Here is a 72,089-nt window from a genome sequence, read left to right on the forward strand (position 1 = left end):
TGAAGGTCATGAATCATGGTTAGAACTCTTTCTCATTGATTGTGCATTGCCTAATGTCATCATCCATTACCTCACTGAGTCCTAAAACATTGATATTTGTCAAAGGAGAATGGGTCAATATGCAAGCTGGGGATCTTAGAATAGAGAGAAAGATGTGAGGTCTCTATGACAACAGAAATTAAATGATGTGTAAAATAATGTAGTTTATGATGCAGTTAGTTTTGCTTCTTTGAATCAATAGACAGATGTTTTCACATTACACCAAGTCAAGATACAGATTAACTGCTGTAGAACTCTACCACTTTATGAGTGGTGGAAGGTCTTTTGATCCTCCATTATTTCCACCACTCATTAACTTCTGTGAAGCAAAAATTGTGCCATCCTAAATTTGACCTTTACTATCAGACAACATATTTAAATCAATCTTTAGGATGTAGCACTAAAATCATGATACAATTATCATGGGCTAACCTATCAGTTAGCCTGTGACAGATGTGGAGATTACATTATTGGTGAACCTCATAGATCCAAATTTCCCTCCTCATTCTGTGCCAAATCTGCAATTGATGTGTCTAATTATCTATTTCTGAAGTGTCCATTATCACTGTTGAAACTGGGCGGAACAGTGGTGCAGCCATAGGATTGGTGTCTTCTACCTTTAGTAATCTGGCGTACAGCTGTGAGATAGATTGGCTGGTTGAATGGTGTCACAACAAGACCTTGCATTCAACATCAGAAAGACCAAGGAATTGATTGTGGACTTCAGGAAGGGGAAGTTGGGAGAATGCACACCAGTCTTCATTGAGGGGTGAGCAGCTTCAAGTTCCTGAGCATCAACATTCAGAGGATCTGTCCTGGGCCCAACATATTGAAGCAAAGTTTGAGGAGACTTGGTATATCACAAAAGACTCTCGCCAAATTTCTATAATGTTCCCAGGAGAGCATTCTGACTGGTTGGATCACCATCTGGTATAGATCATAGCTTGTCCACTACCTTATCTTACTACTCTTGACAGCCTCTATCTATTTCTTGAACATCTGCTCTCTCCTTCCAGATTTAATGGATCATCCTTTGCAATTCCCACCATCTTCAACACAGCTCCATTCTCAGAGACATCTGCTTTCCCTTTCGGCACTTTGAAGATATCGTTCCCTTCATGACTTCTAGTCTGCTCTCAGAATCAGAATTGGATTTATTATCACCGACATAATTTATGACATGAAATCTGTTATTTTGCAGAAACTGTACATAGAAGCATAGAAAATCTACAGGACATTACAGGCCCTTCGGCCCACAATGTAAAATACTCTAGAAGCTGCCCAGAATTTCCTTACCACATAGCCCTCTATTTTCCTAAGTACCATGTACCTATCTAGAAGTTTCTTAAAAGACCCTGTTGTATCTGCCTCTACCACCTTCCCCGGCAGTGCATTCCAGGCACCAACCACTCAATGTGAGAAAAACTCACCTCTGACATCCCCCTTGTACCTTCTTCCAAGCACCATAAAACTATGTCCCCTCTTGTTAGCCATTTCAGCCCTGGGGAAAAGCCTCTGACTATCCAACGATCAATGCCTCTCATCATCTTATACACCTCTATCAGGTCACCTTGTATCCTCCATTACTCCAAGGAGAAAAGGCCAAGTTCACTCAACCTATTCTCATAAGGCATGCTCTCCAATCTAGGCAACATCCTTGTAAATCTCCTCTGCACTCTCTCTATAGTATCCACATCCTTCCTGTAGTGAGGTGACCAGAGCCGAACACAGTACTCCAAGTGGGTTCTAACTAAGGTCTTATGCAGCTATAACATTACCTCACAGCTCCTGTTCAATCCCACAGTTGATGAAGGCCAACACACCATACACCTTCTTAATAATGCTATCAACCTGCGCAGCAGCTTAGAGTATCCTATGGACATGGACCCAAGATCTTGCTAATACTCCACACTACCAGTAGTCTTACCATTAATATTGTATGCTGTCTTAAAATTTGACCTAGTGAAATGAACCACTTCACACTTATCTGGGTTGAACTCCATTTGCCACTTTTCAGCCCAGTTCTGCATCCTATCAATGTCCCGCTGTAACCTCTGACAACCCTCCAGACTATTCACAACACCCCCAGTACAGTGCAGGACATAAAAAGTACGATAATTTACAATAGGAAATATAAAACTCAATTAAGAAGTAGTGCAAAATAGACAGTAAAAGGTGAGGTAGTGTTCATAGTCCATTCAGAAATCTGATGGTAGAGTGAAAGAGGCTGTTGCTAAAATGCTGAGTGTTTTCAGGCTTTGACACCTCTTTCTTGAATGAGAAGAAGGCATGTCCAAGATTGTGAGGGCCCTTAATGATGGATGATTCACTCTTCAAAGTTCAAAGTAAGACTTATTATCAGAGTACATACAACCCCACAATTCTTTTTCTGTAGGCATATTTAGCAAATCTATAGAACAGTAACCATTAACAGGATCCATAGCACCATAGAACCATAGAACAATACAGCACAGAAAACAGACCATTCAGCCCTTCTAGTCTGTGCCGAAACTTTATTCCGCTAGTCCCATTGACCTGCACCCAGTCCATAACCCTCCAGACCTCTCCCATCCATGTATCTATCCAATTTATTCTTAAAACTTAAGAGTGAGCCTGCATTTACCACATCAGATGGCACCTCATTCCACACTCCCACCACTCTCTGAGTGAACGTTTCCCCTAAACCTTTCCCCTTTCACCCTAAAGCCATGCCCTCTTGTATTTATCTCTCCTAATCTAAGTGGAATAATCCTACTCCAATTTACTCTGTCTATACCATTCATAATTTTGTAGACCTCTATCAAATCCCTCCTCATTCTTCTACGCTCCAAGGAATAAAGTCCTAACCTGTTCAATCTTGCCCTGTAACTCAACTCCTGAAGACCTGGCAACATCAGTGAACAACAAACTGTGCAAATGCAAATATAAGCAAGTAGCAATAAATAATGAGAGCATGAAATAACAAGGTAAAGAGCCCTTAAAGTGAGACCATTGGGTTTGGAAACATCAGAAATAGCATGAGTGTATTAATCTCTTTTCTTCAAGACCCTAATGGTTAAGGGGTAGTAACTGTTCTCGAACCTGGTGATGTGAGTCCTGAGGCACTTATGCCTTCTACCTGGTGACAGCAGTGAGAAAAGAGCATGGTCTGGGTGGTGAGGATGTTTGATGATGGATGCTGCTTTCCTATGTCAACACTTCATGTAGTAGTGTTGAGACATCATCTTTTGAAGATGATCTCGATGGTGGGGAAGCTAGAGCTCATTAAGGAGATGGTTGAGTCTACAATTCTCTGCTGCTTTTTTCAATCCTGTTCATTGGTGCCTCCACACCAGAAGGAGAGGCAACCCGTCAGACTGTTGCTGCATCTCCGCCAACCATTCCCCTTCATATTTGCATTTGCATAAAACTGCAGGAGATGCAGCAACAGTTCTTTCACCTCTTCCTTCTCTGCCCTTTAATGATCCTATCAATACTTCCAGATGAAATAGTGAGTCACTTGTACTTCTATCAGCACACTATACTGCATTCACAACGTATCCTCTACAACGAAAGAACCAAACCACCTTGCAAGACATCTGCAATCACAAGTGTGACCTGGAGCTTCCTGATGCCTGTCCATCCCACTCCCATCTTGATCTCTCCCTCTCTCTTTGGCCTCCTGCTCTGTTACAGCAGCATAACAGTTAGCGTATTGCTACTACAGTGCTGGTGATCCAGGTTCAATTCCACCGCTGTGCTTAAGGAGTTTGTATATTCTCCCCATACCACGTCGATTCCATCTGGGTTAGTCCCACATTGCAAAGATGTACAGCTTGGTAGGTTAACGGGTCACTTCACTTCAATAGAGTGACTGCGGGCATGAAGGACTTGTTATCATGCAGTATCGCTAAAAAAAAAATCAAATAAAGAAATCTAATGCAAACTTGAGGAACAGCACCTTATCTTCCAACTATGCATGTTACAGCATTCCAGATTCAATATCCTATTATATATATATATAAGTAACTCTCGCTGTCTGTAGTGAAATTGTCCAGCTCATCCATCAGTTATATTGACTAAGTTTGTTCTCTCATAATTGGCATTGACTAACGTGCTTGGATATGTCCTGCAACCCTGCATTTCACAACTTCAAACATCCCTTTGTACAGCTCTGACTCTCTCTCCCTGCTCATTTCATAACAAATTACGATATCCTCTCACCCTATTTTCCCCCATAAACCCATCGACTGGCTGACCCTGTTTACAGCGTATCCCCAGGGCAGACCTGGTGTCATCATATCGGAAACTTTGCTGTTGTCTATCCACCTATCAATCCCTCCTAAGCTGATGTGACTTAATATCAACTTGCTTCCTCGTGCAACATTTGACCCAAAACAATGACAATTCCTTTCCCAACAACCACACCACTCCCCATCCCCACCAGTAGAGCAGTGGAAATAGATTTCATACAGCTAACTGAGATTGCACAAGAGGTAAACATAGTTTCATTATCCCAGGTGCCATAAATTTAGTTTGAGCTTCAGGGTATCACATGAAAACTCAATATCTTAGTTTTACAAAATACTCCAAATAAATACTCAGAAGAACTCTCAAGAGCTTTGTTGTGCAGCTGGTCAGTTCTTCCAGCAGATTATCTGCTGTTCCACATTCCTGCACCTGCAGTCTCTTGTATCTTCTTGTTTCCTCTCTTTTCCATTCCAGTGAGATGTCTGAACTAAAACACTGAGTCTGGTTCTCCTTCCGTACAGATGACAAAAAGCTTTGGGTTTCAGCTGGAATCCCTATTGATGATATATTGCCTCTTGACTGGAAAGAAAGTGAAAATATTCACATGAAAGCTCCTCACCAAGGGGAATTGTTAGACTTCTTCAGCATCAGCAGTAAAACAAATCACTCAGTTCCATAGTTGCAGTACAAGAGCCCATGATGGCCTTTACATTACCTAATGTTAATGGTAACAGGCTACAGCTTAACATGAAAAGAAACTCTTCATATATTTTTTTAGAGATGCAACACAGTAACACCATTCTGACTTATGAACCTACACCACCCAATTACACTCATGTTACCAATTAACCTTCTAACCCATATGTTTTTGGAAACTGGGTCACCTGGAGGAAACCCACACAGTCACAGAGGAGAACATAGAAAATTACTGCATACAGTGGCATAACTGAACCTGAGTTGCTGGCATTGTACAGTCGGCCCTCCTTATCTACAGGGGATTGGTTCCGGCACCCCCCCGCGGATACCAAAATTCGCGAATGCTCAAGTCCCTTATTTAACATGTATCGGTGAGGTGGTCTTTAGGACCCAGAGGAACCCCGGACTTTATTTAATATGTCTTCGTGCGGTGGACATTAGGACCTGGCGACACAGCTCTAAAACTGCAGTGTTTCTGTTCACGAAAGTAATCACAATCGCGATTGAAAATAAGGTGGAAGTAATAAAGCGATCGGAAAGAGGTGAAACACCATTGGTCATTGGAAAACTGTTAGGCTACAGTCAGTCAAGGATCGGAACAATGTTAATGGAGCATTTGAAAGGACCTGCCCCGATGAAAGCTACAATTATTACTAAGCAACGCAGTGGTTAAATTATTGAAATACGTATGTTTCTTAAGTGTTTTATATGCATAGAAAGGTAAAATATGTACTACATACTAAGAAAAACTGATGCTAAATAATACCGGATGTACCTGTTCCGACTTCAAATTCGACTTAAAGGCGGACACAGGAATGGAACTTATTCATATATAGCCTGTACTTTTAAGTAATTTCTAGATTACTTATAATACGTAATACCAAGTAAATGCTATGTAAACAGTTGTTATACTGTATTGTTTAGGGAATAAGAAAAAACTAGTCTGTACATGCTCAAGCAATGAGTGCTGGAGAGAGAACTTCCTGGTTTTCCCGATCCGCGGTTGGTTAAATCCGTGCATGTGGAATCCGCGGATAAGGAGGGCCGACTGTAATAGTTCTATGCTACCGCTACACTACTACTGCCCAGTCACTACTGTCATGTTTTTGCAAATAACACAGGTCATGTAGATGTGGTAAGTAAAGAAATAATTAACAGAAGCCTGAAATATTATTTATTTCAGTTAGAGAATACCAACCTAGAAATTCATCCCTGATTGATTTACCTGATGCTGAGAGTGCATTTTATTGTAACCACAGAATTTATTTGGAATGCAGTGAGTTTGAAAGGCTCTTATGTGGTTCTTCAGTGTTGAGCATGATTTTCTCCCACTGCAGGTAGCTGAGCGTGCTGATGAGGCTAATATGGGATTACAGGCTATATCACAGGAGGGATAGGATGTACTTAATGAGGCAAGATGATGTCTCGTCATCCATCGGGCAGGAGGTACAGTAGCCTTAGGCCCAAACCAGCAGGTTTAAGACCAGTTATTATCTTATAACCATCAGGCTCCTAAACCAGCATGGATAACTTCACACATCTCAACTCTGAGCTGATTCCACACCTACAGACTCGCTTTCAAGGACTCATGTTCTCAATATTTTTTTTGCACAATTTATCTTCTTTTGAACATTGGTTGATTGTCATACTTTGTTTATGTATAGTTGTCATAAATTTGGTTGTATTTCTTTATTTTTCTGTGAATGTCTGCAAGAAAATTAATCTCAAGGTAGTATATTGTGACATATGCATACTTCGTTAATAAATTTACTTTGAATTTGATTTGTTAATGCAGTGCTACAGCAAGACTAAAAGATCATAAGATATAGGACCAGAACTGAACCATTTGGCCCATCGAGTCTGCTCCACCATTTCATCATGTCTGATCCAGTTTTCCTCTCAGCCCCAGTCTCCTGCCTTCTCCCCGTATCCCTTCATGCCCTGACCCATGAAGAATCTATCAACTTCTGATTTAAATATACATAAAAACTTGGTTTCCACAGCAGCCTGTCGCAAATAATTGCTCAGATTTACTATTGCCTGGCAAAAGAAATTCCTCCACATCTCTGTTCTCAAAGGATGCCCCTCTATTCTGAGGCTGTGTCCTCTGGTCTTAGACTCTCTCACCATTGGAAACATCCTCTCCATGTCCATTCTATTAAGGCCTTTCATCATTCAATAGGTTTCAATTAGGTCATCTCCCATTCTTCTGTATACAGGCCCTGAGCCCCCAAAAGCTCTTCATATGACAAGCCATTCAATCCTGGAATCATTTTTGTGAACCTACTTTGAACCCTTTCCAGTTTCAGCACATCCTTTCTAAGAGAAGGGGCCCAAGCTTGCTCTCAATACTTCAAGTGAGGCCTCACCAGTGCTTTATAAAGTCTCAACATTGTATCCTTGCTTTTATATTCTAGTCCTCTTGAAATGAATGTTAACATTGCATTTGCCTTCATCACCAGAGACTCAGACAAACCTTCAGGAAATCCCACACAAGGACCCCCCAAGCCCCTTTGGACCTCCGTTTTTTCTATTTTCTCTCCATTTAGGAAATAGCCACCCCTTTCATTTCTTCTACGAAAGGGCACGACCATATACTTCACGACACTATATTCCATTTGCCATTTTTTTGCCCGTTCTCCTAATCTGTCTAAGTCCTCTGTAGCCTCCCTACTTCCTCAAAACTAACTGCCCCTCCACCTACCTTCATCTGGTCTGCAAACTTTGCATCAAAGCCATCAATTCCTTCATCCAAATCATTGACATATAATATAAAAAGAATCAATCCCAACACAGAACCCAGTGGAACACTGCTAGTCACTGGCAGCCAGCCAGAAAAGGCTCCCTTTCTTCCCACACTTTGCCTCCTGCCAATCAGCCACTGTTTTATCCACACTAGAATCTTTCCTGTAATACCACAGGCTTGTAGCTTGTTAAGTAGCCCCATGTGTGGAACCTTGTCAAAGGCCTTCTGAAAATCCAAGTACACAACATCAACTGAATCCCCTTTGTCTATCCTGCTTTTTACTTCTTCAAAGAATTCCAATATATTTGTCAGGCAAGGTTTCCCTTGAGGAAACCATTCTGACTGTGGCCTACTTTATCATGTGCCTCCAAGCATGCTCCTGATAACTATACAATGTCATCCCATCCCTAATATTTGTTCTCCATTTTGACTGGTGAATAGCCACGGGTTTCTATATGTCAGTGGAGATGTTATACTTTCTCATGGAGGTTTTGAGAAAACATGGTAGCGTAGCAGTTAGCGCAATGCTTTGAAGTGCCCACTGTAAGATCAGGATTCAATGTTTGTAAGGATTTTGCACATCTTCCCCATGACCATGTAAGATTCCTCCGGCATTTCAAAGATATACTGCGTGAGTTAGGATCAGTAAGTTGTGGGCATGCTATGTTGGTGCTGGTATCATGGCAACACTTGCAGGCTGCCCAGCATATCTTCGACGCAAATGCCGCATTTCACAGCATGATTTGATATTTCGATGTACGTGTGACAAATAAAGCTAACCTTATTGTCTCCTCAATTCATCAGTAATCTTTTGCCATTACAAAGCTTGGAGTGAAGCATTTAAGATCAAGAAGAAATCTATCCACCCAGAGGATAATTAATCTTTGGAATTCTCAGCCTAGGCAAAGCTCTAGCAAAAGCTCAGTCATTCAGTAGTATATTTTAAAGAGATTGATAGGGAGGTTGGGTTGAGTCGATCTTGGTAATTTACTTGCAAGTAAATACCGTTGTTAATTGCGGTGTGTCCTCCAAATGCTTGGCCTTTATATACTTGTCAATCAGCTGATTGGTCATCAGTTTGGAAACTCATTTGTGACGTAGGGAGAAAGTGTCATCGCTGCTTGGCTGTGTGGCGAACTTCAAGCTAGTTGTCTGGAATTTTGCCTGCATTGGCTCATAAATAGGATCAAGGTCTACATGTCTGGTTTCAGAATGGTTCATGGAAAACCACACTTCTGGAAATCTTCTTGCACGTTGCATGTTTGCTTGTGTCATGACATTCACTGATGCACAGTTGAATTTGTGCCCTTCTTGATCTTCACGGGTAGAGACTAGGGAGAGTTGGTTCATGCCACTTGACAGTCAATTGATATTCATGGTTCCTTGTGGGTAGTTTTCTCTCAGTTTGGCTTACGTAATATTTGTTGTAATCACCAATATTTGTTGTAGACCACATCGGTCTTGTCCAATAGCTTGGTTCATTCTTTAGGTCTGCAAAGTACTCTCCCCAATGTTGCTGTTGGCTTTTCCACAAATGAAATTCTATAGTCTTGGAAATTAGATTGATAGAATTTTAATATTTTAAGTGAATCGGTGTGTTTAGTACAGGAAAGTGACACAGTGGTAAAAGATCACCCATGATTTTATTGAACGGTAGAACAGGGACAATGGCCAAAACCTGCTTATTTCTTTAGCATTAAGTTAATTTGCACCATGTCACAGTTATTCCATTTTGTTTTCATTTCAATCTAATTTGTTTTCACATCTATTCGTTTTCCTTGTTCACTCCAGATCCCCCATTTCCTTCATTCCTACATTATTAGGGCACAATTTCAATAGCCTGCCAAGTGGAAAAGATTAAACTCAAAATATTAAAAGTTAAGTCTAGTATAAAACAAATGTCATTAGTTGCCCTGCTAAGATAAAAATATCGGCTGTGATAGATGCTCTCCACTCCACCAATTGTAAGAATGAGATTGGCCATTATAATGAGCTGCATTAGCAAGTATCATCAGATTAGATAATCAGTCACCCTACTTACATGTCACACAACTTTATGATGCAACAAACAAATTGGAACAAGCCTTTCTATATACATGGATGTGTACACATCACAATAATATTTACAGATGTTTCCAAAACAGTGATCGTGATGCTTTAGAATTCTTTAGGAGATCATAACATAAAATGGCTCTGTTGGATTGGTCACTCATTACAGATCTCTCCAGACTTCTGTTTATATTGAGGTCAATAGGAATATAAACCAGGAGATGATACAATATTGTTGGCTTCAGACTAACAACCAATATTTAAAGGAGCTCAATGTCCTTCCATATGCTCAATTGAACATAGAAAAAATGCCAGAGGAATGTTGATCATTGGTCAGCATGACTAAATTTATGGAATAATTTTAACCATCTGTTGAAGTTATATCTACTCATTGTTTGGAAATAAACATCAGGGACATTGGCTATATGGAGGTAGTGAAAATTAGTGAATAACAGCCTTTTCTTTTGCCACGATGAGGCCACCCTCAGGGTGGAGGAGCAACACCTTATATTCCGCCTGGGTAGCTTCCAACCTGATGGCAAATATCGATTTCTCCCCCCAGCAAAAAAAAAATTCCCTCATCCTCCCTTTCTCTTCTCCACTCTGGTCTTCTATCTCTTCTCACCTGCCTATCACTTTCCTCTGGATTCTCTTTCTCCTATGGTCCACTCTCCTCTCCTATCAGATTCCTTCCTCTCCAGCCCTTGACCTTTCCCACCCACCTGGCTTCACCAATCACCTTCCAGCAAACCTCCTTCTCCTCCCCCCCACACTGTTTTATTCTGATGTCTTCCCCCTCTTTCTCAGTCCTGAAGAAGAGTCCCTGCCTAGAATGTTGACTCTATATTCAATTCCATAGATGCTGCCTGGCCTGCTGAGTTCCTCCAGCATTTTGATTTCCAACGTGTGAGCAATATTCTTGCAGGCGTTGTAACTAATGATCATTAGATTCAGCATGAAGATTTACAGACTTTAATGTGAAAGCTTTCTGATGCTTTACACATCTGAGTGAAATGAACAGATCCAGAACTGCAAAAAGCAAATTGAGAAATGCAGCTTAATCATGAGATAACAGGGCAGCATCATGTTGATCCCATTTTCTGAATCTCTCTCATCCACAGAAATGAAATTTGTTTATTTATAGACTCAAAGTCTGACCAAACCCTTGCCTTTCTGCTCTGTTTGAGTTTGTGAGAAAAATGTTTATCCTGAGATTTATAGAAGGAAGTTCTTTAACGTCAATCTCCTTAGGAGATTGAACTTTGAACTTTGTTCTGAACTAAGGTTGCTGTGCCATCCCACGTTGGAACAGTGTTGCACTGCTTACTAAGAAGGTAGAGGAAAGTGTATGGTAACTGAATTTATCTGATGTCATTTTTAAACAACGTCTGACAGAAAACTAAAGACATTGGCTAAAACAGAATTGAACACCCCATCCAGCATTATATCACTAGGGAAGTAAATGCAGAGTGAAATTAAGTGAGGGGTAAGGGCAGAATTCCATAAGAACATAAGATATAGGAGTAGAATTTGGACATTCAGCCCATCAAATCTGCTCTGCTATTCAATCATGGCCTATTTACTTTTCAACCCCATTCTCCTGCTTTCTCACCTTGACCCTAAGCTCCCATATCAAGCAATCTCTGCCTTAAATACACCAAGTCTTGACCTCTACAGCCCTCTATTGTAATGAATTCCAAGAGTATTACCCTCTAAATGTAGAAATTTAGATTGTGTGGTAGAGGCATTTATGAAGCTCTTAGATTGACACGTGGATGATAGAGAAATGGAGGGCAATGTAGGAGGGAAGGGTCGGATTGATCTTATAGTAGGTTAAAAGGTTAGCACGTCATTGTGGACCAAAAGCCTGTACTATGCAGTAATGTTCTATTTTCTACGTTCTGTGTTCAGATCACCGTATTGCATGTTGCCTGAAAGGTCAATGGAACCAGTTACATCCACGATCACATCTGCTGAAAGCACAATATGGTATCGTACGTACATTGTACTCTGCTTTTGATTTTCAGTTCTGTTGTAATGACATTTCAGTAACTTAGTGTAAATTCAGATTCAGATTCAGATTCAGTTTATTGTCATTTAGAAACCACAAATGCAATGCAGTTAAAAAATGAGACAACGTTCCTCCAGAATGATATCACAAAAGCATATGACAAAACAGACTACACTAGAAAATCCACATAACATTTGGCAATCCCCAATCCAGAGTCCAGAGAGACTGCTGTGTATTAATATCATGCTACTGTCTTAGCAATAAATACTTTATTGTATAATATTTTAGGTTATGGGACAGGATGAACCTCCACCAAAAGCCTTGATTTACACTCAGTGGCCACTGCATTAGCCACATCTGTACACCTGCTTGTTAATGCAAATATCTAATCAGCCAATTATATGGCAACACCTCAATGCATAAAGCATGCAGACATGGTCAAAAGTTTTAGTTGTTGTTCAGATCAAACATCAAAATGGGGAAGAGATGTAATTTAAGTGACTTTGACCATGGAATGACTGTTGATGGCGGGGGGGGGGGTGGTTTGAATATCTCAGAAACTGCTGATCTCCTGGGATTTTCATGCACAGCAGTCTCTAGAGTTTATAGAGAGTTGTGTGAAAAACAAATAAAAAATCCAGTAAGCGGCAATTCTGTGAGTGAAAATGGTCAAGCATGTTCAAGTTGACAGGAAGGCGACAGTAACTCAAATAACCACACTCCTCTGGTGCGCAGAAGAGTATCTCCTAATGCATAAACCATTGAACCTTGCAGGGGATGGGCTACTGCAATAGGCCACGAATATACCCATTTTATTAGGTATAAGAGGGATCTAATATAGTGGCTACTGAGTATATGCTTTTAAATGTGGCACTCTACCTCTGTACTACTGCAACATGATCTGGCTCTATCACTTTCTCCACAGATGGGTTGGGACTATCTGAATGACATCAAGACTTAATCCACCAAAGTTCACACAGTTAACAGAAGCACCGCCATTGTCAGCCTGACATTAATTCCAATGCCACATTTGTACTGCCCTAACTTCCTCAGTCACCCTAAAGTAGCACTTTGGTGGTGATCACATTAATTCAGCTTACTGTAGGAGCTTAACCATCAGCTGCAGACAGAATCAAGTTGTGAGTCTACCTCACTATGAGCGCTATAAAAGATTAGTTCACTTTTGTCTCTGAGCAGATGGATGGGGAGGAGTCAACACACATTGAAATTAAATAGAAAGAAAACATTGTGCGATTTGCTCGATACTATACATGATTGACAGTTCCCTTTATGTTATAGTGGATCATCATTCAAGTGCTTGACTATTGGAGGATTATTTATTGTGCAGTGATTTTGTTTTCCTCTGTTTGGTAGACCAGTTTGGAAGCTTGAAAAGATACTGTGGTCCATTTTGTAAGACATTTCAGAAAAATATTTCACAAAATTAAAGTCAGGATTTATTAGACCTTTCACATGGTTGTGGAGCTGACGTGCTTGCTAGGCCACTTCAGACACCCCCTCTGCATCTTGACTCACATGGTTCAGAGTAGTGGCAGATTTCCTTCCCCAAAGGACGTCAGTGAAGCAGATGGGATTTTTTGACAATAGCTTCATGGTCATTAGTACTGATGCTGAGTTTTTATTCCAGGTTTACTTAATTAATAGAATTTAAATTCCCCAGCTGTCAGAGTGGGATTCAGATACATGCATCCGGATGATAAATGCAGGTCTGAAGCTGATTAGTCCAACAACTTAACCACTGTGCAGGTAACTCTGCTGTAAATAGTCAGAGTATTGTGCTCAGTTCAGGTTGCCTCATCGTAGGAAGGATAAGGAAGCTTTCAAAAGTGGAATTGCAAAAAAAGCACGAAAGCGCCTCTAATTCCTTAGTTTTCAAAGATTTACCATGACATCTAAAACATTGACAACTTCTGTAGATGTGTAGCGGAGAGTACACTGAAGGGTTGCATCGCAGGCTGTTATGGAAACATCAATGGCCTTGAACAGCAAATCCTACAAAGAGTAGTGAATACAGCCCATCATGGGTAAAGCCTTCCCCACCATTGAACACATCTACATGAAATGTCACAGGAAAGCAGCATCCATCATTGTGGCCCCCATGCTCTCTTATTGCTGCTGCCATCAGGAAGAAGATATAGGAGCCTCAGGACTCACACCACCAGGTTTAGGAATGGTTATTATCCCTTAACTACCAGGCTCTTGAACCTAAGGGGACAAGTTCAATCAACTTCACTTGTCCCATCATTGAAATGTTCCCACAACCCAACAACTCACTTTCAAGGATTCTTCATCTTATATTCTTAATAAATATCGCTTACTTATTTATTATTATTATTATTTATTTCTTTTTGTGTTTGCATCAATTGTTTTTCCTTTGTGCTCCTGTTGAACACTCAAATTGGTGCAGCCTTTCATTGATTCTGTTATGGTTATTATTCTATGGATTTATTATGCCTACAAGAAAATTTATCTTGGGGTTGTATATGGTGACATATACGTACTTTGATAATAAATTTACTTTGAACTTTGAATTTAAGAGAAGGCGTAGAGGAGATTTACCAGGGGCACTGCACACCGAGGGCAACTTCAAAAGGCGATGCCTCAAAAAAGTGGCATCCGTCATTAAGGAATTCCACCACCCAGAACATCCCCTCTTCTTACTTCTATCATCAGGGAAGAAATACAGGAGCCTGAAGGCACACATTCAAGATTTTAGGAACAGCTTCTTCCCTTCCACCATCATATTTCAGAATGGTCCACAAAGCCACTATTTTGCTCTCTTTCTGCGTTACTTTTAATGTAACTTATGCATTGCACTGTACTGTTCCTGCAAAACAACAAATTTCATGGCGTACATACAGTATGTCAGTGATAATAAACCTGGCCCTGATTGGAGAAGTGGAGCGGATGAGCATGCTAGGGCTTTTGTCTTTGGAGCGATGGAGGATGAGATGTGACTTGATAGAGGAGTGTAAGACGATAAGAGGCACAGATAGATTGGACAGCCAGCAATTTTTTTATTCAGAGCAAAAACTTGTTTCTATAATCGGTAATAATATGATTGATGGTTAATGGAGCACCCTTTACATTACGCAGGCTACACTGGCTCCAGTGCAGTCAACTTGCTTCCTTTTCATGCTTTTGCTAAATTTTTAATAGCTTACTCAATTAGGCACATTTCTTAAAATAGTTTTAGTTGTCTGGCCTCTAGGAATTATTATTTTGGATGTCTCTTGTTAAAATAGATCAAATGCCTTTGGCAGTGAGCTGTCAGAAATTTTCCAATAGTATTCCGGAAGTGGGGCCTCAGGTTGCTCCACCTGAGACTTCATCACCGCTCCCTGCTCTGCCTTACAAGAAGAGCTGACATCGATCAGTGTGGCTGCAGGCACACCGCGGGGAGGAGAATGCAAACACAGGTGACAGATTACATTGCGCACAATCCGGACTGAGTAGAACTCCACCCAGACATCAACATTCTTGAGCCAATCCCAGTGACAAGGTCACTCGTATATTATGCTCTGTAGGCATGCTGATGATGATAATTACTTTCTGGCCCTTGGATCTCAGAAGTAAACCGTTCCTGCACTGACAGCAAAGTTCAAAGTTCCAAAGTTAATGTATTATCATTTTCTTGCAGGCATTCACAGTAGAACAAAAATACTATGGCATCAATGAAAAACTGCACACTATCACTGACAACAAATATGAAGATAAACTGTGCAAGAAAAAAATATTAAATAAATTAATACTGAGAACATGAGTTGTAGAGTACTTCAAAGTCAATCCATAGGATGTGGAATCAAGTTCAGTGTTGAGATGAGTTAAGTTATCCACACTGGTTCAGGGGCCTGATGGTTGAAGGGTAATAACTGTACCTGAACCTGGTGGTGTGGGACCCAAGGTTCTTGTACTTCCCTTCTGAAGGCAGCAGCAAGAAGAGGGCACGGTCTGGGTGGTGGTCCTGAAGGTGCAGAGCGCGGGGCGGAGGTGGTTGGTGTCTTTGAGGATAGCAAAACAAAATTGGTGAGAAAAGGGATCCAGTAACAGCAATTCTACATTCCATCACTTTCTTCATCACTACTTTACCAACTTTTCCTTCTCGGTGGCTCATTCGAATTTGGTTTCAGACTGAACATCCCAGCTTCTAACTCATAAACACAGGAGATTCTGGAGATGCTGGAAATCCAAGCAACACACACAAAATGCTGGAAGAACTCAGCAGGCCAGGCAGCACCTATCGAAATGAGTAAACAATCAACGTTTCGGGCTAAATCCAGATTCTAACTCGTTGTGTCAAAAACAAATCCCTCATTTGTCTCCGTTTCTTTTGACAGTCATCTCAAATACATGGTTCCTGAATGCCCAGTTAGCAGAAACAGTTCCTCTGTATTTATTCAATCTGAATCACAAGTTGTAAGCCACAGCCATGGAATGCTACAATGCAGGCTCCTCCCCACTGCTATGAATACATCGGATTTAGCAGATTATTATCTACAACCCATCTTACTGAGTCAGTAATTCAATTTATACCTTTTGCTACAACAGAAAAGAAAATCTCCTTTGACAGGAGATTTGCCAGTGACAGAAATCATCCAGGTTAAAAATAACCTGCTGGATCTCTACAGAAGCGCCTGTAACAACTTCTCTTCCTTTCTGATGCCAGTGCTTCTTGGGTCTTAATGAATACCAGCTGGCATTTGTCCAAGAGAAGGTGGAATGAGTTTCTGGCATTGCAGTCTTCCACCACCTGCATGCTCTTTGTTGCCAGATCGATTTAACTACACATACAAATAGTCAATAAACTGTTGTGGGAGAATGACAGAAATACCAGCAACCGAGTTACTGCTAAAGCAACTGCTGATTGGCTCATAACTGAACCAATTAAATGGGCTGTGAAAATGGTAAATTAAATAAGAACAAAATTGGAAATAAAGTGGGAAGACTTACATTTATACTTAATGGTTTCTGAACATGTAGTGAGGTTCAGAGCCTATCAAATACTTCTGAAGTTTTGTCATTGGCCCAGCCAATTTTCACATCTTAGACATGATTTGTGGATTAGACACTGTAATTCAAGTTATGATGTGCTTCTGGTTTCGGATTGCTCCTTTTTGTGGCTATTTTATGTGATTTGACCAGGGTGGACCTGCAGACGACAAATGCCACAGCACCAGATTGAACGGAATTGAGCTCGGACTGCTTTGATGACTTTGTGGTTTGCTGTTTTATATTCAGTGTTATTCCCTCGTGTTTTGCCACTTCTGTGATTTGTTCTTTTTTTTGCACGTTGGGGTTTTTCTTTGAATGAGTTCCATGGTTTTCTTTGTTTTGTGGTTTTCTGTGGGAAGACAGATCTCAGGGTTGTTTACTGCATATGAATTTTTGTAATCAATGTACTTTGAATCTCACAAGCGGTGCAGTAGTTGCGACCTTGGATCTCCTTCCAAAAATGGTTATAAAGTAGCAAACATTGCCAGGACAGCAGAGATAATCTAGTCCTCACAATAGTACCAAAGGAGCTTCAATCATAAACAAGAGAAAATCTACAGATGCTGGAAATCCAAGAAACACACACAAAATGCTGAAGGAACACAGAAGCAGGCAGCATTTATGAAAAAGAGTAAACAGTCGATGTTTTGGACCAAGATCTTTCATCAGGATTCTTTTCCACAGATGCTGCCTGGCCTGCTGAGTTCTCCAGCATTTTTGTGTGTTACTAAAGGAACTTTTACATTTGCCTACTGTCTTTTATCCCTCCCCACCTTCGAACTCCTTCCCCTTTTTTACCTTCAACTTACACCTTCTGCAGACAAATCAGATTATCGCACCTTCACCCAGCCATCACCTCTGCCACTTTTGGTTTCAACCAATCAGAAGCATTGTCATTGTACTCTCAGTCCTCCCCCATTCTTGCCAAGTAAAAGTCATTTGTTCTCTCACTTTTACTTATTGAGAAACAGCAAGGAATTCCCTTTGGCCTTTCAAATCGCACCAGCCAGCAACCTCCGATTCAACCCCAGCGGAATCATGGGACAATTAGCAATGACCAATTAACCCACGAACTGGTACCTTTTTGGACTGTGGGAAGAAGGAGCACCTGAAGGAATCCCACATGGCAACGGGGAGAGCATACAATCTCTTTACAAGCAGTGGCAGGAATTCCCTGCTCTGATGAAAGGTCATGAATCTAAAAACATTAATTCTTTCTTCGTGGATGAATCAGGAAGCACGTCATCTGCTGAGGGCTAGTCATGTGGCATTTAAGTCTGCTGACTCAGGTCTGTACAAGAAAAGTAGGTAAGACTTGCGAAGGAATGTTTCAAGTGTGAAGAGACAATTCTGAGGTTGGAGACAATGTCGGATACACGACACCTCTGGCAGAGTTTACAAGACGTTATTTCCTACAAAGTGAAACCCAATAACATGAATGGCAGCGATGCCTCACTACCAGACAAGCTCGATGCCTTCTATGCCTGCTTTGAATAGGAGAATATAGCAGCTGTGAAGATCCCTGCTGCACCCGATGACCCTGCAATCTCTGTTCTGGAGGTCAATGCTAGGCTAACTTAAAGGAAGGTGAAGCTCGCAAGGAGGCAGGCCCTGATGGAGCACCAGGTAAGCCAACCAACTAGTGGGAGTATTCCAGGACATTTTCAACTTCTCACTGCTATGGTCAGAAGCTCCCACCTGCTTCAAAAGCCAACAATTATACTGGTGCCCAAGAAGAGTAGTGTGAGCTGCCTTAATGACTATCGCCCGGTAGCACTCACATTTACGGTGATGAAATGTTAAGTGAGGGTGGTCGTGGCTAGAATCAATACCTGCCTCTGCAAGGACCTGGATCCATGGCAATTTTCCTATCACAACAATAGGTCTATGGCAGAAGCAATCTCAATGGCTCTACACATAGCCTTAGATCACCTGGACAATACAAATACCTACGTCATGATGCTGTTCATTGGCTGTAGCTCAGCACTGAACACCATCATTCTCACCATTCTAATTAATAAGCTACACAACCTGAGACTCTGTACCTCCTTCTGCAATTGGACCTTTGACTTCCAAACCAGAAGATCACAGTCTGTGCGGATTGGTGATAATATCGCCTCCTCACTGATGATCAACACTGAGGCACCACTGGGATGTGTGCTTAACCCATTGCTCTACTCCCTCTGTACCCATGACTATGTGACTAGGCATAGCTCAAATGCCATCTATAAATTTGCCAATGACACAAGTATTGCTGGTTGAACCTTGGATGGAGATGAAAGGGCATAGAGGAACAAGAGATACTAGCTAGTTGAGTGGAGTCTCAGCAGCAGCCTTGCACTCGACTTCAGTAAGATCAAAGAGCTGATAGTGGACTTCAAGAAGAGTGAGATGAAGAAACATGAGCCAATCCTTATAGAGGGATCAGAAGTGGAGAGAGTGAGCAATTGCAAGTTCCTGTGTATCAAGATCTCGAAGGATCTAACCTGGTCCCAACATATTGATGCAGCTATGAAGAAGGCAAGACAGTGGCTATATTTCATAGGAGCATGAAGAGATTTGGCACGTCAACTAAAAAACTCAAAAACTTCTGTAAATGTACCGTGGAGAACATTCTGACAGGTTGCACCACTGTCTGGTTGTGGGCGGGGGCGGTGGGAGGTGGCTCTGCCAGGACTGAAAGAAGCTACAGAAAGTTGTAAAATCAGCCATTTCCATCTCCGGTACTAGCCTCCATAGTATCCAAGACATCTTCAAGGAGTGGTGCCATCCATTATTAAGGACCCCATCACTCCAGGGCATGCTATCTTCTCAGTGTTACCATCGGGTAGGAGATACAGAAGCCCAAAGACTCACACTCAGCAATTCAGGAACAGCTTTTTCCCTGCTGCCATCTGATTCTTGAAAGGACATTGAGCCCATGAACACTACCTCACTTTTTAAAAATATACAGTATATTATTTCTGTTTTTGCACTACTTTTAATCTATTCAATATACATATATATACTAACCCCGATTGATTGATTGTTTTTTTCTTTTTATATTATCATGTATTGCATTGAGCTGCTGCTGCTAAATTAATGAATTTCACCACATATGCTGGTGATAATAACCCTGCTTCTGATTCTGGATGCTGCCTGACCTGTTGTGCGTTTCCAATGTCTTCTGTGGAGGCTCTCAGCTGTGAGAAAGGAGGGAGAGAGTGAGGCACGTATTTTAAATAAATATTTTCCTTAGTTTAATATTTTTGATCTCTTCCAAGTTTATTTCAAGTTTGGGGCGGCATGGTAGTGAAGTGGTTACCCCAACAAGTTATAGTACCGATGACCAGGGTTCAATTCCTGCCGCTGTCTGTATGCATGTTCTCCCTGTGACTGCGTGTGTTTCCTCCGCGTGCTCCAGTTTCCTCCCACAGTCCAAAGACATGTGGGTTGGTAGGTTAATTGGTCATTGTATATTGTCCCGTGATTAGACAAGGGTTAAATGGGGGGATGGCTGGGCTGGAAGGGCCTATTCCATGATAGTTCTCAATAAATAAATAAATGTACATTTTAATAGCTCTCAAACATCTTTGAACATCAAAGGAATGTAAAACTGAGTATTTCAGCTTCACCTTTGATAGAAGAATTCTATCCCTAACTTGTACTTCCATCATCCCACAGCTGCTCCAGACCCCACCTCCATCCACACTTCCTTGTGACATAGGCAAAGGCCACTCTGCCCAGTGAGTCTGTCACTCTGTCACAGCGCTCAGAGTAATCCTGTCTCCCTGCTAATTTTCCCAATAACTTATTCTCCCCACGTTCCCACCCAACTACACTTGGGGCAACTTAGAGTGTCCAAATAATCTACTGACATGCATGTATTCGGGATGTAAGAGGAAACTGCAGCACCCAGAAGAAAGCCACGTGGTTAGAGGGAGAGCGTGCAAACTCCACGCAGACAGCACCCGGGGTCAGGATTAGACTTGGGTCACTGGAGCTGTGGGTTAGCAGCTCACAAGCTGTGCTTACAGCTGGGTGCAGTACACCGATGTTCATTAGCACCAGCCTGAACTCCATCCCAGGCAAATGCAGACAGAGTGTGTGGACTGTGTCCAGACAGCTCACCTAACCTATAACATACTGGCCTGTTGGGCATCCCTCCTGCATCTCCCTCTCTGTGCATTGTGCTTGGAATGGGAAAAAAGAGAGATGAAAGGTGAGAAATGCAAGGGTAAGACAAAGGAACACAAAACCAATCCTCATAGAGGGACCAGAAGTGGACAGAGTGAGCAATTTCAAGTTCCTGGGTGTCAAGATCTCTGAGGGCCTAACCTGGTCCCAACATATCGATGCAGCTCTAAAGAAGCCAAGACAGTGGCTATATTTCATTGGGTGTTTGAGAAAATTCGGTTTGTCACTTAAAACACTCAAAATCTTCTTTAAATGTACCGTGGAGAGCATCCTGACAGGCTGCATTACTGTCTGGTATGGGGGCGGGGGGGGGGGGGGGGTGGAATCTACTGCACAGATTCAAAGCAAGCTGCAGAGAGTTAGAAAATTAGTCAGCTCCATCGTGGGAATTAGCCTCTACAGTATCCAAGACATCTTCAAGGAGTGGTGCTTCAGAAAAGCACCTTCCATCATCAGGGACCCCCACTACCCAGGACAGGCCCTCTTCTCATTGTTACCTTCGGGAAGGAGGTACAGACGCCTGAAGGCACACACTCAGTGATTCAGGAACACTGAACCCATGAACACTACCTCATTACCTTTTTCATTTCTATTTTTACACTACTTGTTTAATTTACTTAATATGCATATGTACAAATATATATAAATATTTACCGTGATTCCCATTTTTCTCTCTATTTTTTTGTATTCCATTGCACTGCTGACACAAAGTGAACAAATTTCTTGACGTATGCCAGTGATATTAAACCTGATTCTAATTCTGAATCCGGAAAGAGAGGGCATCAAATGAAATGTTAATGAAATACAAATACACTTAAAAATTTTCTCTGTAATTTCCACTGATCAATATGTTAATTTTAGATAATATAACCAACACAGGATTTCCAATGAATGAAGGACCTCAGTAAAAAGAAACTACAGGCATTGCTCAGTGTTTTCCATTTCTCAGATAGTTTTAATTTTTCAATCATTACCAAGCATCTACTATCTTTCTGTGAGACTAGTTTCCTTACTGCAGATGCTGCCTGGTCTGCTAAATATTTCCAGCATTTTCTGATTGCTTCCCCCCTCCCCAGATTTCCAGGGGCTGTTGTTTTTGCCTTGAGCTGTTGTATCCAACAAGAAGAATCAACAGGACAGCAGCCTAGCAGCTCATCAAAGAAACGTCACTTCAGGATTCCGTACTATGCGTGTATAATAAAAAACTTCAGTTCCCAGTGTGCAATGCAGGAGGTTCATCCGGAACTGGAAGTGACGTTGGTGAGCGGGTTACACGCACTCGTGTCAGGCTGAAGCCATTACTGGAGTGTCCTGTGAATAAAGTGAACCAGTGTTTTTACACACGCTGTTTGTCTTTATTAAGAACAAACATAACAAGTACTACACTATAAGATGAGATTGCATACAGTGTCTTGTAAAAGTATGCAGCCCCCACAACTATTTTCTCATTTTACTGGTTCATTTGTTGAAGTTGGATTTTTGAACTAATCTGCAAAACATTGTAGATCATGTCAAGTCAAAAAAATCTAAACCCCGTCAACAATTTATGAAAAATTAAAGACCTAAATTGTTAAGGTGAAATGTATTCATCCCTTTGTAATTACTACGCTAACTTTCACAGGCCGCCTCTCTAAACTTAGTCACCGGAGAAGAGTGGCACTTGTAAGAGAGGCTACTGTGATGCCAACAGTCACTTTGAGTGAACTGCAGTCAGTGGCTGCAACTGGAGATGAAGGTCGTGGCTCCACAGACTCTCAGACCTTGCAGAAAAAGGGTTAATATGGAAGAGTAGCAAGGAAGAAGCCCTGGCTGCAAAAAGACATATCCTTGCCCATAAAGGATTTGCAAAGTGTCACGAAGAAGATACTGTAAATATGTGGAAGAAGGCCCTGTGGTCAGATGAGATGAAATTGAAACTTTTTGACCTCTGCACTAAGCATTATGTGTGGCAAATACTGTGAACAGCCAGGAAACACCATCCCTCCTGTAAATTATTGTGGATGTAACATCGTGCTATGGGGATGCTTTTCAGCAGCAGAGACTGGAGATCTCGTCGGGATTGATGAGAAGATGAATGCTGCTAAATACAGAGAGATCCTGGATAAAAACCTGCAAGCCTCTGTCAGGAAGCTTAAACTGGGGAGGAAGTTCATCTTGCAGCAGGACAACGACCCAAACACTGCCAGAGCAACCATAAAATGAAAAAAAAATTGATCTCCTTATAAGTGGCCCAGTCAGAGCCCAGACCTTAACCCGAATGAACATCTCTGGCAAGACCTCAAGACCTCACCACTCCCCAACTAACCTGGCGCAGCTTGAGCAACTTTGCGAAGAGGAATGGGCTTGCTCCAACTGATAGAGACTTATCTAAAAAGACTACTGGCTCTAATAGCTGCAGGAGGTTGTTAGAAAGAAACGTAGAAAGCTAGGAAACCTACAGCGCAATACAGGCCCTTCGGCCCGCGATGCTGTGCTGAACATGTACTTACTTTAGAAATTACCTAGGGTTACCCATAGCCCTCTATTTTTCTAAGCTCCATGTACCTGTCCAGCAGTCTCTTAAAAGACCCTGTTGCATCCACTTCCACCACCGTTGGTGACATTTCAGTTTTAGAAATTTTCATTTCTCATGCTTTGCGATTTTCTCTAATTTTTGGGTTCTGTTGTGAAAAAAGAGCATGTGATTCATAAATTTAAAGCCTCAGTTAAATTGAACAAAACCCCTGGATGTAATACTCATTTCTATGAACAAAAGGTTGGGGGCTGAATACTTTTACATGGCACTGTATAAGGCTTGAGCTTAGAATTATTGATTCGCATCAGATCAGAATTAGGTTTAATATCACTGGCATGTGTTGTGAAATTTGTTGATATGCGGCAGCAGTACAATGCAATGCATAATAATAGAGAAAAAATGTGAATGACATATAAGTAAGTACATGTATAATAGTCAAATTAAACAAGTAAAGCAAAATTAGAAATAAAAAAAAAAGTAATGTGGTAGTGTTCATGGGTTCAAAGTCCATTCAGAGATCTGAAGGCAGAGAGGAAGAAGCTGTTCCTGAATCAACGGAGTGAGTGCCTTCAGGCTCCTGTACCTCCTCCCTGACGGTAATGAGGAGAGGGCATGTACTGGGTGATGGGGGACCTTAATAAGGGATGCCACCTTTTTTGAGGCATCGCTCCTTGAAGATGTCCTAGATACTATGGAAGCTAGTGTCCATGATAGAGATGACGAAGATTACAACTTCCTGCAACTTATTTAGATCCTGTGTACTGGTCTCACCCCAACCCCCGCCACCCCCCCCCCCACCATAACAGAAGTGATGCAGCCAGTCAGAATCCACTCCACATTACATCTGAAGAAATTTGTGAGTGCCTTTGGTGACATAAAAAATCTCGCCAAGCTCCTAAGGAAGTATAGCCACTGTCATGCCTTCTTTGTAACTGCGTCAGTGTACTGGGCCCAGGATAGACCATGAGAGACATTGACACCCAGGAACTTGAAACTGTTCTCCCTTTCCAGTGCTGATCCCTTAATGAGGACTGGTTTTGTGCTCATCCAGCTGATCTATACCGCTCCTGCAAGCCTTCTTGTCACCATCCGAAAATCTGCCAACAGCAGTTGCATTGTCAGCAAATTTATAGATGGCATTTCAGCTGTACCTAGCCACACAGTCATGGATGCAGTCCACAGTCCAACGCCACCCTGAAGCCTCACAAGAAGCAAGTGCCGCTGGCTTGTGCTCCTCCCGTTCTCCACCCCTTCTTGTTCTGGCTTCTGCCCACTTTCTTTCCAATCCCAGTGAAGAGCCTCAGCCCGAATTGTCCACTGTTTATTCCCCTCCATAGGTGCTGCTGACTTGCCGAGTTCCTCCAGAATTTTTATTTCGGGATACGGCATAGTAAAAGGGGTGATTGATATGTTCGTGGCCTAAGGTAGGAGGAGACAATTTTAGAAAACTTAGCAGATTTAATTTCCAACATAGTCCCCTCCTACATTTACACACTTACTCCAGCAGTTGTGGAGCATATGGATCTTGGACCTCCAGAAAGAAAGTGTCCACAGCATGCATGATTGATAAGTTCCTGGCCTAAGGAGATAAGTTATACAGCTCTTGTTACACGCTCATGCAGTTCAACTCTTTGAGTGATTATGCAGAAAGTTTGAAGCTAACAACTCACCTCCTTCTACCTTGGGCCACGAAGTTATCAATCACCCCTTGTAGCCGGTCCAGTCCAATGAACTCGTGCTGCACAATTTCACTGATGTGAGCAATTAACCTACTAAACCGTACGTCTTTGGGATGTGGGAGGAAACTGGAGCACCTGGAGGAAACCCAGACAGTCACAGGAGGAACATAGACAGCAACAGGAATTGAACCTGAGTGGCTGGCATTGCAGTACTGTTTCTGCTGGCCACTACACGATGATGCTGTCCCTTTTGGCATAATCAGGTTTAATATCACCAGCATGCGCCGTGAAATTTGTTAACTTTGCAGCAGCAGTACGATGGAATACATAATAATGTAGAAAAAAAACCTGTGGAGTTACATTAAGTGTAAGTATATATATAAAATAGTTAGATTACATAACCACTTGCATGCTTTTCATCCGTGCCGGGTTGAGTGTCGAGCTTGAACTCAGCCTTTAAAAAAAAAACAGACAAATGCTAAGGAAATGGCAAAAAAATGCCACCCAATGCACCACAAGGTGCAAAAAGGAACAACAACAAAAAGAAATTAAATGAGTAGTGCGAGAACAGAAATGAAGCGTTGAGGTGGTGTTCAAGCTCCATTCAGAAATCCAATGGTAGAAGCGAAGAAGCTGCTCCTGAATCACTCATTGAGTGTGTGTCTTCAGGCTTCTGTACCTCTTCCTGATGGGAACGATGAGGAGAGGGCAAGTCTTTGCATTATATTTTTTTCTATGTGTTGCTCAAGTTCGGATGCCCCTCATTATTTTGAAGATTTGTTAAATCTCACCTGAACTATCAATGTTTGGCAATTCACCAATTTACCATAAAACCAGAATCTAATTTTCCAGTGAATCCCCCACTACACTCTCTTCGAGAGTTAGCTTCTGAAAATAAGTGTGAGATCGCTTAAACTGAAATGTTGCTGGGCCTTAGCCAGTGTATGTTATGAGTAAAAAGCTGATGGATAGGTAGAACTTAACAAATTAGGCTGTAAGTGTATGGGGAGTTTGAATTCACATTTCATCATGCGTTGCTGAATCAGTTTTGGAGTGAGTGGTCTTTTAGCAAACAAGTGCAGAAGCTGAAGAACATGGTACAATTATTTTTCACTTGCCCTCAATGGATAAACATTTGGGAAAAAAACACATTTCTATGAAGAGGAAATAGTCACTTACTTTCGTTTCGAAGGGTTATGATTTTACTCTGTTCATGTGAAACCACACAGAACCCACAACATGAGAGACGACAGTTCGTCGCTAACGGTTCTAAACGTGTAGCCAGCTGGGAAATGGAAAATACTGAGCAGAACCTGCCGCATCTTGCCGCTGACGCCCTTCGATCACAGAATTATTTTTGGTTTGATTCAACTAAGCTGAAATTGATGTACCGGTCATTGGAAAAATAAAGACTCTATTTCAATAAGAAACAGTTTCTTGTTATTTCCTTTCTGCAGCCTTAAGCATAGTTGTTATTCTCATGACTTTTCACTATAGATTGTCCTGATGGTGCACCTTAAGGTATAGGAGCAGAATTAGGCCATTCAGCCCCTTGAGTCTGTTCCACCATTCTATCATGGCAGATGTATCATCCTCCTCAACCCCATTGACACCCTTACTAATCAAGAGCCTATCAAATTCTGCTTTATATATATCCAATGATTTGACCTCTACAGCCATCTAACACTTGTTTGAATGCTCCAGCTTTGAGAGCAGTGTTGTAGTTTTTCCATCATAGCCTGTATGTGTCGCGGTGTTCATCTTGTATGCATTAATACTATAGAACCATAAGACCATAAGTCCATCAGATGAGACAGGATGAGCAGAATTAGCCCATTTGGCCCATCGAGTCTGATCTGCTATTTCATCACGGTTGATCCACATACAAAGGTGAATGCAAATAATCTTTGGCCAGCTCCCATAAGTGATCATCACATCCACATCTTCACTGAGATTACCATTCCTTTAAACATTATTTATTCCATCTCTTTACTGGTGGCCCTATTTTCAGAGCTTTCATTTCTGGTCACGCTTTCTGCTCGTGTTTACTACGCCAGCTGTTTCGTCTGCCTTCATTTTGCTTAAGCAATGCAAAGTAGAGAAGGAGACAGTTCATTCTCTCCTCTCTGTGCCAGCACTCATTAGATGCCACCTATACAAAAAGTTTTTAAAAATTACATTACATGGCACCTTTCACATCCACTGTATGTACAAATGTACCACTTTTTTCCCCACTGGTGGCACTGTAATCAAATTAAAACATAATTATCCAAAGGCCTGGATTTGACATCTGAAATCCAGATTTCAAACCCCATTATGATGACCATTTAACAATCTGGAATTAATGGTGATGACTACAAACCTGTGGATTGTTGTAAAAATGCAAAAAATCTTCTCTTCTTATCTGGCTGTTGCTGCCACGCAGGGGAGGAGGCACTGAAGTAGGTCTGAGAGAGGACGGAGGTGCGGTGAGAGTACTGGAATCCATGCTGGGGTTAGGGCTGGCCCCTGCAGGCTGGCTCTTCTGTCAGTGCTGCCCTCCAGTGTTTGCTCCCTGGAGATAAGCTAGATTACCTCCAAAAGTTCTGCTATGGTTGGAACCTGTGATCCACATTTTGGTGGTGTGCTTTCAGGCCAATAGAGCGATCTAGCACTTTGCTGTCTCCGAGAGTTTTCTGTGAGGCTTCGAATGAAGCGTGTGACCTTGAGGCCAAGAAGCCTGGCAACGGGACACAACCCCACGATCGACTCCCTTTCTCGCTCATCTTGCTGATTAAAGCACCAATTAAGTTAGAAATCATCGAGGGAGTGTGGATGGCAAAGCAGGTGCTCAACCCTGTCTACTAGCCTCTCGCTCGCTGCTACTGCCAGGGGAAAGTGTCCACATGTGATGGTCTTTCTCACCCTCTTGCTCACTACTCCTGAGGGAATGTACTTGTATTCAAGTGATCTCGATCTCTCCACCTCCCTCCTCTCTCTCCCTCCCTCCCTCGATGCTTTTGAAGATTGGTGCCGAAGCAAGGTTTAATCAACATGGTTTGTTGATTTTTGTTCCTACTGTCTGGTTGTTCCTTTTTTGTTGATATTTTGGGTGATTTTGAATTGGGGCAGCCTGCAGATAATGAACACTGAGCTGAACTTAATATGCTTGGACTCTTTTCGATTTTGTATTTTGTATGCTGGTTTTTGCCTTTTTTTTGTTGCCATTTGCAAGTTTTGTTTTTTTTTGGCATGCAGGGGGTGGGGGGGCTGATGTTTTTCTGTGAACATGTTTCATAGATTTTCTTTGGTTCATGTATGTGGGGAAGACGAATTTCAGGGTTGTATGCTGCAATTAACTTTGAATCTTTGCATCTGTGGCTGAGTGCTTGCTCTTGGAGAAACATGACTCCAGGACAACATCCCATGCATCCTCAATCATCAGGCCATGTCACAAAGGAATTGTGCAAATATTATTATGTGACAGCTTGTAATATCGTAACTACATGTGCTGTGTGTTGTGTGTGACCATATGTATTGTGTCTTGCACCTTGGCTCCGGCAAAGCGATGTTTCATTTAGCTGTATACATGTGTATCGTTGAATTACAATTAAGCTTGTACTAGAACCGCCAAGGCAGAAGCTGATCCTAGACCCACCACTTGGATTGACTCTGAAAAGGCTCATCAAGGCAATTAAGGACAAGATCATACTGAATATCAAGTGCCAACATATCTGTTAACACTCAGTCTCTGCATTTCACACAGAGTCCAGGATTGATCCTTCACCTTTCATGTGTCTTCAGCCAGTGGGGCAGTGACACATTTCAGATGACTTCCTCAGGTTCCCGGCCTGCAGGATTCAGAAATTATTTTACAAGTTGTTAAGAGCATTCAGTGATAAAGCACCAACCTCTGGCTTTGTCTTCCGTCGTCAGTGATTGTCCTGTCCCATGGGCAGAGCCTCTATACCTGCATCCCAAAATCTTCTTGCCAGTGAGTTCTCGTTATGCTCAGCGGGCATCTCCAGCATACGGACACCCAATATGTTTCTGTCTACACTCCCGCAATGACTGAATGCAAGTAAAGACAGAGAGAACAGAATCACTGTTCTTATATTATCTGATATTATTATCACTGATTATACACTCAGTGGCCACTGTATTAGGTTCACCTGTACACGTGCTTGTTAACACGAATATCTAATCAGCCAATCATGTAGCAGCAACTCAATGCATAAAAGCATGCAGACGTGGTCAAGGGGTTCAGTTGTTGTTCAAACCAAAAATCAGAATGGGGAAGAAATGTGATCTAAATGACTTGCAGCATGGAATGATTGCTGATGCCAATTGGGGTGGTTTAAGAATCTCAGAAACTGTTGATCTCCTGAGACTTTCATACAAGTCAAGTCAAGTCACTTTTATTGTCACTTCGACCATAACTGCTGGTACAGTACACAGTAAAAATGAGACAATGTTTTTCAGGACCATGGTGTTACATGACACAGTACAAAAACTAGACTGAACTACGTAAAAAAACAACATAGAGAGAAAAAAAAAACAACTATACTAGACTACAGACCTACCCAGGACTGCATAAAATGCACAAAACTGTGCAGGCATTATAACAAATAATAAACAGGACAATAGAGCAGTAAGGTGTCAGTCCAGGCTCTGGATATTGAGGAGTCTTATAGCTTGGGGGAAGAAACTCTTACATAGTCTGGTCATGAGAGCCCAAATGCTCCAGTGCCTTTTCCCAGATGGTAGGAGGGAGAAAAGTTTGTATGAGGGGTGCGTGGGGTCCTTCATAATGCTGTTTGCTTTGCGGATGCAGCGTATTGTGTAAATGTCACACAGCCGTCTCTAGATTTTACAGAGAATGAGACAAAAACAAAAAAAAACATCCAGTGATCAACAGTTCTTTGGTCAGAGGAGACTGGAGACTGGCTAGGCTGGTTCAAACTGACAGGAAGACGACAATAACTCAAATAACCACACGTTACAATAGTGGTGTGTAGAACAGCATCTCTGAATGCACAACACGCTGCACCTTGAAGTGGGTGGGCTACAGGAGCAGAAGATAGAATAGAATAGAACTTTATTGTCATTTCTCAAGACGAGATTGTGGTGCTACTCCAGCTGTGCAAAACATATTCATAAAGCATGAGGTACAGCATAATTTTTTTAAAGTCCCATATGCAGCAAGTGATTTTATAGACAATAGACAATAGACAATAGGTGCAGAAGTAGACCATTCGGCCCCTCGAGTCTGCACCGCCATTCTGAGATCATGGCTGATCATTCACTATCAACACCCAGTCCCTGCCTTGTCCCCATATCCCTTGATTCCCCTATCCATCAGATATCTATCTAGCTCCTTCTTGAAAGCATCCAGAGATTTGGCCTCCACCGTCTTCCAAGGCAGTGCATTCCACACCTCCACAACTCTCTGGGAGAAGAAGCTCTTCCTCAACTCTGTTTTAAATAACTGACCTCTTATTCTCAATCCATGCCCTCTGGTACTGGACTCTCCCAACATCTGGAACATATTTCCTGCCTCAATCCTATCAAATCCTTTAATTATCTTAAATGTTTCAATCAGATCCCCTCTCAATCTCCTCAATTCCAGCGTGTACAAGCCCAATCTCTCCAATCTCTCTGCGTAAGACAGCCCTGCCATCCCAGGAATCAACCTAGTGAATCTACGCTGCACTTCCTCAATTACCAGAATGTCCTTCCTTAAACCTGGAGACCAAAACTGTACACAATATTCCAGATGTGGTCTCACCAGGGCCCTGTACATATGCAAAAGGACATCCTTGCTCTTGTATTCAATTCCCCTTGTAACAAAGGCCAACATTCCATTTGCCCACTTCACTGCCTGTTGCACTTGCTCATTCACCTTCATTGACTGGTGAACTAGGACTCCTAGGTCTCTTTGCATTTCTCCCTTACCTAACTCGACACCGTTCAGACAATACTCTGCCCTCTTGTTCCTGCTTCCAAAGTGGATAACTTCACATTTATTCACATTGAATGACATCTGCCAAGTATCTGCCCACTCACCCAGCCTATCCAAGTCTCCCTGTATTCTCCTAACGTCCTCTTCGCATGTCACACTGCCACCCAGTTTAGTATCGTCAGCAAACTTGCTGATATAGTTTTCAATGCCCTCATCTAAATCATTGACATAAATCGTAAAGAGCTGTGGTCCCAATACAGAGCCCTGTGGTACCCCACTAGTCACCTCCAGCCAGTCCGAGAAACACCCATTCACTGCTACCCTTTGCTTTCTATCTGCCAACCAGTTTTCTATCCATGTTGAAACCCTGCCCCCAATGCCATGAGCTCTGATTTTACTCACCAATCTCCTATGTGGCACCCTATCGAATGCCTTCTGGAAATCTAGGTATACAACATCCACTGGCTTACCCTTGTCTAACATCCTTGTTACACCCTCAAAAAACTCCAACAGATTAGTCAAGCAAGATTTGCCCTTGGTAAATCCATGCTGGCTCGGCCTAATCCTATTTCTGCCATCTAGATGTGCCACTATTTCGTCCTTAATAATGGACTCAAGCATCTTCCCCATGACTGACGTTAGACTAACAGGGCGATAGTTCTCCATTTTCTCCTTCCCTCCCTTCTTGAAAAGTGGGATAACATTAGCCACTCTCCAATCTTCAGGAACTGATCCTGAATCTAAGGAACATTGGAAAATGATTACCAATGCATCCGCAATTTCCTGAGCCACCTCTTTTAGAACCCTCGGATGCAGACCATCTGGACCCGGGGATTTATTAGCCTTCAATCCTACCAGTCTACTCATCACAGTTTCTTTCCTAATGTCAATCTGTCTCAATTCCTCTGATATCTTATGACCCTGGCCCATCCATACATCTGGGAGATTGCTTGTGTCCTCCCTGGTGAAGACAGATCTAAAGTACGCATTAAATTCTGTTGCCATTTCCCTGTTTCCCATAACAATTTCTCCCAATTCATTCTTCAAGGGGCCAACATTGTTCTTAACTATCTTCTTTCTCTTCACATAGCTAAAAAAGCTTTTGCTATCCCCTTTTATATTCCTGGCTAGACTGAGCTCATACCTGATTTTTTCTCTCCGTATTGCTTTTTTAGTTAAGATCTGCTGTTCCTTAAAACTTTCCCAATCATCTGTATTCCCACTCATCTTAGCCCTGTCATACTTCTCTTTCTTTAATGCTATACAACCTCTGACTTCCTTTGTCAACCACTGTGGCCCCTTCCCCCTCTTTGAATCCTTCCTTCTCATCGGAATGAACTGCTTTTGCATCTTTTGTATTATGCCCAAGAATATCTGCCACTGTTGATCCACTGTCTTTCCTGCCAGGGCATCCGCCCATTTAACTTTGGCCAGCTCTTCCCTCATGGCTCTGTAGTCTCCTTTATTTAATTGCAACACTGACACCTCTGATCTGCCCTTATCCCTCTCAAATTGTAGATAAAAACTTATCATGTTATGATCACTACTTCCTAATGGCTCCTTTACTTCAAGATCACTTATCAATTCCTGTTCATTCTGAAGGCCCATGACACTCAAAGGTCATTGGCAAGCCGAGGTGTAGCATTATTCAGCTGCAAAATAGCCCCCAGAAAGAAGTAGTTTTTCTGTCTTACTGTCTTAACTAAGATGTTTCTGTATCTCCTACCAGATGGCAGGAGGTTGAACAGACCGAGTCTGGGATGGGATGGGTCTTTAATGATGGTACGAGAACACTGCAGACATCGAGAATTGTAGATCGTCTCCAGGTCCAATAGTTGAGTCTGAATGATGTGCTGAATTGGAGCGCCTTGTCATTTTGTATGTCAGTATGCTCTCCCTTGTACATCAATAAACATTGGCCAGCAATTTTTGGGCCAGATTAGCTCTCTCTAAGCACCTCAGGTAGTGTAGCCACTGTTGTGCCTTTCCTACCGTTGAGGTTGTGTTGACAGACCAAGAGAGCTCCTCAGTGAAGTTCTTCCCCAAAAACCTAAACCTGGAGACCCTGTCCAGCATCTCACTATTTATGAATGGTGAGGCCTGTTCGGGACCTCCTGCCTTCCTGAAAATCGCACCTCCTCTCGATATGCAGATTCGTTAGGGTTTGTGATTAGGCCAATCTCAGATGTGTCGTCTGATTGAGTTTGCAGCATGAGAAAGAGTGCAGTCATAGGTGAAGAAAGAGCAGATAGGTACACACCCCTGTGGGTGCCAGTGTTCAGGGTTAAAAGGGGTGATATGCACTTTTGCCTGGTTTCACTTTCTGAATACCATTAGTGAAGAAGTCCAAGATCCAATTACAGGTTGATGTACAAAACATCGACTGAATCCATGATCACAAACACACACCCAGAGGCCACTTTATTAGGTACAGGAGCAGCCTAATAAAGTGGTCACTGAGTGTAGACGATTAAACTTGTTGCTTTGCAGCAATAGTAGAGTGCCTGCCATAAAAATAACCATAAACTACAAAGTGTAGAAAGCAAATAACAGACAGCAATTCCAGATTGCAGGTCCAATCCAGGAATATTTCTTTATAATACTTTGGAAGCCTTGGCCCTCAAAGTGGCATAGCTAGCCAGCAGCACACACAGACTGCTGGAGGAACTCAGCAGGTCAGAAAGCTTATATGGAACTGAATAAACAGACAACGTTTCAGGCCAAGACCCTTCTTCAGGACTGGAAGGGAAGGGGGAAGGCGCCAATAAAAAGGTGAGAAGAGGGTGTTACGTTTTGTAACTTCAAAACATTAAACTAATTCAACAGAAGACGCAGGATTCCCAAATGTGAGTCCAACTTCATATTTACTTTAAGCTAGATGTGCACGTATCATATGGTAGCGTCATGACGTATGCAATTAACTTATTTTATATATAACCCATAATGAATTATTTAAATAAACAAGAATGCTTAATCAAACAATATACAAGATTACTCAACTATTACTGAAATATTAAATAATACTCCTCCCAGCTTAGTTATAAACTCCAACTAAATAAAGTATACATTTCAGCTATATTAACAGTATATTATATAACACAACTACTATATACAGACTTCTGCAGCACAGTAAATTTTAATTTGTGGAATCTTATCTTTCCTGACAAGGGAGGTCACTCTACTTGGCAGCTGAGACTTGTGGCTGTGAAACAATCTCAGGTTCTGAAGCCTCCTCTGTGGTGGTTGTAGGAGTTGACTCTGAGACTGCAGGAAGTGGTTCTGACAGCTCTGGACATCTTTCTTCTTCTAGTTTGTGCATCTTGATCTTGGGAAGGTATATGTGGTTGATTGGAAAATTCTCTTATTAATCTTTCTGTGGCTCCCTCTATGCTCTGATCTGCCTCTTAGTTTCTGCATGCACAACGTCATCTGAGAAATCCTCTTTTTTCATATCCCCACTTCATCCAGCTCGAATTTGGTCTTTGCATCTACTTTTACAAGCAGTCTTTTGTCTCCCACTTGAAGTTCATGAAATAACCTTAATACACACTGAGTAGATTCTGGTTCCTTTTACTCACAAAAGCCGAATGCTTGCAGATTTCCTGAAGCTCCTTGAACTCTTTTGCAGCTTAAAACCAAGCCACATTTTGTGAACAACTGCCTGATTAACACATCAGAAGCTTTCTTGGATATGTTGCCAATAAAAACTGTTGTAGTCGGACGACTGCTCTCATCACCTTCAAGCTTCCTCTGAGCAGCATGGTCCTTCCTTGCTCCAATATGCTTTCCAAGCAGAGGCACAGCAGTTAGAATCAACACTTGTTTGCCCTCTGTTTGGCAACGGTTGATGGTGTACAGCGTCCAGACAGTGGCGGCATCATCCAGGGTCTTTTTAAATTTATTTTCATATGGCTTCATCACAGGGGATGTGGCATCTCAGCCAATCATGTGTCCATGATACTGTTCCTTCTGTTCTTATCACATACAAGTGAAATATGGCTTGTTGATTGTTGTATTTCACTGTTACAGATGTCATTCCCACAGGAGTATAAGTTCCAAATTGGATATCTGCAGACTTCAGTTTGGTATCCTGGAAATGCCATTCAGACTCATTTTGTAGAATAAATAAAATGGCTGAAACAGATTAAATTCCATTTTATTAATTTGCTGTTCACTTATTGTGGAAGCCATATTGCTTGGCTATTGTTAATTTTCACACAGTAAATCTCAAGGCTACACAGTCCTGTATCACCCTCATCTGTATCAGATTTTTTTCATGAGCAGAATACAGATTAGTGGTCTTTTTGAAACTGCAGATTGATTTTTTAGCTTTTCTCTTCCCTAAGCAGTCCACTTATTTTTGTCTGCCAAACATGCCCTTTGTGTGTGTCCTACTTTGTTGCTGATGCACCATCAATAACTCACACTGAGACGTAGGCGAGATATCGGCTTTTATTGACTGGAAGAAGGAACCAGGAGTGAGTGTCTATCATACAAGGTCCTGGAGACTGAGGCCGATCTTCAGGCCGCAGGTCTCCTTTATACAGGGGCCTGTGGGAGGAGCCACAGGAGCAGTCAGCAGGGGCGTGTCCCGACAGGCACATAGTTCACCACATTCACCCCCCCTTCGTTTGAAAAAGTCCTCATGTAGCGAAGGTTCTTACAAGTCAAGCCGATCAGGCGGTCGAATCTGTCGCTGCGATCTACGTAGCACCGGCTGTGACCGCATAGGTGCCGGCAACATTGGCGATTGCACAGGGGACGGGGGTTGCGCGTGTTCTTGCCCACTAGGCGCCGGTGATCCCTCATGCATGTGCGAGGCGCCTGGTATAAATGCGTACGAAACGCCCGGTATACAAGTGTCGTGAGGAGTCTGTGTAGGGCCTGGTGAGTACGGTGTCACCTCTGGTGCAGGGTTCACAGTTACCGGAGAGCCTTCAGGGTAGTGGTCTGCTGCACCTGCGGGTGCCAGGTCGCGGATGGAGACCGTGTCCTCCCGCCCATCAGGTAAGACCACGTAAGCATACTGGGGGTTCGCATGGAGAAGGTGAACCCTCTCCACCAGCGGGGAGTATTTATTGCTCCTCACATGTTTCCGGAGCAGCACTGGCCCCGGGGACGTCAGCCAAACTGGTAGGGTGGTCCCAGTGACAGACTTCCTGGGAAAAGAGAATAGGCGTTCGTGAGGGGTGGCATTGGTGGACGTACATAACAGAGAGCGGATAGAGTGCAGTGCCTCAGGGAGGACCTCCTGCCATCGAGAGACCGGCAACCCTTTGGACTTGAGGGCTAAAAGTGTGGCCTTCCACACTGTGGCATTCTCCCGCTCTACCTGGCCATTACCCCGGGGATTATAACTCGTGGTCCGACTGGTAGCAATGCCCCTAGCTAGCAAGTACTGGCGCAGCTCCTCACTCATAAAGGAGGACCCTCTATCACTGTGGATATAGCAGGGATACCCGAACAGAGTGAAGAGCTGGCGCAGGGCTTTTATGACGGACGTGGCAGTGGTGTCGGGGCAGGGGATGGCAAAGGGGAACCGTGAGAACTCGTCAATAACACTGAGAAAATAGACATTGCGGTCAGTGGAGGGAAGGGGGCCCTTAAAGTCAACACTCAGGCGTTCAAAAGGGCGGGTGGCCTTGACAAGTTGTGCCGTGTCAGGACAGTAGAAGTGCGGTTTGCACTCGGCACAAATTTGGCAGTCCCTGGTCATCGTCCTGATGTCCTCCAGGGAGTACGGCAGGTTCCGAGCTTTCACAAAATGGTAAAATCGGGTGACCCCCGGATGGCAAAGTTGTGCATGAAGGGCGTACAGCTGGTCGAGCTGTGTGCTAGCACATGTTCCCCGGGATAGGGCATCAGGGGGCTCATTGAGTCTGCCAGGCCGGTACAGGATATCATAGGTGTAGGTGGAGAGTTCTATCCTCCACCGCAAAATCTTATCATTTTTGATCTTGCCCCGCTGTTGGTTGCTGAACAGGAACGCAACCGAGCGCTGGTCGGTCAGCACAGTGAATCTTTTGCCAGCAAGATAGTGCCTCCAGTGCCTAACAGCCTCCACTATGGCCTGGGCTTCTTTCTCCACCGCGGAGTGCCGAATTTCAGAGCCTTGGAGGGTGCGAGAAAAGAATGCTACTGGTCTGCCTTCCTGATTAAGGGTAGCAGCCAGAGCGAAATCGGAGGCATCACACTCCACTTGGAAGGGAGCGGTCTCGTCCACTGCATGCATCGTAGCTTTGGCAATGTCCGCTTTAATGCAGTTGAAGGCCGCGCAGGCCTCAGCAGAGAGGGGAAACGAGGTAGACTTGACCAGGGGGCGAGCCTTGTCTGCGTAATGGGGGACCCATTGGGCGTAATAGGAAAAAAACCCCAGGCACCGTCTGAGGGCCTTGAGAGTGGTGGGAAGAGGGAGCTCTAACAGGGGGCGCATACGTTCGGGATCAGGCCCAATAACCCCGTTTTCCACGACATACCCAAGTATAGCAAGGCGGGTGGTACCAAAAACACACTTGTCCCTGTTATAAGTAAGGTTCAGAGCTGCGGCCACTTGGAGAAACCGTTGGAGGTTGGCGTCGTGATCTGGCCTGTCATGACCACAGATGGTGATGTTATCCAGATAGGGAAATGTGGCCTGCAGTTGGTACTGGTCCACCATCCGGTCCATTTCCCTCTGGAAGACAGAGACACCATTCGTGACACCGAAAGGGACGCGCAGGAAGTGATAGAGCCGGCCGCCCGCCTCGAAGGCGGTGTAGGGGCGGTCCTCTGGGCAGATGGGGAGCTGGTGATAAGCGGATTTCAGATCTATCGTCGAGTACACCTTATACTGAGCAATCTGGTTGACCATATCCGCGATGTGGGGTAGGGGGTATGCGTCAAGCTGCGTAAACCTATTGATGGTTTGACTATAGTCCACCACCATCCTATTTTTCTGCCCAGTCCGAACAACAACCACCTGGGCCCTCCAAGGGCTTGTGCTCGGCTCAATGATCCCCTCCCTGAGCAGCCGCTGCACCTCCGACTGAATGAAGGCACGGTCCCCCGCGCTGTACCTCCTGCTTTTGGTTGCCACAGGTTTACAGTCGGGGGTCAGGTTGGCGAACAGCGGTGGGGGAGGGATCTTGAGAGTGGAGAGGCTGCAAGTGTCGGTAGCGCAGCTGTTGGCCTGGTTCTGGATGGGATGTGTGTGTCCGTGTGTGTGTGTGGTCAGTAGCGGGGTATGTGAAGAAGTCCCACAAAACTGAGGATTCTTGACAGTGAGTGGTGGGAGGGGCCCGTCGTATACCATAGTCACACTTTCGAGATGGCTCTGGAAGTCCAGCCCCAATAGCACAGGTGCACACAGATTAGGCATGACCAGCAGTTCAAAGTCCCGATATTCTGTGCCTTGCACCACCAAAGTCGCTACACAACCCGCCCGGATGTCTGCGGACTGCGACCCAGAGGCCAAATGGAACCTCCGACTGACCGGCCGCGTTGCAAGTCCGCAGCGTTGCACTGTGTCCGGGTGAATAAAACTCCCAGTGCTGCCCGTGTCAAACAGGCATCCAGTCCAGTGCCCCTCCACCTGGATGTCCATCATGGATCTTGCAAGCTGGTGCGGGGCGCTTTGGTCGAGAGTCACAGTGGCCAGAGTTGGATCGCCGTCGGGGTACCCGGTCAGCATCGGAGGGTCGGGGGCGGGGCATGCTGACGCCGACAAAGATGGCCGCTCACATCCGGGGTACCCGGTCAGCATCCGAGGATCGGGGGCGGGGCGTGCTGACGTCGACAAAGATGGCCGCCCACATCCCGGCATGCAAGATGGCGGCCCCCACGTTTCACCCGCAGCGCTGCACTCCGCTCGAGGTTGAGACTTACAGACCTTGGCGAAATGGCCCCGCTTTCCGCAGCTGGAGCAGGTCGCTTCTCGCGCTGGACAGCGTTGTCGAGGATGTTTCTTTTGGCCACAGAAATAACAAAGCATGAGTTTCTTACGGGCCACAGCCGTGGTCTGGGTCGGGGAGCTCGTGGAATGGCGACTGGCGGCGGCGTTGGCGAATTCGCTCCCGGGAGCCGGCGGTGGCGGGGTCTGAGGCGTCCACGAAACCGGCGGGGAATCGCGTGACTGGACAGCGTCGGCGTTATGCCGCGCAGCTTCTAGAGCGTTGGCCTTCTCTATCGCCGAGCTTAAGGTAAGATCCGAGTTCTCCAGCAGTCGCTGGCGCATGTACACTGACCTCAGTCCCGTCACAAAGGCGTCTCGCACCAGCAGCTCCGCATGCTGTTCTGCCGTGAGCGTCTTGCAGTCACAAGCTCGGACGAGTGTCTGTAGTGCTCGGAGAAACTCAGCGCACGATTCGCCAGGCCGCTGTTGCCGGGTAGCTAAGCGATGTCTTGCGTAGACGGTGTTCACCGGCCGCAGGTACTGTCGTTTGAGGGCGTCCAGTGCCCCTTCGTAGGTCGGCAGGTCCCGGATAAAGGAGTAAACTTTGGAGGAGACCCTCGAGAGTAGGATTCTGTGCATAACGGCGGGTTCGGTCGCACGAAGCTCCGCCAAGTACGATTGGAAGCATGCAAGCCAGTGTTCAAAAGCGAGAGCCGCGTCAGGGTCTTGAGGGTCCAAATCCAACCGGTCCGGACGCAAAACGGGTTCCATGTTTTAAAACTTCCAGTCAATAAAATTGATGCACCATCAATAACTCACACTGAGACGTAGGCGAGATATCGGCTTTTATTGACTGGAAGAAGGAACCAGGAGTGAGTGTCTATCATACAAAGTCCTGGAGACTGAGGCCGATCTTCAGGCCGCAGGTCTCCTTTATACAGGGGCCTGTGGGAGGAGCCACAGGAGCAGTCAGCAGGGGCGTGTCCCGACAGGCACATAGTTCACCACAGTTGCATTTTCTGCAAGTTTCACCCTTAAATCTGCATTGATCAGGTGAATGTGAACCCCTGCCACAACAGTAACAAAATTTGTTTGGCCAGGCCAGTTTCTGTTTTGAAGTTGCAATTTTGTTCAACCTCACTTTCTTTCCTGACTGCAACTCAAATGCACCTTTGTCAGCAGTTTCCATTGAAACAATGATTTCAGTTGCTCTTTTAAATGTAAGTTGTGTTTCAGTTAGTAGCCTTTTTTTGAATGCTTTCTTTTTAGATTCCGTAAACTAAGCAATCCCTCAGTGCATCATTAAGCCCATTACCAAACTGACAATGCTCAGACAATCTCTTCAATTCAGCCACATACGCTGAAATAGACTCCCCTTCATTTTGATTCCACTTATGAAACCTAAAGTGATCTGTAGTCAACAATGGCTTTAGTTCTAAGTGTTCCTGCATCATTTTGACAAATTAGCTCATGTTATTTCTGCTGGTTTTGTTGGAGAAGTTAAACCTCGAAGCAAACTAAATGCCTTTAAACCTAATGCACTTAGCAAGATTCCTACTTATTTTTCATTGGTTATTTCAATTGCTTCAAAATACTGCTCAATTTGCTCAGTATATAAAATCCAGTTATCTGTTGTGCAATCAAATGTGTTGATCTTTCCAGTGCAGCCAGCCATATCTATTTTTTTTATGATTATTATCACCAGTACTCACTGTTTATGAACCCATGGCTCCTTCCTTTTCTGACTTTCTTTTAAATCTCAATTGTGATTGAACCTGTGCTGAACTGCTGCTTTTAACTCAATCAACTCTGCACTTGCTGGACTGCATATTTTACTCAACTTTCCTCACTGTGTTTTTTGGTTCGATTACCTTGCTGCATTTCAGCAGCCATCTCCGGTTAATTTTAAAATAATACCTCAAGGGCAATGTTACATTTTGTAGCTTCAGAACATTAAACTAATTCAAATGAAGACACAGGAGTCCCAAATGTGAGTCGAACTTCGTGCTTACATTAAGTGAGTCATGCATGTAACATGCAGTTGTGCGATGAAGAATGCAATTAACATATTTTTACATATAACCTGTAATAAATGATCTAAACAAACAAAAATGCTTAATCAAACAATATATATGCAAGTTTCCTCAAATATTAGCACTATTAAATACACAACAGAGGGAAAGGAGAATAGCTAGAAGGAGATAGGCAAAACCAGCCTGGTGGGAAAGATAAAGGGCTGGAGAGGAAGGAAACTGATAGGAGAGGAGAGTGGACCATAGAGGAAAGGGAAAGAGGAAGGACACAGGGGAAGGTGATAGATAGATGAGAAGAGGCAAGAGGCCAGAGTGGGTAATAGAAGAAGAGGGGAGGGGGAGGATTTTTTTAAACCAGAAGTAGAAATCAATGCTCATGCCATCAGGTTCGAGGCTGCCCAGATGGAACAGCTCTTGCTTCACAACATCAAAAACCTAGGTGCAATCCTGACTTGGGTTCCATCTGTATGTAGTCTGCCTGTTCTGCCTGTGACTCTGTGGGCTTCTTTCAAGTGCTTCAGTCTCCTCCCCAACCCCAAACATTTGTGGATTGGTTATTTAGCCAGCCGTTCAAAGTTGCCCCTGGCATGTAGGCGAGTGGTGGAAACTGAAGGGGATTTAAACGACACATCTAGAGGATTTCTAAAACATGGGGGCATCGGGGTAACACACAGAATGCTGGAGGGGAATAAAGAGACGATGTTTCAGGCCAGGAGACTTCATCAGGTCCGGACAGGAAAGGGGAAGAAGCAGAATAGAAAGGTTGGAGAAGGAAAAGGTGACAGGCGAAGGCATTTGAAGGGGAAGGTAGTTGGATAGGGGAGGGGGGTGATGAAGTGAGAAGCTGGGAGGTGATAGGTGAAAAAGTTAAAGGGCTGAAGGAGGAAGAAACTGATAGGGGAGGAGAGTGGACAATGGGAGAAAGGGAAGGAGGAGAAACACCAGAGTGAGGTGATACTCAGGTGAGGAGAAGGAGAGGGGAGCCAGAGTGATAAATGGAAAAAAAGAGGAGATCAACAGGGGAGAAAATATAGAAGTTAGAGAAATCAATGTTCTGCTGTCATGTTGGAATCTACCCAGATGGAATATGGGGGAGTAATTGATTCGTGTAAAATGGGTGGTTGGGGACTGGTGCAGACATGATGGGCTGAAGGGCCTGTTTCTGTGCTCTTTCTCTTGATGACTTGTATTGTAAGAAACACTGTCTCTTTTCCAAAGTTTTGATCCTTCCCTTCAAATATTTATCCCTTTCCCAAATGTATTATGGAGTAAATGCATGCCAACATCTCTACTTGGGCATTTCAAATTAGAGCAAAAAAGAAGGACCCTGACGTCTTCCTGCAGTGATCACAGGAATAAAGCAGCACAAAAAAAGTGCCACCGCTTATCATAAAACCATAAGACGATAAGATATAGGAGCAGAAGTAGGCCATTTGGCCTATCGAGTCTGCTCCACCCTCAATCATGGGCTGATCTAATTCTTCCAGTCATCTCCACTCCCCTACCTTCTTCCCATACCTTTTGATGCCCTGGCTAATCAAGAACCTATTTATCTCTGCCTTAAATGTACTCAATGACGGATGCATTTGTCTCTGTAAACCAGAGCAATCCAATGTCTGTCAGGCCTCTGCATTGTCACATTTACCCACCTGTTTTACTCCAAGAGTCATTTCCTGTTCAGCACTGGGCACGGAGTCTGCTTGAGCATTCCAAAATGGCCGCCACATTCTAAGTTGCAAGTAAGGGCAGAAGAAACAACAATGATCCATACTGATCTTCAATCATTCTCAAAAAGCCTCCTTCCATGAGATGAAATTTCTTATTTCATAAAATCGCAGAGTTCAGGCCATCGAGAAGAGCAATTTGTCAGTCCCATTTTCTAACTCTTTTCCCTCGGGCCCCACAAATTACTTCTCTGAAGTACAAGAAAATCTTCAGATGCCGGAAATCCAAAGCAACACACAGAAAATGCTGGAGAACTACTCTCTGTATCAAAAACTTTTTCCTCACATCTCTTGGCAATATGTTTAAATCTGAGCATCCATACATCTCCTTGGGAACAGCTCCCTTTGAGCCTACCTGAATGATATCTCACCAGATCTAGTGCAATGATTAGCTCAGCTATATCTTCACGACTTTGAAGAGAATGAGCTCATCTTTGGAAGCCTTTATCTCTCATTCTGATTAATTTCCATGCTCCATAGCTTCGATATCCTTCCATTTGGATGGTGTCCAGAGTGAATACGTAACTCCACCCTAAGCATAATTAACATTTTAAAATATTATTTGTAATTTACATGCTTCTTCCAATTCTTGTTTACTATTCAATCAGATCTCGATACCCAAGAACAGAAACTTCTACAGAAAGTGTTGGGTACAGACCAGTCCATTACAGAAAAAGCCCTTCCCACCTTTGAGCACATTTACATGTACCACTGCCACAAGAAAGCAGCATCCATCATCAAAGATCTCCATCTTTCCTGAACCTGGTGGAGTGGGACCTAAGGCTCTTGTACCATGCCCTTTCTCATGATTATCATCAAGTAGGAGGTACAAGAGCCTTAGGTCCCACACCACCAGGTTCAGGAACATTTATAACTCTACAACCATCAGGCTCCTGAACCAATGTCAATAACTTCAAAGCAACACACACAAGATGCTGGTGGAATTCAGCAGATCAGGCAGCATCCATGGAAATTAATAAACAGTTGATGTTTCAGGCAGAGACCATTCATCAAGATAATTTCATTAACCTCAACACTGAACTGATTCTACAACCGGTGGAATCACTTTCAAGGACTCTGCAACTCACTTTTATTATACTTTTTATTTGCTCCATTTGTCTTCTTTTGCACAATGGCAAAATCTTTAAGTATAGTTTCTTGTAAATGCTATTGTATTTCTTTATTTTCTGTAAAGGCCTGTAGGACAATAAAGGTTATGCGTTGCATCTATGCCGTAGGTACCACATACCCTACACCATACCTACGCTGTAGGGTGACATGCACCACCCCAAAAAAAGTAATTTACGCGTCGCAGCGACACAGACCACAGCAACTGTGATTGGTCCACTTGGGAGCATCGCATTTCCGGTTGCTTCTTCTCCGCGATGTCTGTACACTGATGCAAGATGAAACAAAAATCATCAAATCTACCTGCCAACATGCGAAATTGTTTGAAATGCATTTCCTCGTCCATGTCTCTCATGACGAAACTCCAACGCAGTGGCATAGAAACCCCACCGCCAACTAGCGTTTTGGCGCACACCACCACATGCTCGCTACGGCGTAGAGTGACGCAGAAGTGAAAATCAGGGCTACAGCATAGGCTGCGGCGTAGCCTGTATGCACAAGTATAAATCAGCCTTAAGCCTGAAGGTAGTATAGGGTAATATATACAGACTGTGATAGTAAATTTCACTTTGATAATATGTTACATTGACTTTGACTAAATACTTCGGTATTTGAGGGTCAGCACAGACTCGGTATATTGAGAGCCTACTTCTATGTGGTATCACAAAACAACCATGATTCTGATTAATCTATTCGTCCGTATTCGTTTGGGATATGGATAGAAACCTGCAAATGGCTGCAAGAAAAAAAGATCTGCAGGTGGTATACGGTGATGTATATGTGCTCGAATAATAAATGTATTTTGACTTCTGAATCATCAGTTTTTCAGGTGGCCAGTGCACTTACCTGCGACTGTCAATGACTTTACCATAACTGAGCCTCCCACCACCACCCTCCTGAGAATCGCCATTGAACAGAAACACAATTGTGTGAGTCACATAAATAATGTAACCACAGGCTCAGATCAGATGCTGGAAATCCTGTGGAAAGTGACTCACCGCCTGACATTCCAAAGCCTTTTAAATCATTTTCAAGACACAAGCCAGGAGCATGGTGGATTTCTCACCACTTGCCGGGATGAGTGCAGCTCCAACAACACTAAATTACTCAATGCAAAACAGCTCACTCGATTGGCAATCCCATCGACCACAATAAAGATTAACTTTGTTTCAAAGTTCAAAGTAAATTTATTCTCAAAGTACGTATATGTCGCCACGTGCAAGCTTGAGATTCATTTTCTCGCGGGCATTCACAGTAAATCGATGAACCGTATAGAATCAATGAAAGACGGCGCCCAACAGGACGGATGGAAAACCAACGTGCAAAAGATGACAAACTGTGCAAATACAAAAGAGAGAAAAGATAATCATAATGAATAAATGAGCAATACAGTAAATATCGAAAATGTGAGATGAAGAGGCCTTGAAAGTGAGTCCACAGGTTGAAGGAACAGTTCAGTGATGGGGCGAGAGAAGTTATATCCTCTGGTTTAAGAGCCTGAGGGTAACTGTGCCTGAATGGTGGGGTGTGAGTCCTGAGGCTCCCACCATGTATTTGTCATGTGTACAGCACATTGAAACTTATAGTGAAATACAGGATTGTGCTGAGCAGCCCACAATTCCGGGGCCGACAGGGCCTGCTGACAACTCACTATCCCTAACCGTATGTCTTTGGAATGTGGGAGGAAACTGAGGCACCCAGAGAAAATCCTACAGTCACAGGGAGAGTGGGCAAACCCTTTACAGGCAGCAGTGGGAATCGAACCCTGATCTTAAAGCTGCATTGTACTACCCTAAACATTTACTCCCTCCACCACTGATGCTGCATGCGGACCATCAGTAATAGGTACAGCTGTTAATTGCCCAGGCTATTCTGATAGTGTCTCTCAGATCCATGACCCAAAAAGGACCAGGGCAGCAGACGCGAGGGAGAACCATCAAATTGCTCACCATTGTGACATGGAAATGTTTCACCAATCAATCGCTGTAAGCGGATGCTTATCCCACCCAGAAATGTGCTCGGGACTACCTTCATCTGAAAGACTGCAGCTCACCACCATGATCTTGAGACAATTAGAGATGGAAACAGTAGTGATTTATTATTGCCACATGTACTAAGATACAGAGAAAAGCTTGCTTTATATACTCGGGCTGCATGATTATGTAGCCATTATCGTTATGCTTTATAGTGCCATCAAATGAAAGATCAGGTGCAGTTTCTACTGATGTACGCATGTATAGAGTTTGTATGTTCTCCATGTGGCTGTGTGTGTTTCTTATGGTGCTCCAGTTTCCTCCCACACTCCAAGTACATTCAGGTCAGGGTTAGTAAGATGTGGGCGTGCTACGTTGGCGCCAGAAGCATGGTGAGACTTGTGGGCTTCCCTCAGCCAGCACATCTTCCAATTGTGTTGGTCATTGATGCAAACGATGCATGTAACTGTATGTCTTGATGTTTTGATATTTTCATGTCTACATGTCAAATAAAGCTAATCTTAATCTTTGTAACGCTTATACAAATCGAATCATCACACAGTGCATTGAGCTAGAATAAAATAAAAGAATAAAAATACAAAATAATGTGTAAAAACTACTGGAAAAAGTGCAGTGCATGTTAACAATAAAGTGTGAAATCGTAACGAGGTAGATTGTGAGGCCAAGTCAATCTTATCATAGAAGAGGTCTGATACACGAGGAATACAAGCTGTGCTTGAGCTTGCTGGGGCGTGCTTGTGGGCTTTTGTATCTACTGCCCGCTGGGAGAGGGGAGGAGAGAGAATGTCTAGGGTGGGTGGGGGTCTTCGATTATACTGGCTACTTTACTGAGGCAGTGAGAAGAACAGACAGCATTCTTGGAAGGGAAGCTGGCTACTCTGAAGTTTTGAGTTGTGTCTACAACTCTCTCCAGCTGCAGTTGCCGTATCAGGCCGTTACGAATCCAAATGTTATGCTTTCTATGGTGCGTCAATAAATATAATGGTTGATGGATAATAATTACCAGTGAGGCTCATACTTTAGAAAATGAATTATTAATTATTTTCTGCTGTATCCATGCCCCTTTTGGCAAGGTTAGCAGTTTATGAGTTCCAGCACATAATTTGCACCAGTTGATGATATTTCAGCAGAAGCCTTTGGTACCACTACCAACTTTCTCCACTCGGCTTCACATGTTCTCAAACAGAACGACCTTTCCTGTAACTCGGTTCCATTTTTCCAAATAAAGCAGTCACTATGGGAACCTCAAATGGAAACAGACAATGCTGGAAGCACAGGTCAGGGAGTGACTGTAGAATGATAAACAGAATTAAGATTCCTGATTAAAGACAACTTTTCAGAATTGGTAATGCTTTGATTGTCGTGACCTGTTTCTCTTTCCACAGATGCTGTCTGACTTGCAGAGTTCCAAAATTCTAGATTTAAAAAAATTCCAATTTGCAGGTTTTTTTGGATGTTCAGTTGCTATGGAAACTTCAATAGTTCCGAGTTACGTCTGTCTTCACCTCACCCACTGCACCCAGCCCCTCCCCCCAGAATATATTAAGTTTACTTATATTCTTGTTATGATTTAGGACCATGATTACTTTGCTATTGCTATTATGAATTTGCAAAACTGAATTTTTCATTAGGTACAGTCAATGACCAACAAGTAAGGCTCCCTCCGAAAGGAATTTCTTGGATCATGTCCTTAATCGTTTGGAGAAGTTAATTCATTTTGCTTCCAATTTCTATTATCTATTCTTGGCTTGTCTCAGGGTTGATCTCGAAGGTTGATCAGACGTTTGCATGCTGCAGCCTAATGGTGAAAACCTGGTGACTGGAGACTGGGAGCCTGGAGTTGGAGTTGGAGGGCTGTCCATTTGTCTGGGTGGAAGAGAGGGAGGGAAGGGTTTTGTTTTGCTTCTGTTGTTTTGTTGCTTGTTGTGTTCTGTGTTAACCTGCAGAGTATTGTGGACATGCTATGTTGGCACCAGAATGAATGGTGAAACTTGGAGGGGGGCAACCCTCCCCCCTACCCTGCACATCAAGTGTGTTAGTTGTTGATGCAAACAATGCACTTCACTGTACGGTGTGTCACTGTGTATATGTGATAAGCAAATCTGAAACTGAATCTGATTCTATAATTATTGCCTTCACATTAAAGTGGGTTCAAAATAAATCGCTGGCATGAAGCATGACCACTCACCACAGATTCTGCCTGTTCTGCCCTGTCCTTCAAGTCCTGCTATTTTTATTTCATTCATCGGTAATACCCAGATTATGTTAGGTAACAGTTCATTTGCAATGCACTCCACAACGTTTGGAATCACTCAGAGAAGAGGCCGGGAGCCCTGAGAGTAAGAACTCCCAAAGCAGTGGAGGGACGAGATGGAGCCAAAGCACAGGCTGCCAAGAGTTTCTCATCACATCTAACTAACCACATTGGCACTGAAAATCCAGGCACTGATTATAAATTCATGTGGAAAGCAATAATGGAAGAAATTTATTCTGACTGAATCCATAAACTGTATCTGGAATTAATGCACGAGTCTTTGCCTTAAAGTCTGCAGTATAAATAATTTGTTGGAAGTACATTTCAAACCACTGTCGTTATTTTGAAAGTATCCCTGGGAGGAGAAATTGAGATATGACGTTGGGATGCAGAATCACAGACCCTTACAGACAGCAAGCTTCTCAGTGGGGCTGGAAAATGCAAAATCATCTCTGGAATTTGCATCAACAGAATTGGAAAAAGCAGTGACATTGATCATCTCATTCAGAGCCGCCACTGGACTGCATACGGACCCAGAACTTGTGGAGATGTCCTGGCAGCCACGTTCAGAACTTCTGTCCTGATCTTCCACAGAGCTGATTGTCAGCAATTTGGAGTGCAGATTTCTGCAGGTCCCCTGTATTTGGGCTGGGGAATCCATGCCAGGTTGGAGCTGATGTAGGAAAACAATGCATACATTCAAATGGAGACGATTGGCTGTGTAGAAGGAAAGGTGACTAACACTGATAACTTTAAAAAAAAAACTGTTTTCACTATTTTCCAGCATTTTAATTTAACGTTGTGCTCAGTTCTGGTCACCTCATGATAGAAAGGATATGGAAGCTTTAGAGCACAGGGTCCCAACCTGGAGTCCACAGACCACTTGCTCAATGGTACTGGTCCATGGCATTAAAATAAAGGTAGGGAACCCCTAGCTTAGAGGGTGCAGAGGAGATTTACCAGGACGCTGCGCAGATTAGAGTACAGTCTTATGAAGAATGATTGAAAAAGCTAGGACTTTTCTCTTTGGAGCTAAGGAGGATGAGGTGACTTGATAGAGGTGTAGACAGAATGGATGGCCAGCACTTTTGTTTCAAGGCTGAAATGGCTTACTGGGGGAGGCAGAAATTTAAGGTGATTGGAGAGAAGTAAGGGGTGAGGATGTTGCAGGTAGGTTTTTACATTGAGGGTGACAGGTGCTGCCAGGGGTGGTGGTAGAGATTGATACATTAGGGACATACACAGGGCAAGAGAGTCTTAGATCAGTGCATGGATGAAAGAAAATGGAGGGGATTGTGGGAGAGAAGGGCTAGCTGGATCATAGAGTAGGTTTAACGGTCAGCACAGTCTTGTGGGCTGCAGGACCCATACTCTGCAAGACTGTTCTATGTTCTAACATTTGATAATCTAGAATAAAAATAATGTTTAATTTTTAATTGGTTACAACCTTATATTATCCTTTTCTTTCTCTCTACTTTGCCCTGAACTGAACATTGCCTAAATTCACAACAGTCAGAGATGTTGATACACTAACTGGATGTGAATCCTTATGACGATCCATTGCTCTTGCCCGGCTACAGCCCCCACCTCAGTCACCTGCCAGGCTCAGAAGATGAGTGAGCATGCCTTCTATTGGGCTGCAGCAATTGCATAGATGAGAGTTCCCTGCAAGACCCTTGTGCCACAATCAATAGAAACCACAGAGTTCCCTTTCAGCTCATATTGTTTTTACAATCTGCCTCCCCTGCTGGCGTAAGCCTAACAATAATTCAGTTCTCTTCCTCTTTCTGATTGTATCAGCTGATTGACATTATTTCAAGAATTACAATTGGAGCACATTTTAAGGGAGGAAATATAAGCTTTTAAACTTCCCAGCATCTGCTTTCTACTGTTTAACAAAGGCAAACCCATACCATGTACAAAGAAGCATCTCCCACCTGGTGGTATTTCTAAAAGCTTGTTGGACAAAACGCAGGCACAGGGAATTTCTCCACTCAGTGATCACTTCATTGGGTACCTCATGTACCTAATAAAGTGGCCACCGAGTGTATGTTCATGTCACTCCAACACTTCATAGTAGTGGAGACCCAGCCAAACATCAGAATGGGGAGGAAATATGAAACATAGAAAATCTACAGCACAATACAGGCTCTTAGGCCCACAATGCTGTGCTGAACATGTATTTACTTTAGAAATTACCTAGGATTACCCGTAGCCCTCCATTTTTCTAAGCTCCATTTACTATCCAGGAGTCTCTTAAAAGACCCTATTGTGTCCGCCTCCACCACCATCACTGGCAGCCCATTCCACGCACTATCCACTCTAATCTAAGTGACTTTGAGCGTGGGATGATAGTTGGTTTGAGTATCTCAGAAACTGCTGATCTCCTGGGATTTTCACACAGAGTTTGCAGAGAATGGCTTGAAAAACATACAGTGAGCAACAGTTCTGTGTGCGAAGATGCCTTGTTAATGAGAGAAGTCAGAGGGGAATGACCTAGCTGGTTCAAGCTGACAGGAAGGCGACCGTAACTCAGATAAGCACACGTTATAATAGTGGTGCGGAGAAGAGTATCTCTGAATGCAAACCACGTCAAACTGCAGCAGATGGGCTACAGGAACAGAAGACCATGAATGAACCTCCAGTGGCCACTTTATTAGGTACAGGAGTTGCCTCATAAACTGGAAACTGAGAGTTTGTGTGAAAGTCACTTTTTTATGCAATGATTTGGTTTCATATTTTGACCCCCGGGAGCTGTATATGAATGGGCTATGTGAAGGAAATATCTCTCAACCCAAACCTATATAACAGGACTTGCACAAGAGCTGAGCCAAAGGCAAATATAATCTGTCTCAACTCAACAAAGGTGATGGAAAAAGATCATTTGCCACCTACGTCCTGACGAAAGGTCTCATCTGAACTGTTGACTAATTCCTCAGTGCTGATGCTGTCTGACCTGCTGAACACCTCCAGCATTTACTGTGTGTTGCTCTGGATTTTCAGCATTTGTTGATTAATGAGACTACTGATGACTTAACCCTTCCTTTTAGTATCCAAGTAACCACTCCACCATTGTATATACTTCCTCCACATATCTTACTCATTGTAGCTCGTGGTGAAAGAAGGTCAAAGAACATTCACATTTTGTCTGTAATATTACCAGAACTACTCTACAATACACCATGTGTTTTAGAGTCAGAGAGTTATAGAGTATGACAGCACAGAAACTGGCCCTTCAGCCCATTTAGTCTGTGCCAAACAATTATTCTGTCTAGTCCCATTGATCCACACCTGGGACATACATAGCTTTCCATACCATTCCCATCCATGTACTTATCTAAAGTTCTCTTCAACATCAAAATTGAACCTGTATCCACCATTTCAGTTGGCAACTCTTTCATAGTCCTACCATCATCTAAGTGAAATAATTAAGAAGAGCCGATCCAGATTCTCCTGAAATATTTCACCTTTCATCCAATACACAAAATAATGAGGGGGTATAGTTAGGGTAAATGCAAGCAGGCTTTTTCCAGTGAGGTTGGGTGGGTCTACAAACAGAGGTCATGGCTCAAGGGTGAGGGTGAGGGGAAACTTCTTCACTCAGAGGGTCGCGAGAGTGTGGAACAAGCTTCTAGAGTAAGTGGTGCATGTAAGATGGATTTCAAAGTTTAAGAGAAGTTTGGAGGGCTATGGTCCTGGTGCAGGTTGGTGGATGTAGGCAGTTTAAAAGGATCAACATGGACTGGATGGGCAGAAGGCCATCTGTGGCCTGTTTCTGTGCTATACCTTTCTATGACTATGACTAAACCTATGACCTCTAGTTCTAGTCTCACCCAACCTCAGGGAGAAAAGCCTGCAGTTGCATTTGTCCTAATGACTTTGTCCTTGCAAAGTCATAGAATCATAGAATATTACAGTGCAGAAACAAGCCCTTCACCCATCTATTTCATGCTAAACTATTATCCTGCCAAGTACCTCTCATAATTTTATATACCTCTATCAAGCCTCCCTTCATTCTCCTGTGCTCCGGAGAATAAAGTTCATCCTTTCCCTAAAACTCAGGTCCTCAATTCCCGGCAACATCCTTGTAAATGTTCTCTGTACTCCTTCAATCCTATTGATATCTTCTGGCTGCATTTTTGCAAAACAGAATTGAACATTAAAACAGCAATGCTTGTTCAGTATGATGACCACCATCATTTTGTATTTACTGAAGCCAAATATCACAGTGCTAATCACAACTGCTTTTGTTTTGAGCATTTATTTTTACATGGAAATCCTTCTTGACGCACGGATATCCAAAATAGTTTTTTTTTGTTGATGGTATCAGTTTGCTGGAAGGCACTGACTCAAATTTGATTAAGACCTAAAGGCAATTAAGATTCCATGACGTCACTCTGTTCTGAAGTATGCACACTCATTTGGGATGACTCTGTGGGTGTAAGTGAACAGAAAGGGGAGAATTCTGACAGGTTTGCATGCTGCTGATCAATCTTCAGTGACTTGTGAGAAATACCTAGTGTCACATTACTGACGACCTGCCACTCCCTTTGCATATTAGTCACAGTCAGCTTCCTCTAGCCTTCAGCTCCACGCTCTCCCATCAGGCAGCCCAGTAATTCAGTCCTCCTCAATATACAGCTCCTGAATGGTAGTCCCTTAAGTGACAACTGAGGTGGAGCATTTTCTGACCTTGGACTGCTAACTGATCCAAGTTGACGCACAGGGTTTCATTTGGGTTTTAAACCCCTATTGTAATTGTGCAATAAAATGGGAGACATAGGATTTCCCTTATTTGCTTTTGATCAGAACCACTGTTCAGTGTTCAAAGCTGACAACATTTATTGTTCATTGGAAAGGTCTACATTAGAACATAGAACAGTCCAGCACAGTACAGGCTCTTCAGCCCACAATGTTGGGCTAAACTTTTAACTTACTCCAAGCTCAATCTAACCCTTCCCTCCCACATAGCCCTCCATCTTTCTTTCATAGATGCACCGATCTGTTGCTGTTCCTTTCTGCACCTTGTGGTGCATCAAGCAGCAACCTGGCCATTTCTTTAGTATTTTGTCTCTTTTGCACAAGGCCAAGTTGCTAGCTCGATGCTCAACCCACCGTGGATGGAAAGCGTGCAAGGAGCTGGCCGGATTCGAACCCAGGACCATTCACCTCGAAGTCCAGTGTGGATGTCACTACACCACCAGCTGGCTATGTGCCTATCTAAGAGCCTCTTAAATGTCCCCACCACCATCTGTTTCTTTCACCACCCTGGCAGCGCATTCTAATCAACCACTACTCTCTGTGTAAAAAAAAACATACCTCTGACATCTCCTCTATACATCCCTCCAATCATCTTAAAATTATGCCCTCGCACATTAGCCATTTCTGCCCTGGGAGAAAGATACTGGCTGTTTACTCAGTCTGTCTCTTATCATCTTGTCCACTTCTATCAGGTCACCTCTCATCCTCCTTCGCTCCAAAAGGAAACACCCGAGATCACTCAACTTGTTCCCGTTGGATCTGCTCTCCAACCCAGGCACCATCCTGGTAAATCTCCTCTGCACCCTCTCCAAAGCTTCCACATAATTCCTATAATGAGGTGACCATAACTGAACACAGAGCAAACCAGAGTTTAATAGAGCTGCAGCATTACCTCACAGCTCTTGAACTCAGTACTCAGACCAACGAAGGCCAGCACACCACATACCTTCTTACCCACCACACACCTTCTTACCCACCCTATCAACTTTGCGAGGCCTCTGGACATGGTGAATCAAAGGAAATGTCCCTGTTCTCTACTGTTTTATATTCTCTATTTCTTCTACAATCAGAAGGAATCTCCTTTATATCTTTAGTATTGCCAAATATCAGGAAGCAACTTGTGGCCCTTTATTCTCATTGTCTGATTTTCCTTCCCCATGATGTCCAGATCTTTAACCCCATCAGTAATACCATGGGAATACCTGGGGTTCCCACAGATATTACCTGGCCTCTTAAGTGTTTCCATCATTTTACATCCAGGTTATGACCTCGTTTGAAAGCATTGACTCAGATAATTAACTTCTATAGATATTATTAGCTTTTTTGATCTAAAGTGTTAAATCTGCTTCTCTTTCTACATCTGCACCCTGACGTGCTGAGTGTTTCTCTAATCCCGTGGGTGTAGAGGATGATAGTGTTCTGAAGCAGTAGTTCATGATCATCTTCATAAGGATAATTAGGATTTTAAAAAATCTGTAGTGTGTTACTAGTCTAATTGTATTTGTTTTGCATGCTCAGCACATTAAAATTGCCTCGGACTAACCAGAAGATTGTCCCAGGTTTAGCAGCCGTACATTTTCATGAAGGCAGCCAACACGTAATTGCTTACTATAAACTCTAACTCATAACCTTTGCTCGTCAGGAATACTAATGAACAAAAAGAACTATTACTCAACCTAGTAGCTTAGCAGTGAGCTCAATTGCTTTACACAGAACCAGCAATCTCTGATTGGGTTACCGCTGCCCGTAGGGTGTTTGTCTGTTCTCTCTGTGACCGTGTGAGCTTCCTCTGGATGCCCCATTTTCCAAAGACGTATCAGCTAGGGTTAGTGAGTTGTGCACATACTATCTGGGAGCCAGAAGCGTGGCAACAGTTGTGGGCTGCCCCGGCAAAATCCTCACTGATTTTATTTGATACAAACGATGCATTTCACTGTACGTTTCGATGTTTCAATGTACTTGTGATATATAAAGCTAATCTTTAATTCTATTAACCTAGATGGTTAATTGGTTTCTACTTAACAAAATGGTATTATAGTTTTTTATCAGCTGTCATTAAGTGAATTCTTATTTACAAAAGTCAGCGAGTTTTAAAGCAGAAATCTTCCATTGATTAATTCAGAATAATCAAAGTAACGTATCAGCAAGAAGGACTTGGAGAGGAGATTTAAGTAACTAGTATTTTTACAAGTGAAATGAGTGCCCATCTTTTGAAAAGATTAATAAGAATTTATTTTATGCTTGTGCATTATATTTCCCAATGGAAAAAAATGTGTCCTCTCTGGTGATATAATACACAAACATAAAACGCTTGCTATCTGGGATTAAAACAAGGATTAAAAGTTTCTAATAACAGAAGGTATGATATCTCAAACTCAGCTTGTGCCAATTCCTGCTTGCAGAAGATTCATCTCCATTTGGTGAATAAGATTCCCAATACAATCCGGTCAAATACGATGAATTAGAAATTCACTCACTGTGGTAAACTATGTGTATAAAACTGTCTGGACACGCCCCCCCCCGCTGACTGCTCCTGTGGCTCCTCCCACTGACCGTGGCTCCTCTCACAGACCCCGGTATAAAGGTGATTGATGCCTGAGCCCGGCCCTCGGTCTCCAGGATGTAGTACGGTGGTCAATTGCTGTTTGTTCTTTCTTCCAGTCAATAAAAGCTGATATCTCGCCTCACGTCTCAGAGAGTTATTGATGGTGCATCACTCACACAACACCAAAATAAAGTCAAATGATTATGCTTGTTTTGGACACAACTCACACTAAAGACCAAGCCTATTACTTGAATTACTCTTGTCAAAGCAAATATGACTCACAGAGATATCTGTCTTGACATGTGACTCATCTTCAGGGGTGACAGAGATATTTCCCAGATACGTGCTTGCTAGGATCCAGCACTGAAGATTATTGCTAGCCAGGGTATGCTGGATATCACACCTTGTCAAGAGTTCTCAGAAGAATAGTCATTGCAATCTGCAGATCTGAGGTAGCACGGAGGTCTGTGAACTCATGAAACAGCAGATCACGTTCACACAGTGCTGTCATAATTGAAGCTTAATTTGCTCAATGTTTCAACATTCGGCCAATTCCAAGCCACAGTTACTAATATAAATCACATTTTACATCGTGCTGCTTGCTGCCATTTTATTCTGCTTTATCCTTTCACAAACTGTCGATCTTGTTGGAAATAATGACATTTATTGTCTATTTCTAATCAACTTTAAACAAAGAAGACAAGTTTGGGACATTTAAGCCAGGCAAGGGAGGTTGAGCAGATGAGGTGCTTCAAACTGATGTCCTTGGATCAACAGTCCAGGGCTCAGTCTGAAGTGACTGAAACACCATGCACTCACCAGAGAAGTCATTTCTTCTCCTTCCCGCCTCTCGTAACGAGTTTGTACATTCTCCCATGACCACGTGGGCTTCTTCTGGGTGTTCTGGTTTTCTCCGGTTTGTAGGTTAATTGGTCATTGTAAATTGTCCTGAGATTAGACTAGGATTAACTCAGTGGGTGTCATGGTTCGAAGGGCCGGGATGGCCTTTCTTGCGCTGTATCTCAACAAATAAGTTTGAAAGTCCCAGAGTAACAGGAAAACTGGGTCAAAACATTCTTTGCTTCCTTGATGATTAAGTATTCATGTACCAAACTGTTGAGGTAATTACAGCTCCCGTTCACAAGCAATAGCTACGTTCTCCCAACATTCATTTGAGGACCTTCTGATCGTCATTTCCAAGGACGCTGCTAGCTCAGAAGACACCTTGACTCACAGCCGCCTTTCATCTTTCAAAGGTCATATTGATGTATTTTGAAGTGACAAGAGTTATTCCCTGTTTGAATGGTACCATACAGCAGAAAGTTACAGCTTAAGGCTGGTTTATACTTGTGTGTATGGGCTATGCCGTAGCCCTGATTTTCACTTCTGCATTGGCTCTACGCTGTACCGAGCTTGTGTTGGTGTGCGCCAAAGCGCTAGTTGGCGGTGGGGTTTCTATGCCACTATGTTGAGTTTTTTTGTGAGAGACATGGACGAGGAAATGCATTTCAAACATTTTTGTATGTCGGCAGGTAGATTTGACGATTTGGTTCATCTATTTCACATTGGTGTACAGACATGGTGGAGAAGAAGCAACCGGAAATGCGCAGGAAGAAATGCGATGCTACCAAGCGGACCAATCACTGTTGTTGTGGTCTGCGTCGCCACGACACGTGAGTTATTTTTGTGGGGAGATGCACATCACCCTACAGCATAGAGTATGCAGTTCATATGGAGTAGATGTGACGTACAAGTATAAATCAACCTTTAGGTTGGTTACAAATCCTTCTCCGATAAATGGGGCAGAAGCTACTTATTCATGTCTCATTATCAGTTAGACACTGCCTCAAGGACTTTATCAACATCAAAAAAGTTTAATTGAATCAGTTCCTTTGTCATCCTAGTCCAGCATTGCAAAAATATAAATAATGTTCTTCCTCATTGTATACTGTATACTGCTTATAAAATCTAACACTTACTTTATCTTGAATCAACCTTGAGGGTTGAATAGTTCCATGCAAAGAAGCTTAGAACCTTGCAGGTGCTTATCAAATGGTTCATTTAAAAACACATGCTGCTCAGAGCATTTGATCTTAATAAATTTCTCCTTAGTCAGGGAAACCCGGAAACAGTAGTTGCTAACGGTTATCTTTTCACCTGATCAAGACGTAACCCTCGTGGGCTTGTGGTCTCTTTTGAAACTGCAGCCAGATCTGTAACAATGCAGCTCATTTGCCTGATCAAGCCATTCAATTACAGACTTAACATGATGGTTTGTCGGCCACACGTACATCGAAGCATTCAGTAAAACTGTGCCGCCTGCATCAGAGATACGCTGGCGGGCAACCCCCAAGTGTTGCCGTGTTTCTGGCGCCAACGTGGCATGCCTGCAACTTATGAAACCAATCCTAAATGCCATTTGGAATGTGGGAGGAAACCAGAGCACTCAGAGGAAACCCTCGTGATACCGGGGAGAACATACAAGCTCCTTACAGACAATGGCGGAAAATGAAACCCAATATCACAGCTGGTCCTCCATAAAGTGTTGCGCTAACCATTATGCTACCATGCCCCCTTACTTATGACCTAGAGTTCCTATAAAGTCTTTACAAAAGAAATGCTGAGCAAAAACATACTTCAGATGAACATACAGTATCTATCTCTGACCTTCTGTAGATCTTCAACAAACAATGGCCTTCGAAAGGCAGATACGTGTCAGTCAGAAAGAATCAAATTTAGAATCACAATCAGGTTAATCATCAATGAAGTACTGTATGTTGTGAAATTTGTTGTTTTGAAACTGCAGTGCAATACTTAAAAATTATTAAAAGTTACTTTAGGAATATACAGCGCTTTGCAAAGGTCTTGGGCATATTGTTAGGGTGTTTAAAACTTTTACATAGCACTGTATTTGGCAAAAGGGAGTGGAGAGTTGTTTGTAAATCTGCTGGGAGCAAAGAATGCTGGGAATGGTGATGATGGATTGCTGCCGGAAGGGTGTGAGACAGGTGGCAGAAAGAGTGCCAGGGGTAGGGTTGGGGTGGCCAGCTCTGAGACACCAGGCAAGGTCATTTGATTCTAAGCAATTAGTTTATTGATCATAACAGAACATCTCTCTGGTCCTGCTCCTTCCCCCCCCCCCACCTTCTCCTTTTCCCAAATACAATTCCCCTCTTCCTGTTCCCGTCCTACTCTCAGTCCACAATAGAGACCCATATCAGAATCAGGTTTATCATCACTCACATATGTCATGAAATTTGCTTCTTTTTTTGTGGCAGCAGTACAGAGCAATACATAAAATTACTGCAGGTCTGTGTAAAAGTGTGTGTGTGTGTGTGTAAGACTTTTACACAGGACTGTATTAAAAAAATGAATAAAGAGTGCAAAGAGAGAGCAAACTAATGAGGTAGCGTCTGTGGAATCAGGGACTGTTCAGAAAGTTGATGGCAGAGGGGGAGAAGCTGGTTCTGAAACATTGAATGTGGGTCTTCAGGCTCCCGTTCCTCCTTGTTGACTATGGAGATGAGAAGAGGGCATATCCGGATGGTGAGGGATGAGGGGCAAGTGGTACCATTACCTTTAACATCTGTCAGTGTAATCACTAATTTGAGATCCTCCTTTTATTCCTCAAGGGATCTCCCTTTCTTGGATAGTTCACACTTAACTTGGTATCACTCTGTCCCTCGGTACAATATCTGCTTCGATGTGTAAACCTATCCTATGAGCCTTTGAACTATTTGCATGAACCTACTATTTTTGCTGACACTAAACCTGATGCTGTAAGAAGCTTGAGAACAGCTAGCAATATCCGTAGTTATCATGTGCTCTTGCGACATGACACCGTTGATCAGTCTCACCCTGCTAGTTCACCGTTCGCTCAATGACTGCGTGAATATTATCCAAGAAATAGATACATAGCACATGAGAAGGGGACTTCATGCATCTGACAAAATGGTGTAAGGTGCATCCAGTTACATAGTTACTCGCCTTGGCTCTGTAGTGTTGGCTAAATAAAAACAGCCAGTGCATTTGTCTCATTTACCTAGGTGAGACAAGGGTACAGATCTGAGGAAAAGCAAGAGCAGAATCAGCAGGCAGAAAGATCAGCTGATTTTAAATGTACATTAAAACATACAGTGAAATGTGTTGTTTGCATCAATGACCAGCACAGTCCAAAGATGTACTGGGGGTACCCTACAATTGTTACCCATGCTTCAAAGGTACATTTTATTGTCAAAGTATGCATGTACAATACAATTCTGATATTTGTCTACTCCAGATAGCCATGGAATACAGGAAACCATGTGTTTCCTGAAAGAAAAGACATCAACTCCCCCCACCCCAGGACGAAAAAGAAATGAAACTAAACTTGCAGACACCAAAACTCTCCCCTCGCCCACAGGAAAAAACAGCAACAATAACAATCCCTGACTCCCTTAACAATCCCTGATCCCCTCACCTGCAGATATAAACAGCGACCAAAACAATCCCCATTCCCTCTCACTTGCAGAAAAGAACAGCAACAGTAGCACCAAACTCCCAACCCCCTCATTTTACAAACAAAATAGTAATCAGATCACCCACCCGCCAATTGGTCACAAGAAAGTAAACACTGAAAAACGGAGAGAAACCAATACAAATAGTCCAATAATCACGTAAATCGCAGATTATCAGAAACATCTTTTTGTCTGCATATGAGGAGAGCAGCCGCACAAACTCTGTCCTTCCGTAAAGAGTGACCGTCATCGTGGGTCCGAATGCCACTGATCCGGGGCCGAACATGCTGGTCTGGCTGCCGACCATCTCCATTGGGAGCTATCGCTAACCCCTCCACATTCTGCTCGATACTTCAATGATCATTGCTGCTTTGAGATGGAGTCGTTCAACCACCCACGTAGCATGCTTACAATTTACTGATCCTAATCCCATTTGGAATTTGCAAGGAACTGGAGCACCTGAAGGAAACCCATCTGGTCATGGGGAGAACATACTTCTAAACAAACAGCCGTGAGATTTGAACCTTAATCACTGGTTCTACAAAGCGTTACACTAAATTACTTCATTGAAAGTGACCTCCAGAAATGAATCAGTAACAGCTGGGAGCTTGCTGAAACAATGGATTAAAATCTGACTCATTAGTTTTGGTTGGCTGTGGTGATTGTCCATGTAGATTTGTATAATGTACCTGGGATGCTTTTCTGAAGCTGGTGGAAGACGGCCTCTCTTCTTGGCTCCGAGATACAGATATTCTTTATGTCAGCACCAATGACTAGAGCTGAGTCAGTGCTTCCCCTTCCCATCATACTTCACTGTGGCCCACTTACACTGGGCATCACCTCTCATGAATTGAAGCCCACTGATCCATTCTGGACCAGCACAAAGCCTGCTTGTGCTTTGCAGGGACTGGAGAACTGGTCTGTATGCTGCCATAGAGCAATATAGCCTAGAAACGGGCTCTTTTGTTCAAGATGCCCATCTAAGCTAGTCCCATTTGCCCGTGTTTACCCAACATCCCTCTACACCTTTGACTGCAGCAGTCTTTGCCCCCATCTCCGCCTGCTCTTCACGTGGCTCCACTGACTTCTGTGTGGCAGCAGACTCACGTTCAGGATCTGCTTCCCTGTCCCTTCATCAAAAGCTTCCATGTTGGGTTCTGCAAGCAGCCTATGCCTTAAATATTCTAAAGAGAATTTTTGCACGTACTGCAGCCTGGTCTCTTTGCGAATCTTGGCTTTTGCGTATATTTGAAACCATTTCACAATTGTGCCAGAGAAATGAAATGATGAAGCTATTGGCCCACTGTTGGCTGACAAGACTGGACACGTTGGAAAGAGCCAAGAATTCTCCACAAAGGCTGGATTCATCTATGATGGAACCAGATCATGAGTATGGGCCTGATTGTAAGATCTGCCAGCACATTTATTATGCTACCATTTTAAAAGTTCTCTCACAATAGCATGATTGTGCTCCTTGATTCTTGCAGCAGCATGTCATGAGCACCCTTAACTCTGAGCTCCTATAATATCCACAAGACGGTGATATATGTGGACACTAGCAGTGGTGACGTCCATGCTTATCTTATGTCATTGGAGTTCAGGAGTGTGGAAAATTCCTGTTTTGATGGTTCATGAAGAAAATGTTGTGTGGATTTGCTGCAACATTGCAATATTGCACTGTATAAACTTTTTGCTCTGATAAAGATTATAAAGTCATCATTACTGTATCTAGTCCATGCTGACCTGATCTTCTGCCTCCTCTCATCTACCAGCACTTGGAACATACCCCTTCAAAACCCTCCCATCCTTACCTATCCAAAGTTTTCTTAAAGCTAATCCAGGCTGCATTGGGCTTTGGGGTTTATCTAGCGTGGTCAATGTTTATCATCCTCTTTTGGTCCTGCAGAGAAGGTAGTAGGTATTGAGTTGCCTGCTGGAACCACTGCGGCCTCTGCAGTGAAAGGGCTCCCAGTTTTCTCTCCGATCTAATCCTATTCTATTTGGTGGCCACCTACGAAGCAAAGGAAATATTCATCGCTTGAGCCCACTTTGGACTGAAGAGGTATCTCTCACGAGTGCCAACAAAATCCTATAAAATAATCAATGCAAGCAGAATAGAATAAATACTATAGTTTATTAAATGTTATGAAATAGAAACAAATTATCACAAGAGTCTGATAACAACTTCTATCCCGACTTTTGAATTGACTTTTTGTACAGTACTGTGCAGAAGTATTAGGTCTATACAGTTTTTATAGCTAGGGGGGCTAAGAATTGGACTGCACTACGGCCACAAGTAAAAATCAAATTTCATGACATGTGAGTGATGATAAACTTGATTCTGATATGGGTCTATATTGTGGATTGAGAGTGGGAAGGGGGCAGTGAGAGGGGAATCATGGTTAGGAGAAGTGGAAGGGAGAGGGGAGGGAGCAGGACGCACCAGAGAGATGTTCTGTAATGATCAATAAACCAATTGTTTGGCATCACATGGCCTTGCCTGGTGCCTAAGGGCTGGGTATGTCTGCACCCCTCCCCCCACCCCTGCCACTCCTCTATCCCACACCCTTCCCACGGCGCTCCACCCTCACCATTCCCAACATCCTTTGGTCCCACCAGATCTACAAACTCGTTCTCTGCTCCACTTTGACAAATACAGCATTGTGGAAGTCTTAGGCACCGTAGCTATATATGTGCCTAAGACTTTTCGGTCTGATAAGATGAACTCTGGACCACATAATCTACCTCATTATCATCTTGCACTTGATTGTTTGTCAGTTCATTCTCTAAGAACTTTAAATATTATATATTTAAAGTTCGATATTGTTATTTAACAAAAAATCCGAAAGGTATATGGACAGGAAAGGAATGGAGGGTGATGGGCTGAGTGCAAGTCAGTGGGAGTAGGTGAGAGTAGGCATTCGGCACGGACTAGAAGGGCTGAGATGGCTTGTTTCCGTGCTGTAATTGTTAATGGTTATATAAGACCATGGAAAGCAACAGCCAAAGCAGAAGTTATCCAGTCGTCCGTTCTCCGTTTCACTCCTTGAAAGAGCTAAGTTCTGCATGTTCCCTTCATATCCTGATGTATATTCCTCATCTCATGAATTCCTTATCATCAAATTCCTTTGATAATTATTTAAGGAACTATAAAAACACACAAGATTCTGTAGATGCTGGAAGTCTTGAGCAACACGCACAAAATGCTGGACTCAGCGAGTCAGGAAGACTCTAGGGAGGGAAAAAAATAGTCGACGTTTTTATCTCAGACACTTCATTTCCCACCATAGATGCTGCCTGACTTGCTGAGTTCTTCCAACATTTTGCATGCATTATTTAAGGAACAGCTTGCAGCACTGTTTTCAGGCTCTGAGTTCCAGATTCACTTCTCCTCATCTACATCACTGATCCTTTGTCAATAATCGTAACTTCATGACCTTTAACAATTGAAATAGGCACATTATGTAATAATCTTTCTCTAACTAACTGATCGAGCCCTAACATTACCCCGGAAAGGCATATTACAGAGTCTCTGAGATGTGAATGCCCTGTTTATGGACACACCTACCTACAAGGATGCAAAAGGGGCTATGAGGGTGCTGCAAGGATTAGAGGGCATATACTACAAGGAGTCTTTGGGAAAACTTTGGTTGTTTTCTCTGGAGCAGAGAGATTAGTGGCTTGGTACGACCTGAAGGACATTTATAAGGTAGAGGCCAAGTTGGAGTAGACAGCTTGTATGGTTTTTATCAAGGTCGAAATTCCTCATACTAGAGGGCATGCATTTAAGGTGGGGGAGGGTAAGTTCAAGGGAGATATGCAGGGCGAGTTTTTTCTTTACACAGATGTGCGGAGTGCCACCAGTGGTGGGAATGGAGGTGCTTGGATAGGCAATAAATGTGCAGGCAGAAGGGATTAGCACAATTAGGCATCATTACTTTAATTAGTTTGGCTCAACATTGTGGGTCAAAGAGCCTGTTCCTGCACTGGGATTTCAAGAAATCCACTCCCACTACCTTCTGGCAGCATCTATGGAGGGAATAAACAGCTGACATTTTGGGCTGAGACACTTCATCATAACAAGGGTCTCAGCCCAAAATATCAACTGTTTATTTCAGACTAGCTCTAAGATGTGACAGCTACCTGCAAGGGTGCAAAAGGGAGGGTAACTGTTTATTGCCTTCCATGGATGGTGCCTGACCTGCTGAGTTCCTCCAGCATTTTGTGTGTGCTGCTCAAGACTTCCAGTCTCTTTAGTGTTCCCACCACCTTCCCATGGGCAATTGAGAATGGGAAAAAAATGCTGGCCTTGTCAGTGACACAATCAAACAAAAAACAGAAACAAGGTTTCAAATCAATGACTTCATAAGACCATAAGATGTAGGAGGAGAAGTAGGCCATTCAGCCCATCGAGTCTGCTCTGCCATTCAATCGTGAGCTGATCCAATTCTTCCAGTCATTCCCACTCCCCTGTCTTCTCCCCATACCTTTTGATGCCCTGGCTAAACAAGCACCTATCTATCTCTGCCTTAATACACCCAATGACTTGGCCTCCACAGCTGCTTGTGCCGACAAATTCTACAGATTCACCACCCTCTAACTAAAGTAATTTCTCTACATCTTTGTTCTAAATGGACATCCTTCAATCCTGAAGTTGTGCCCTCTTGTCCAAGACATCCCCTACCATGGGAAATAACGTTGCCATATCTAATCTGTTCAGACCTTTTAACATTCGGAATGTTTCTATGAGATCCCCCTTCATTCTCTTGAACTCCAGGGAATACAGCCCCCCAAGAGCTGCCAGACATTCCTCACACTGTAACCCTTTCATTCCTGGAATCATTCTTGTGAATCTTCCCTGAAACCTCTCCAATGTCAGTATATCCTTTCTAAAATAAGGAGCCCAAAACTGCACACAGTACTCCAAGTGTGATCTCATGAGTGCCTTATAGAGCCTCAACATTACAAACTGATTTGAAACTTAAAATTCACCTTAAAACTGATTTGAATTTTCTGTTTATCTTCAGATGATATTCATTTCTGATCACTTAACTATAGGAAGGATGTGGAAGCTTTAGAGATAGTGCAGAGGAGGTTTACCAGGATACTGCCCAAAGTAGAGGGCATGTCTTATGAAGATATTTACAACAAGCTCGGGTTTTTCTCTTTGAAGCAAAGAAGGATGAGAGGTGACTTGATAGAGGTTTACAAGATAATAAAAGACATGGATTGAATAGAGAGCTAGAGATTTTTTTCCCCAGAGTGGAAATGGCTACTACAATGGGGTATAATGTTAAGGTGATTCCTCAAGGTTGTTTTAGCCAGGGGTAGTGATGGGGACAAGCTCCTTCTGTCTATTTAATGCTCCCAACAGTTGAGCCTCAAATAGCCTCTGACAACCAAGCCGAGCTCCTGGCCTTCATGCGTGGCTCAGCTTCCAAGCCTAGCAGAACCATTTCTACTGACAAGAGAAAGTGTAAAAGTTGGGTACTGGCATCCTAAAACCAGTCACTTTGGGCAGATAGGGTTTATCAGCTGTGGTTGACAGCTCATCTAGGAGAAAGAAAACTCTGGTTTCAAACCTCCACTGCCTGTGGTTATATCCATTCATGCGAAAGGCTTGGGAGCAAATCCCAGGGGAAAAATATGAAGCCGGGCTCCCTAAGGCAGTTCTACGTTGAGTCCAACGCTGACTGGTAACTCCTGCGATGCTGCTGGTGCCAAACAGTCTCTATTTTGCCAAACTTTGGGTTCGTCAGATGTATGGAGAGGGATATCTTACTACATGGGCAACAACTTGCTCTCCATATCATACTGCCCAGGCTTGCATATCTAGACAGCTAACATGCAACATCCATGGTTGATTCTGATCAATGGAGACCTCACTCACTCAATGTTAAGATGATTGGAGGAAAGTATAGAGAACATCAGAGATATGCTCTTTACACAGAGAGTGGTGGGTGCATGGATTGTCCTGCCAGAGACACACTAGAGGGATTTAGGCAGTTCTCAGTTTGAACAGAGGGCTTTAGAGGAGGGAAGGATTAGATCAGTGATTCCCAATGGGTGTGGTTACATGTCTTAAAGAGGGGTTAGGAGAAATAGAAGTTGTGGGGGGGGGGGGTTGTTCAATATTCCTGGGGTGTGGGGTGGCAAGCAGCACCCTAACCTGAAGCATGAGACCTGACCATCTGTTAGTAGAGCAAGCACTTCCAAGAAAAAGGCTGGGGCACAGGAACACAGGAAGAACAATAGCTCTGTAAGTGGTGAGCACTCATTGTTACAACACACCTGAAATTCGGCAATCTCATCCGAACCTATCAACCTAGCAGACATGGTTGGGGATGCATAAACTAGCAACCAGGGTGACCAACAGTTCCCTTTGACCCCCGTCATGGAACGAGTTCATGCAATTTAACAGATGGTAAGTTAAGTACACCCTCTTCTCAACCTTCTGTACAGATTTACAGAAAACAGGTCGCGCAATGATGCAGCACAGGCCAGAACCAAACGGTGAAATAGATCAGTCAGTAAACCTGCCGACCCAGTGGATTCCTCTTGAAGTGTTCAAGGTGACCTCAGCTTCATATGTGTGGTCAAGAACCATCTTTGGGGATGATGAGACCTAACGTGATTGGTCGATCGCACTAAATGGAATCGTATAAATTGAATGCCTAACATCCATTAGACATCTCCAGTTTGTGTTAACTTTTTAATTTAATTTAGCTCTGTTAATGATGGGTAAATACATACGGTGTGATCTCTATAAGTCTAAAGGCAGTGAAGCCTTGATATCTAATCGTGGCAGAACCAGAAGCTACAGAAAGTACGTCAATACAATGTTACATACCTGGAGCATGGTTTTATTTCATTCCCGCTAGATCAGCAACACACCATGAGCCTTATTTGTACTGTCTAATGAAGCCATGAAACCATCAAGACTGCGGGAACACTTTCATAAAAGACACCCTAAAAAGGCTACTTATGGTATTATGGTTCCAGAGGAAGAAAGAAGCATTTGAAACACATTGCGCACTCAAGAAATTTGCTTAAAAAAGCTAAAAATGGTCTCATTGTTTCTTATAACATTTCCAAATGATAGCAAAGTGTGGAAAATCTCATACAATTGGTGAAAGATTAATCATGCCTGGTGTATTAGAAGTGCTCGCCACTGTTTTCAAAATGGACACCAGTATCTTAAAATCAGTTGATCTGAGTAATAACTCTATAGCTCATCATATGGATGAGATGAGTGAAAACATTAAGTATCAACTACGAACAGAGCTGCAAAAACAGAATTTGAGATACAACTGGATGAGTCAACTGTGCAAGACAATGAGCGTTGCTAATGGCATATGTACGGTTTATCAAAAAATTGAAAAGTTGATAAAGAATTTTTTTGTAAAAAGTTAAAAACAAATATCAACAGAGAATCAACCTACAACGAGCTCAAAATGTATATTGAGGACAAAAGTATTCTGATTAGAAACATGATCTCTTGTGCAACAAGTCGAGCACCATAGTTTAGTGACATTTATGAAAAAAGAAATTCCAAGTCATTTTGTAATCCTTTGTGTAATTCATCATTAACATTTCACAGGCAAAAACCCTAGCCAGTGACTTTTTTCAAGCATGACTCTTGTAATATCTGCTATCAACAAAATTAAAGCTCATCCATTAAATAGCAGAATATCTCACCAGTTATGCCAAGATAATGATGAAGAGTTTGAACACTTCTTTCTTCACACTGAAGTGCAATGGCTTTCAAAAGGCTGCTGCTTAAAATGTTTCTTTGATCTTTTTGACTCTGAGGTTGAATTTTTGCTCAAAGTCAACAAGAGCTTGGGAAATGAGATTGAACTTCTACGTGGAGATGTGCCATACCAAGCCGATACATGTGTCAAAATGAACATTCTAAATATGAAACTGCAGGGTGAGAATAATTTCAATTTAATACAGTCAAAGTGCAGTGTATACTTTATTGGAAAATTGGAAAAATATAAGCAAAACATTGGGAGAAGAATGTTCTTACAGTTTCCCTGCATGGGAAGTATGGCACTGTCTTTCACAGATGGTGATTGTGTATTGTGTGCAGTTTTGGTCCCCAAATCTGAGGAAAGACATTCTTGACATAGAGGGAGTACAAAGAAGGTTCACCAGATTGATTCCTGGGATGGCAGGACTTTCATATGAAGAAAGATTGGATTGGCTAGGCTTATACTCACTAGAATTTAGAAGATTGAGGGGGGATCTTATTGAAACGTATAAAATTCTAAAGGGATTGGACAGGCTAGATGCAGGAAGATTGTTTCTGATGTTGGGGAAGTCCAGAATGAGGGGTCACAGTTTAAAGATAAAGGGGAAGCCTTTTAGGACCGAGATGAGGAAAAACTTCTTCACACAGAGAGTGGTGAATCTGTGGAATTCTCTGCCACAGGAAACAGTTGAGGCCGATTCATTGGCTATATTTAAGAGGAAGTTAGATATGGCCCTTGTGACTAAAGGGATCAGGGGGTATGGAGAGAAAGCAGGTACAGGGTTCTGAGTTGGATGATCAGCCATGATCATACTGAATGGCGATGCAGGCTCGAAGGGCCGAATGGCCTACTCCTGCACCCACTTTCTATGTTTCTATGATTTGCAAGAGTACTGCTTACACCTGCAGTCACCAAAGAAGGATTTCCAGAATCAATTCAAGGATTTGAATGTCCTGGAAATTCCAGACTTGTTATCTGATCTGGTAATTAACCCTTTTTTTTTGCAAGGTGGAAGAACAGAAAGAGAGCTTGCAAGGAGAAATTATTGAAATTCAGAATGATGAAGATGTTGGCTTTTGTGGTATGTGGCTACTCTGGCATATGAAATGTCCTGGTCTTTGGAGATGAGCCAAACTGCACTTCATTGCATTTCCATCCTCATACTTTATTGAAAGGGGCTTCAGTGCAGTGAGCCATATACTCACAAAAATCAGAAACTACTTGGACATTGTTACATGTGGGGACTTAAAGCATTTTCTGTCACAACGTGAATCAGATCTTTCAACTCTTGCTAAAAGCCATCATGCCCAAGGATCACCTTGATATCAAAGCTATTGTACAGTGCACAAGTACTGTGTAAGCTGGGTTTAAAGACAAATAAAAATTTAAAGCAGAATCTATGATCAATCTAACCCAGTATTTCCCAACTTTTTTAGCCCAATGTCTCCCTAAAGCATTTTCATACATGCCAATGCCCCACTAAAGTATCTTCAAAGTTGCGAGCGCCTCTCTAGGCACAATATACTTCCCATACTGTGTGCAGTTTTGGTCACCGAATTACAGGAAGGATATTAATAAGTTTGAAAGAGTGCAGAGAAGGTTTACAAGGATGTTGCCAGGACTTGAGAAACTGAGTTACAGAGAAAAGTTGAATTGGTTAGGACTTTATTCCCTGGAGCATAGAAGAATGAGGGGAGACTTGATAGAAGTATATAAAATTATGATGGGTATAGATGGAATGAATGTAAGCAGGCTTTTTCCTCTGAGGCTAGGGGAGAAAAAAAAAACAGAGGACATGGGTTAAGGGTGAAGGGGGAAAAGTTTAAAGGGAAAATTAGGAGGGGCTTCTTCACACAGAGAGTGGTGGGAGTGTGGAATGAGCTGCCAGATGAAGTGGTAAATGTGGGCTCACTTTTAACATTTAAGAAAAACTTGGACAGATATATGGATGAGAGGTGTATGGAGGGATATGGTCCAGGTGCAGGTCAGTGGGACTACACAGAAAAATAGTTCAGCACAGCCAAGGAGGGCCAAAAGGCTGTGTTGTAATGTTCTATGGTTCTAAGTTAATCATTTTTCTCATGTTAGCATATGGTAGACATAGTTTTACACTATGAGGGTGCTGGGAAGAATATTGTGCCTTAGAAAGGCACTCGTGAGTATGAAGATGCTTTAGTGCGGCATTGGCAAGTATGAAAATGCTTTCGGGGGATATTGGGCTAAAAAAGTTGGGAAATACTGGGTTAGATTGATCATAGAGTGGGTTAAAAGGTCAGCATAATATCGTGGGCCGAAAGGCCTGTAGTGTGCTGTAATGTTCTATGTTCTATGTATAATTTCCAATATAATTTTCCCCAGTGACATAAAGTTAGAAGTGATGGCCTTAGAGTCTCAGATATATAATGCAGGTATCTCTAACAGTCATTTGAAACCACTTTAGAATTGACCTTGAAGACATCTTTCCTTCCTAGATTCACAAGTGAGTTACTAACATGAGAAGCAACAGAGGCAACAAAGCCTTTGGCATTACTCAGGTAGATACAAGAAAACATTTATACTACATTAACATTCTCAAATCAGCAGCCTAACCATAGCTTGCAGCAGCCAAAGTGGAGCTAATTAATAGCTCAGCTTTAATAAGGAAGTGGCTTAAGTAAATAAAGGAACTTGGTTGAGCTTACCAGCATGAGAGAGTGAAAGAGAAATTTTGATACAGGAAGGCCACCTGAATTTCCTTGCCCAAAGCAAAAATATTCTTGACAGCACGCAGAAATGTCACCTCTATACTGAAAGTGTCCTTCTTTAGCGTGCTATTGGCAGAGCTTTAGAAAATTTAATGAAGTCTAATGCTTTGAGATATCAATACAGTTCTGTTCCTCTGGGAGACTTGGGCTGAAACTCAGTGTGGAATCAGTAACGTTTTCTTCATTATCATGCCAATATTAACAGGTGAGTTTGCTCCACGAATGACACACTTTGAATAACACCATAATTTCTACTCAGTTTCAAACTCATCATCATATTCATGATTTACAATCAAGAACTAAAGGCTCAATGATTAAAAAAAGATCATCAGCATGCTCCCAGCTAATTTTAGTACAAAAAAAATGTTATTTCAGAGTTTCAAAGGTACACTTATCATCAGAGAATGTATACAGTGTATAACCTGAAATTTGTACTCTTCACAGACATCCATGAAACAAGAAACCCCATGGAATGAATGTTAGAAATTTCAAAGCCCTGAAGCCCCCCTTCCCCTCCCTTTGCACAAGCCACAGCAAAAGCATCAATTGCCCCCACCCACTCGAGCCAGCAGAAGCACCAACCGACCGCCCCACCAAACATGCAATTAATTTATAATGTAACTTAGAGTGTAGAAAAATACAGCCCAAGAACAGGTCCTTCACCCCACAATGCCTTAGCTGACTATGATATCAATTAAAACAATCCTATCTGCCTGCATGTGGTCTCCAACCATTCATTTTCTACCCCTCCATGTTTCTGTCTAAGTACCTCTTCAATGTTGCTTTCATACACTCAGTGTTCACTTCATTGGATGCCTTCCATACCTAATAAAGTGGCCACTAAATGCATGTTCTGGACTTTTCCTGCTGTAGTCCATCCACTTCAAGGTTCGATGTGTGGTCCATTCAGGGATGCTTTTGCACACCATTGTCAGCTTGAACTGAGTTACTGACACCTTCCTGTCAACTTGAAACTCTCTGGCCATTCTTCTCAGAACTTTCATTAACAAGGCATTTTCACCCACAGAGCTGCACTCAATGGATGTTTTATTTTGGTTTTCTCACCATTCTCTGTAAACTCTAGAGACCACTGTGTATGAAAATCCCAGGAGATCAGCAGTTTCTGAGATACTCAAACCACTCGGTCATGCACCAACAAACATTGCATGGTCGAAGTCACTTACATCTCATCTCTTCCCCATTTTGATGTTTGATCTCAACAACAATTGAACCTCTTCCTCTTCTTTTGACTTTTAAAGTCCGTCAGCAGTCCAATTTCAGAGTGCATTACCTCAATGATATTTGTGAGTGGTATGGTGAGAGAATTGGGAAATAAAACCCTTACTACATCTTTTTTCAAATGAAAGCTAAATCACCCCCCAAAGCCTTATAGTTTGTAGGTAGTGAAAAACAATATTGTGAATGAAATTAAAGTCACTCTCATAACTTAAGAAAGCTTTTAACTGAAAACTATCAACGCCCAAAGATCATAATGAAGCCTGCATTTGACTTCTTTCAACTTTATATGCTTCGCGCTGTAATACTGTGTGTCCAGCTGTTTTATAATGATGACAAAACCTACACAATCCAGAATAATGTTTTCCAACAAGATATAAAGAATAATGTAGCATAGTATGCCCAATTCTAAGTCGTGTCACTATAGTTCCTTCTCTTCTTGTTTTGCCCCC

Source organism: Hypanus sabinus, chromosome 17, assembly GCF_030144855.1.
Source record: "Hypanus sabinus isolate sHypSab1 chromosome 17, sHypSab1.hap1, whole genome shotgun sequence".
NCBI lineage: Eukaryota > Metazoa > Chordata > Chondrichthyes > Myliobatiformes > Dasyatidae > Hypanus > Hypanus sabinus.